General features: G+C 30.8%; 7 protein-coding genes across 14 annotated transcripts; 2 read left to right on the top strand and 5 right to left on the bottom strand.

Moving 5' to 3' along the window:
* Positions 1–3,800: 3,800 nt before the first annotated feature.
* Positions 3,801–7,419, bottom strand: LOC103499895 (protein trichome birefringence-like 14). Of its 3 annotated transcripts, none has more exons than XM_051088383.1 (5): positions 7,245–7,419; positions 6,556–6,809; positions 5,773–5,982; positions 5,397–5,592; positions 3,801–5,256 (listed from the first exon to the last, which is right to left on the bottom strand). In XM_051088383.1, the coding sequence occupies exons 2-5, from the start codon at positions 6,710–6,712 to the stop codon at positions 4,425–4,427; spliced, it is 1,395 nt and encodes a 464-aa protein (XP_050944340.1). In that variant the 5' UTR covers positions 6,713–6,809; positions 7,245–7,419; the 3' UTR covers positions 3,801–4,424. The 3 variants fall into 3 exon arrangements, with proteins under 3 accessions (XP_050944340.1, XP_008461256.2, XP_008461255.2); XM_008463034.3 differs by having other exon boundaries at positions 5,773–5,991; positions 6,556–6,803; positions 7,245–7,417; XM_008463033.3 differs by having other exon boundaries at positions 5,773–5,991; positions 7,245–7,417.
* Positions 7,420–9,849: 2,430 nt separating this feature from the next.
* On the top strand, positions 9,850–12,746 carry LOC103499894 (S-adenosyl-L-methionine-dependent uroporphyrinogen III methyltransferase, chloroplastic). The gene is made up of 5 exons (XM_008463032.3): positions 9,850–10,655; positions 10,768–10,845; positions 10,942–11,011; positions 11,512–11,789; positions 12,002–12,746. The coding sequence occupies exons 1-5, from the start codon at positions 10,110–10,112 to the stop codon at positions 12,146–12,148; spliced, it is 1,119 nt and encodes a 372-aa protein (XP_008461254.2). The 5' UTR covers positions 9,850–10,109; the 3' UTR covers positions 12,149–12,746.
* Positions 12,747–12,936: 190 nt separating this feature from the next.
* LOC103499893 (vicianin hydrolase-like) lies at positions 12,937–17,468 on the bottom strand. Of its 2 annotated transcripts, none has more exons than XM_008463031.3 (13): positions 17,171–17,468; positions 17,005–17,074; positions 15,690–15,748; positions 15,498–15,573; positions 15,325–15,402; positions 15,141–15,228; positions 14,807–15,059; positions 14,613–14,728; positions 14,327–14,544; positions 13,951–13,982; positions 13,752–13,854; positions 13,556–13,664; positions 12,937–13,420 (listed from the first exon to the last, which is right to left on the bottom strand). In XM_008463031.3, the coding sequence occupies exons 1-13, from the start codon at positions 17,354–17,356 to the stop codon at positions 13,252–13,254; spliced, it is 1,557 nt and encodes a 518-aa protein (XP_008461253.1). In that variant the 5' UTR covers positions 17,357–17,468; the 3' UTR covers positions 12,937–13,251. The 2 variants fall into 2 exon arrangements, with proteins under 2 accessions (XP_008461253.1, XP_050944348.1); XM_051088391.1 differs by having other exon boundaries at positions 15,498–15,570; positions 17,171–17,402.
* Positions 17,469–22,438: 4,970 nt separating this feature from the next.
* On the bottom strand, positions 22,439–26,890 carry LOC103499892 (uncharacterized). 2 transcript variants are annotated; one of them, XR_539937.3, is made up of 7 exons: positions 26,504–26,890; positions 25,669–25,974; positions 25,333–25,540; positions 24,830–24,898; positions 24,558–24,687; positions 23,416–24,094; positions 22,439–22,651 (listed from the first exon to the last, which is right to left on the bottom strand). XR_539937.3 is itself a non-coding variant. In XM_008463030.3 (6 exons), exons 2-6 carry the CDS (start codon positions 25,901–25,903, stop codon positions 23,513–23,515), a joined length of 1,224 nt encoding a protein of 407 aa, XP_008461252.2. In that variant the 5' UTR covers positions 25,904–25,974; positions 26,504–26,890; the 3' UTR covers positions 23,202–23,512. The 2 variants fall into 2 exon arrangements, 1 of the variants encoding a protein (XP_008461252.2); XM_008463030.3 differs by lacking the exon at positions 22,439–22,651 and having other exon boundaries at positions 23,202–24,094.
* A 292-nt stretch (positions 26,891–27,182) lies between these two features.
* LOC103499891 (protein EMSY-LIKE 3) lies at positions 27,183–33,260 on the top strand. Of its 4 annotated transcripts, none has more exons than XM_051088409.1 (11): positions 27,442–27,571; positions 28,237–28,325; positions 28,524–28,688; positions 28,789–28,935; positions 29,036–29,288; positions 29,368–29,574; positions 29,654–29,722; positions 31,957–32,196; positions 32,389–32,457; positions 32,539–32,602; positions 32,834–33,260. In XM_051088409.1, the coding sequence occupies exons 4-11, from the start codon at positions 28,811–28,813 to the stop codon at positions 32,881–32,883; spliced, it is 1,077 nt and encodes a 358-aa protein (XP_050944366.1). In that variant the 5' UTR covers positions 27,442–27,571; positions 28,237–28,325; positions 28,524–28,688; positions 28,789–28,810; the 3' UTR covers positions 32,884–33,260. The 4 variants fall into 4 exon arrangements, with proteins under 4 accessions (XP_008461251.1, XP_050944366.1, XP_050944364.1 ...); XM_051088407.1 differs by having other exon boundaries at positions 27,443–27,571; positions 28,524–28,735; positions 28,826–28,935; XM_051088408.1 differs by lacking the exon at positions 27,442–27,571 and adding an exon at positions 28,096–28,130 and having other exon boundaries at positions 28,524–28,735; positions 28,826–28,935.
* Positions 33,261–33,526: 266 nt separating this feature from the next.
* On the bottom strand, positions 33,527–37,638 carry LOC103499890 (uncharacterized). Its single transcript, XM_008463026.3, has 3 exons — positions 36,993–37,638; positions 36,175–36,895; positions 33,527–34,674 (listed from the first exon to the last, which is right to left on the bottom strand). Exons 1-3 carry the CDS (start codon positions 37,334–37,336, stop codon positions 33,631–33,633), a joined length of 2,109 nt encoding a protein of 702 aa, XP_008461248.2. The 5' UTR covers positions 37,337–37,638; the 3' UTR covers positions 33,527–33,630.
* Positions 37,639–51,110: 13,472 nt separating this feature from the next.
* Positions 51,111–52,901, bottom strand: LOC103499889 (homeobox-leucine zipper protein HOX11-like). The gene is made up of 4 exons (XM_008463025.3): positions 52,441–52,901; positions 52,080–52,348; positions 51,890–51,969; positions 51,111–51,810 (listed from the first exon to the last, which is right to left on the bottom strand). The coding sequence occupies exons 1-4, from the start codon at positions 52,742–52,744 to the stop codon at positions 51,483–51,485; spliced, it is 981 nt and encodes a 326-aa protein (XP_008461247.1). The 5' UTR covers positions 52,745–52,901; the 3' UTR covers positions 51,111–51,482.
* Between the last annotated feature and the right edge of the window lie 16,878 nt (positions 52,902–69,779).

The raw sequence follows: 69,779 nt of genomic DNA on the forward strand, positions 1-69,779 counted from the left end.
AGAGAAAGGAAGCAGTAAGTTTGGAAAATCTTTTGCTTGTTCCCCAAATTCCACTTTTGACTATTTTTCCACTTCTACAACCCCTCATGTGCACTATAAAATACACCTACTTAATCTTCATTTTCAAGATCAAAACAAAACCCATTCCTCAGAACAACTAAAAATGCTTTCTTCTGTCTTAGTTTCAACTTTGTTGGGTTGCTTCATTCCTTCTAAATCTCCAAAGGTCTCTCATGAAGAAGAAGAACAACAACAACGTTCAAACTCAAAACTCAAACAACAGAAACCAAAGTCCCCTAAAGCTCCAATAATCGTCTCTTATTTCCCTGTTTCTTCAAACCTCTCTCGCTTGTGATTTTCCGGCCATTACCAATTCTGTTCTGAAATGGACTGATTTCAACTGAATCAAATGCTGCTGAAGAAGATGAAGTTTTCTCTTCCTTTTGTTGATGATTTGATTTTGATTATTGTTGATTGTTGATTCTTTTTGTGAGGTCAATACTTTGTTTATTTATTGGAGATTTAATAATATTAAACCTTTTGTTTTATTGGGTTTGTCTTGATATTTTTCTATCTTATCTTCAATGGGTCTCAATTAAAATGTTAAAAAGAATTATTTTAGGCAGAGATAATTGCATTATCTTTTTACAATTCGCACCAATTACAAATGGACAACATTACAAAGTATTTAAGAAAAACATTTAGCGAATAAATTTATCACAACAAAAAAGTTATGATCGAATTATTAAATGTTGAAAAACAATGGTCATTTGTGTCAAATAAATGACCCAAATCGAAACGTGTCCTTTATCTTTTAAAACTAATGTTAAACTTTTGCCTGCAAAAATGCTTGCTTAATGCACTAGCTTTGAGTTATGACTTAAAAGCTCTTAACAATTCAAACCCAAAAGACAAAGTGCATCGTTCTCAGGTGTAATAAAGAATTATTCATCTTTAATAAACGGAGTGTTGTGTACTGATAGACTTGCTTATTGCAAATCCACAAATCTAAAGTCCCAAACAATCATTTTGAATGAGCATTACTCATTGAGACAACGTTGTCTAGTTCTAATATAAGTAAAGTGCAGCAAAAACCACTTTGAATGAGCATTACTCATTGAGAAGTACTTTAATTTTAAATAAAGTTAAATCACTTGTACAAATATGAGACCCAATATGTTACAACTTATAACATTTTTGAAAAAATAATTATAATGAAATAATTTAACTCAAAAACTTTTGTTCTAAAAAGCAAATCTTAAAACATGTCCTAAAAAAGTCATAGTTCTATAACTTTTGATGGTAAAATGTATTTTTAAAAGTATAGAACTAAACATTAAAATAATTGTATATGACATCACTTATTAATAAAATCAATTTAGTTAAAATTTTATTTATTTATTTATTTAGTGATGTTAAAAGAGGAAAGAGAGGTGAAAAAGAAGGCATTTTGGTAAAATAAAAAAGTATGGTTTTAATTATTTGAGAAAGCATTATGTTATGTTGTTTGCTTTGAACTTTCAACTCTTCCCCCCAAAGGTGTCTTTGTCAAAATAACTTGTTATCCTCATCTTCTAAATAAATTTTCAAATAATATATCTTTTTTTCCATTTTATATTGACTTAGTTGTTAGAAAAAAAAAAACACAAAGAATAAACAAGTGAGTGACTCATTTAGACCATGCTATTTGGTTTTGTATATTTTTAGTTTTTTAACTTTATAATTCTACTCCCATTTTTCTAATATTTTTTATGTCGGATTGTCTACTTTCTAACGATGTTTTAAAACATCAATTAAAATTTTGAAAAAAAAAAGTCATGTTTCGCTTGAAAACAATTTTGTTTTCGGTTTTTGGTTTTTGAAAAGTAAGCTTTTTTTTTTTTTTTTTTTTTTTTTTCTATTTCTTACCATCGTTAACATATTTCTTAAGTAGAAATGTTGAGTTTTTAACAAAATTCAAAAGAGTAGATAATAAAGGAAGAAATTTGGAGGTGGAAGTAGCATATATAGACTTAATTTTCAAAAGTTAAAACTAAAAAGCCAAATTATTACCAAACGGCCTTAATTTTTAGTTTTTTTTAGAAAATAAACTTATAAGTACCTCTTTCAGTTATATATTTATAGTTTTGTTATCTACTTTCTACAAATATTTTCAAAAACCACACGAAGTATGGAAGACTAAAGACCCATTTGTTAATAATTTTGTGTTTCTTTTAATAAAAATATTAGATATATGAACATTACTTACCCATCTAAATTTCTTTATTTGAGAACAAAATAAAAAGTATCTTTCAAAAGTTAGTTTTTGTTTTTAAAATTTAACTAAGAATTCAACCATTAAATTTAAATCGAAAAGTTGAAAAAGTTAAACAAAAAGAAAAAGACAACTTTGCAAAAATCAATAGACTTGTTCCCCAAGTTCAACATTTTGATTGACCATTCTCCCACTTTTTTCTAGTCCACATGTCCACTATAAATACACCATTTATCTTCATTCTCAAAATCAAAACAAAACCCATTTCTCAAAATTTGTCTCTGCTTTGGATTTTGTTAGATTAAAACCCGAAAACAGAGTGATTAAAAATGCTTTCTTCTGCCTCAGTTTCGACTTTGTTTGGTTGTTTCCTTCCTTCTAACTCTTCAAAGGTCTCTCATGAAGAACAACAACAACATTCAAACTCAAAACTCAAACAACAACAGAAACCGAAATCTGATTCATCAACATCAACACAGTCTCCTAAAGCTCCAATTATCTCTTCTTATTTCCCTGTTTCTTCAAATCTCTCTCGCTTGTGATTTTCTTTTCCCCTTATCAACTCTGTTCTCAAGTGGACGACTCAAACTGAATCAAAAGTTGAAGAAGATGGAGTTTTTTTTTTTTTTTTTTTTTCATTTTTCTGCTGTAACTTTGTTTACTGATTTGTTCTTCGTTGGAGAGCTTATATATATTATTCAAGACATCTTTTCTTTTGTCCTCTCTTGGTGTCCCTTATACAGTTCTTGATTTTTTTTTATATCATCTTTAATGGGTCTTAATTCAAATGTTAAAATAGTGCTAAGATTCTTTATTGGGGTTTGTTCGATATGTACAATCTAACAAAATATAATATCTTTGGATTTGAAAGATATGTTTGAAAATCGATAAGTGGGATAGTAAAATCGGACATAATTGATATAAGTTAAATTATACTCAATTTAGCAATTGAAAATTAAATATTTTTGTTCATGATTTATTGGTTTATCAAGAGAAAGAGAATAACAAAGGTTTTATATTAGTGTTTCTACCAATACCATGACTACGATGAAATTGAAATAAGCATAAATCAAGACTAAAATGGACTAAGTTTACATACAAAATAAACTCCAACATTAATTTGGTTTTGTTTTTGATAATTAAGTCCATAAATGTTTACTTCCACAACCAACTTTTTTATTTGAAAATATTTTTTTTGGATTTTGTTATTTAAAAGCGTTTCTCAAAAATCAATTCTTTATTAATTATTTTGATTTAAACCACTGGTAATGGAAATTTGAATTTAGAATTCATAAAATAATGGCAGTCAAGAGTCAACTTCGGTACAAGCCATGATTCTTCATGAGATTATCAAACTGCCTCATCCTCTCTTCGTTTGGAGCTTTCTTTAAATGAAGATGGCTCAACTGCCAGGACAGAAGTTAATATGACGGCAAGAAATATCTTCATCCTAAAAGTTGTAGATACGTACCGTATATGAGTAAACCAATCTATTGATATCATCGATATATCAATGAAAATAATGGTATTCAAATAAATTTAGAGCTTGTCTTAACGAACAGTTGAGTTTCATTATCATTATTATTCAAATTTCTGTTGATAAAACAAGGTTGTTCGTGTTGAACAATACGTACCAACTACGCAACAAATTTCCTCTAATCTTTCTCTTGAGAGATTATGATTCTCAATCTCAATAATGAATATTAACGGAAGGAACAAGTAGAAAGCCTTACTTGAAGTTGAAGTGGTCTGCCTTTCAACTCGACCAGATTGTTTTGCAGCTAAGAGTTATGACTTGCATGGATAGGAGCAGCCATTGATACAATTAGCCATATTAAATTGGGAACAAACGTTTCACCAAACGAATCGTGTGAGAAAACGTTTGTCGCCAGCAACAGTAAACATTTGTGAAGAAACAAAAATGGTATTATCGATACTATTCTCATACTACGAGTCGAAATAGCTCGGCTTCTTCACTTTCCAAAAGACATTGATACGTGTAACATCCTTTTCAAGAGTACCTTCAGGCAGCCTATTTGGTGTAAGTTGATAAATTCTCAGGTACAAGTACAACCATTACTAAGAATCTTGTATACTCTAGCCTTCTTGGACTACAAAAAATGAATGATGGAATCTACTTATGAATGTCTTGAAGCACTGTCATTGAAAACTATATCTGTGCAATTAGAAGTTCATTCCATGTGTCTGGTATGCCAGGTAAGCACCAATGCAAGCAATCACTTGTGTTTAGGATTGCTCTACGAGTGTAGCGCGAGACGTGGCCTTCGTCTCGCAACTGAGAGATGGCAGTTATATCCAAGATTTTTACCTTGGTACCCTTTAAAGCACTTTCAACAACAATGTCACTAGATCCATCTTGGACAACCTCGCTCCCGCCCGACATTGGAATCATATTATCACAGGATCCCCCAGTGTTCCAATCGCCATTGAAGAAATGTCTAGGCGAAATTGTCCTAAAGAAAACTTTTAGATTATGAGGATGTAGGGGAAGTTGTGAATCGATCCATCGGGCAATGCTGTAGACAGTCAAGTTCTTGGCATTCCCCATATCCAAAGGCTTCTTTTCTTCTGCTGGTTTTCCATCAACATACATCACCCACCTATTTGCTTTAAGTTTTCCCCTGTTCCAATGGTGACCTGTATTTAAAACCAATACATGAAATTGATGGAAGAACTTTCTCATGAAAGCTGGGGGTTGGTCCAAATGCATCGCAATATCTGTTGATGGATCTGTTCTATTAAGAGGTACTAGATCAGACAGGCTCGCTGACCAGTAATATAGAATCGTGGTGTTTGTGTTTGGAAACCGATAAACCCACCCGTCTGGTCGAAGAGCTCCAGGAGCTTTCGCGAGACCGTATTCTCTTCCCACGTCTTCGACTTCTGGGCTTTCTTCACCACCAGTGAGCATACACATCAAAGATTGAAACTGCTGCCTACCCAAGGAATCTCCTATAAATGCCAGTGTTTTGTTCTGCATTCTAGAAATCAAAATGGTATTCAAATCTCTAGAAATAACAAGTTTTAAGTATACGATACACAGATGATAGAACCATTTTCATACAGCTACAAAACCAAGCCTACATACAGGTCAAATGCAGAACCATCCTACTTCAGATACCTTCTCAAGAATGAAGAACGCTCAAACTCTGGCATATAGCAATTTTCCGGTTGCCACCTATATCCTTCATACGAAAAATCCTTTCTTTTTGTAAGTCTACAGGCCCACATTATCGATAGCCATTGTTTACATCCAAATCCAGAATACCATGGACGCTTGTTGTCTTCAACCCATCTACCTTTTGCGTAGTTGCAAACTGAAAGAGCAGCAATATCTTAGATATGAAATGGATAACATTTTTTGAAGAGTATATAATCTATGCATGAATCAAGCAAATCTGGTATGTGGCATATTCTAAACAAAAGCTGAATTCAGTTTCAAGGGTAACATTAAGAACGAACAACTATGTGTGACAATTTGAGAATCTAGGCACTACCTTTAGAGGAAGGAGACAAGATAACACCATCTTCATTTTCTTTTAATTCGGGAGTGGGCTTGGAGGAAGAATCAGCATCAGAGTAGTGTGAGCTTTCTCTTGGTTTTTCTTTTTCGTCAGTATTAGTACTTCTTTCCTTCATTTTATCCTCTGACTTAACCACTTCATTCTTTGGCTTAGTTGATGTTGGGGAACTATTTGACACGCCCACTACATATTCTAAGTCATGATAGAGAAAGTTAATCCACAAGTTATAAGCACAATGCAAGTTCAGGAATTGTACATGGAGAAGAGAGAGAGAGAACATGGAAGATATAAAAGAAAATCAAGTTTAGACAGTCGTTCTTCTTTAGAGGAGTTACAAATTCATGATTGTTTTAGTGGTATAGCATTCAATAGCTGATTAGCATTGTGATCTTCAATAGCGGAAGAAAAAACAACCATAATTACATCACTATTTTCACTTCTCAATCAAATTATCCAAATTTGACATTCTAAAAACAACACCAGAAATGGTAAAAAGAATTAAGAAAATCATTAAAGTTCATGTGGTAGGCCATACACAGTGATACACGTAGGTGACAACTTTCACATCTATGACCAATTGCAAACCAGGAAACAGATTGATGACAATTACGCATTCAAGTCAAGTACCAAATATAGAAAGTACGGAATTCTATAAACAATATCTCATCAAAGCCTTTGCACATTTATCCCATTCATATTAGAAAGTAGAAAGAACATGATAATTGATCATATAATTATGATCAGTTGGCTAAATACCTGAAACTGGTATCATATACTGCTCTCTTGTCAATGAAAGAAAACCGGCAATAGATTTTTTATCCCAAGCCCATAATAATATGGTTGTAAACATAAGAACAACCAGAGCAATGGAAAGATATCCCCCCCTCAGCCTAGTGATGTTTCCACCTTTCATCTCTTGCTTATATGAACATGAATTGAAAAAATTCCCTCATGTCACATTAGGGGCATTTCTTCAGCACATTAGCATATGCCTGTCTATGTAACTGTGTCTACATAAAAAAATTCAGACAAATCAGCAAAAACAAAAACGACAAATAAAAAAAAATCTTAATTCCATTTCCCTAGGCGACATTATGGAAAAAAATGAGTTGCTAATTGGTTAACTCCAAAAGATTTTCTAACACAATGCCATTAAAATAGCTAAAGAGAAAGCGACAGCCACATGGTGTTCTAAAAAATGTGAATTTGGGAAGAAGAAGCTAAAACCATCAGTTATGCTAGAGCTAAATCGATCAAGGAGAGAGTGTTAAAGAAACTAAGCTACCACAATCAATCAGAACCCAAATGTGATTTCGTACAATAAACCCACCGATCGATTCGACCCATTATGATTTCTAAGAAAATAAGAGGAGGGTAAGAAAGAAAAAGCTAAAACGATGGAGATTGCAGTGAAAAAGCTGAATCAAACAAGAAAATTCACGCACCCAAATGTGGGAAAGTAGGAGACGGAGATGCTGGCGCGGTTTCTTAGGAGAAAATCTTAGGCATTTAGCATTTGAAGAGAGAATCACAGAGCTCTTCTCTCAAAAAATGATGAGATCCAAAGGAAAGTTCAGAGTCGATGATGAGACAAAAGAGAGGTTTCTTCAGCCACCAAAGACTGAAATGAAGAGATCGCCTTTGGTGAATTATGAATGACTAAAATACCCCTTATATTTTCCACGTGGCGTGTTGTGATTGTTTGTGTCCCCAAGCTGCTGAGAGGTTAGTTCGATCTTCAATGTCCATTTTTTTATTATTTATTTATTTATTTAAATTGTTCCTTTTCTTTAAAATATGATAAAATATATTATTTTGCTTTTTTAATTTTGAAAAGATTGTTCGTAAAAGTTTGAACAACAAAAAATTATTATTGCAAAGTTAACATACTATTTTTTTTATTCATTTAATTTTATTCACTATAAGGATAAATATATGTTAACATTCTCTATCATTATTGTTGTTGTTATGTTGACCGACAAATCGTGAACCGGGGGGAGTGGACACTCATGACTCAATAAAATCGCGCGGCCGTACATTCGGCGAGATGATTGTGAGCTTATTCACTATACACTAATGATGGGCCAACCCATTATAACTTATGGGATTATTAGATCATGAGGCCCATTAATCTACGGCCCACAAAGTTAGGTCCAACAACATACATAGCTAAATGGATAGTTGCGAATATAGCAATTATATTCAAAATAATTAAGTATGTAACAATATTTTTAAAAAAATTACAAATATAATAAAACCTGTCAAAATCTATCAATGATAGGAGTCTATCACTGATAGACCATGTAGCAAATGTTGGTCTTGATAAACCATAAGGATCTATCAACGAAAGAAGTCTATTACGGATAGACTTTGCAAAATATTGCTACATGCTTAATAATTATTCTAAAAATTGTTATATTTTATAATTATCCTAGTTAAATATGAAATATGAAATTAAATTCTAAACGAGGGAAAAATCGATAATTGAGTTGAGCTTTATATAAATATATATATATATATTCATGCAAGAATCTTGGGAGGGAAATGTGAAATGATCATTAATTTGTTGGCATAGAATATTGTATATTAAATTTTGTCACTTTGACTTTTTTTTTTCTTTTTTTTTTAAAGTTAGAAGTTGCAATTTGCATTTGACCTGTCATGAAGGTTTCTTTTCAAATATATCCCCTTGTTTGTTTGTTTATTTTTTGTTCGCTTTTGCTACATTACCAATGAATATCCCTACTACACTTTGTGTTATTAAATTTAAAAACATGTCCATATTATTTCAATTTTTTTAAATATTATTCTTGAACCTTACATAAATGTTTCACACAAACTTTATTTTTAGTAAAAGTTTATCAAAATGGTGTAGAAAAATGCTTTAAACGACTAACACATGTTTCAAGTCAATTCTATGATTGTATTAACTAATTTTCATCCGAAATTCCTAGTAAAAATCTACTTCAAAGATATTTTGCAGCATTCATGAAAAGTCGAGAGTAATATTGTAACTTTTAAAAAAGTAGGTAGTTCTCTTGAGCGTTTTGCAAGAGCATTTTTTAGTTAAGTTAAGTTTTTAGTTTTTTTTTTTTTTTTTTGGTCTTGTTTTGAAATAGTATTTAAGGACATGAATGCTAAAAATTCTCTAGAAGCAATATCTAACTTTGGGTTTGACCTAGCCCCCCTCAAATGCTTACAAGTCTTAAAGGGTTCTATGTACTTAGACAAAGACAACAAACAACTCGTGCATGCTAGCCCTCAAGTGATAATCACTTTAATGGGAAAAATGACCTCTCAAAATTGCTCCATTTTTGTTTATCCCAATAGAGTTTTTTAAGGTACATAAGGTTTCGTGGGGGCTAGGGTCAAACCCAAAGTTAGATATTGTCGTTAGTAGCACATTTAACAATCTTTATCTCCTCCATCAACATACACTATGTTCCTTTCTTGGTGCTTTTGTGGAATATAATAGCAAGGTTATCTGGGAGTTTAAGTTTTTCCATCTATTTGAGATTTGTCTATGCATTCTTATGTTGGGCTATTTGTTGTTAGTAAGGATTGTGTGTCACGTTTAGATTATCATGACCTATAGAGACGTTTGAGTTATAGGGAGGAGATTGATAGAGTGTTGATTATTCTTTAATGCTTGTGAAGCTTTCAAAACGAGATCTAATCATAAATGAATCTAGATATCAAACTCCTTAAAAGGTTAATCGTAAAGCCTTAAAAGGTGATTTAGATGGGTTTGTGTTGACTTCTTACATTTCCTTCCCCTTCCAATATTTCTCTTTTATCATTGATGTCCCCAATAGTCTCTACTAGAAACTCAATGTTAACATGCATTGGTCATACTTGAAGGGCAGAGGTGGACACCATTGTTGATGAAGAGGTTCAACTATAAAAACATTTTTTTTAACCATTTGGGACAAGGTTTTAGTTGCCCTTAAAACAAATAAATTAAAAAAAAATTGAAAAAAAAAGGGAAAAAAAGCTTTCCTTTAACAAACAAAGCATAACACCCTGAAATTGTATAACTTTATTAAATCTAAAAAGAGAAGAAGAAAAGCCACCAAAAATTCTCATCATCTACTCTCCAATTCACTGAATCCAGTCCATAGAAACGACCAAAGGAATTTCAATTTGGTCTCTCCCACATCTCAAAAGGCCACTCCTTTCCTTCTGCCTTCTCATCGTCCTCAAATTCCACGTATTACAGCCGACCGGCCGCTTCTTATTTTATCCCCATATTTATTCCAAACCCAATTCCCCCTTTCATCAAATCCCGTTTTTCCCACTTCTCCTTTGCCATGGCTCGTTTTTGCGACCTTCAATCGCTTTCTTCCCCATTTTCCTCTCACCCAACAATACCCAGGTCCCCAAATTTCAAACCCATTTTCTCTTTTCACTGTAGCTCCTCATCATCTTCCTCTTCTTCCCCGTTTACGGAGAAACACTCCATCAAGAGATACCAAAGAGACGATTGGTTGTACAAGAACCAATCGGACCAACCTTCTGTTACTTCATCGTGTTCTATTCCTTATGATTCTGAGTCCATACGGCAGAATGACATTGCCATGCAGCTTCCGGAACTCAAGAAATTGCTGGAGGTGCTTAGGGAAAAAAGGGTAAGTAGTGGATGCGATGATGGAAAATGTGGACCTGGGAATGTGTTTCTGGTGGGGACTGGCCCTGGTGATCCAGAGCTTTTGACATTGAAGGCAGTGAAAGTGATTCAGAGTGCTGATTTGCTTTTGTATGATCGATTGGTTTCCAATGATGTGTTGGAATTGGTGGGTCCTGATGCTAGGCTTCTCTATGTGGGAAAGACTGCAGGTTACCATAGCAGAACCCAGGTGAGCGTTTTCTTCTAAAAATCTCTTGTCATGAGGATTGTTTATGTTTATCCATCGTTCTTGTGAAATGGGTAGAGTTTTCAATTTTGTTGCTGCATGGGAATTGTTTCAGGAGGAGATACATGAGTTACTTCTGAACTTTGCTGAAGCTGGAGCTACAGTTGTGAGACTTAAAGGAGGAGACCCTCTTGTAAGTGTGAATTTGAATGGTTGAAGTGCGATTGTGAATATGGTTTTTCATTCAAGTGCTGTATCCTGAAAAGTTGTGTTGTTTATGCATTTTTAGGTGTTTGGAAGGGGCGGAGAGGAGATGGATTTCTTGCAACAGCAAGGGATTCAAGTAAAAATTGTTCCTGGTTAGTGCATTTCTGAATATTTGCAGTTTTAAGCACATTGTCTAAGTGTTTTCAAGTGACTCCAACGATATGGAAATTCCTTGTCCGAAGTTTAGTGCACTCATTTCATTTTGGATCATAAAATGTAACACTTTTGTTTGGACTGGAAAATTTCGTAGGGAAGGCACAAATACTTCAAGGATTTTGCTCCAAGTGGAGCATTACATTCCTACACCCCACCACCCTACTCTATTTTCTGTCCTCGACTCCTCAAGAACAAAGAGCACGGAGTGACATTAAGTTATGTTGAATAGAGCCAGTAGGAGTGAGCTTGTTTGAAATAGGATTGGGGGGTCATTCTCATTGCCAAGAACAAGATCGCTTGAATTTACTTCAGGCTAGGATTTAAATCAATTAACCTGTTATAAATATGTTTCATTTTCATTCCTAGTGTCATGTCTATGCATCAGCATTTTAAGGAAACTACCTCATATAAGGAGATGTGTTTGTTTCCCTTGTAGGTATAACTGCTGCTTCAGGTATAGCAGCTGAATTGGGAATTCCTTTAACACACAGGGGAGTTGCAACGAGCGTCAGGTTTCTCACTGGCCACTCAAGGAAGGGTGGAACTGATCCTTTATTTGTAGCGGAAAATGCTGCTGATCCAGATTCAACTTTGGTTGTATACATGGGTCTATCAACTCTTCCATCTCTGGCCCTTAAGTTAATGCATCACGGTCTGCCTCCTGATACCCCAGCTGCTGCCGTTGAACGAGGAACAACACCCCAACAAAGAACTGTAAGCCCAATTCTCTGCTTCCTTAAACTTTTGTCATGTGTTGGGTAGATTTCAATGTCGATCTATTTTCTTATCTGTGTCATGCTACATTTTTAGTGAACAGGTTTTAGACGTTTATATCAATGGGGAAGGATATGTTTTCACTTAAGTTTTTTCATTTCATTTTGGTAGTGTCTATAACAAATCTTGCTCGAATCTGTACATTTGTGCAGGTTTTTGCACATCTGAAGGATCTTGCAGATGAAATCAAAGCAGCAGAGTTGGTTTCACCTACTTTAATTGTCATTGGAAGAGTAGTTTCTCTCTCACCACATTGGTCTCTTTCTTCCAATGAAGCATCCAGTTTGGTGGAAGCCTAATAGAATAGCAGAGCCTATAAAAAGGTTAAAAGCAAACAAGGAATAGTTCTTCATTCTGTAACTTAACAATTGTTACTTTGAGGAGCAACTGCGATAAAAAGCTTGGGACGTTGAGTTTCTCCACAAAATTTTGTTATGAATGAGTGTGGAAAAGAAGAATTGCGAACAATCCCATCTATTCTTCTGCATTTAATTGGTCTGCCCATTGCATTCAAACGAATCGACTAGGAGTTTTCTCAATGGAGGGGAGTGATGCAGTGATTTTCTTTATCAGATGCTATACCCGAGCACGGTGAAGCAGCATATTGTCATTGCCATTTCTTGCAATGATTCAAATAAAACTTCCAAACTTCAAGGTTTTTCTTATAGTTCATGAGGAATCTTGTACAGTGAGATTACTTTATCAGCGACCAATTTTGTTGAAGAAGTCTTCATGGTGACTGAAATTCAGAAGTTTTATTGGACTATCTGGTGTATTTGTTATCAGTTAACATCTTTTGTTTTGTTCCCTTTTCTTGAGTTACTTCCAGCACTAGAATTGTCTTTATATTGAATAGAACTTTTAGAAATGAAAAATATTGAAGGGCATACTCATTCATAGTGTTGATGTTCACCTTAGATATGAATTTACTGTTTGGAAAATGCATTGGTCTTGGTAGTATTGGCATGACTTCCGTCTAATACCATCTTTCATCGCGTCATTTTTTGAATAACCTTATGGTTCTAATTGAAGGAAATTGCACGGTTCAGGTCTAAATTGATAGATCTTTTCCAAAATCTTTGTAAAATTAACGTGAACCATCAATAGTTTTATTATTATTCAAGTGGAACCAATGCTACATAATAACTTAACCAGCTCGATCAATTTGAACTGGTTCGACTTGATTCATAAACAAATTGAACTGGTTCATCTTGGTCTATAAATACTTCTAGATTGAAAATTCATTGGAATTCTCACACCAAACAATACAGCTTTTGGGCGAGAAATTCCCAACACACGAACAAAACAAAACATTCCTTACTTCACCCACTTCACCTTCCTTATTCGTTACACTGCTTCCATAGAAAGCTCCGGCAGGTGGGCGAGATTTCTACTGCAGAGCTCAATGGAGAAGGAATCGCTTCAACCAGTAAGCAGAATACTTGAGGTACCTTGCTAATTTGTGCCTAAAATCAACATAGATGAGGCCGAACCGCACCGTGTAGCCTGCATCCCATTCGAAGTCATCCAAAAGAGTCCATGCATAGTATCCCTTAACATTCACTCCTTCCCTGTAATGTCAAAGAAACAACAACAACAACAAAAAAAAAAAAAAAAAAAAAAAAAAGGAAAAAACATCCAAATCGTTAGAAAAGTGTTCATCTGCACTTATCAATGAAGTTTGGTGTTTATGAGATCATTCATACTTAATAGCTTGAAGAAGAGAAGCAAGATGAGCATGGTGGTATCTGATCCTTGTTCCATCTTTCAAAGCTTCCTTAATTGGTTGTGTACTATTGTCTGAATATGCCATACCTATAATAGTATAACACGCAACAGAAGCCAATAGTTTATATACCCATCCATTAGAGAGAGATATTGTAGAAAGAGAGAAAGAATTACCATTCTCAGTGATGTAGATAGTTGGGTTTTTGTACTGTGCTTTTACATATTTCAACAATAGATGAATACCCTCTGGGTAGATGTAAAGCCAGTTCAAACCAGTCTGCAGAGAGAAATCCATTTATAGGTCAAGAACTCAGCTATTAATTAAAACACTGAAAATTACAGCTCTAGATAGAAAGAATGTGAGATTACGAACCGCTGGTCCAATTAGATCGCCATCTCTATCCGCTGTAGAAGCAGATTGAAAAAAAAAAAAAAAAAAAGAGTATATGTTAAGGAACAATGAAAAATATCACCTAAACGAACTTGATCCCGTGCATTAATTTTCATCCTTAACTTTCAACTTCAATTACATTACTTACGCATTTTCGAAAGAAGAAAAAGAAACAACCTACCCATGTTTGGATACTCACTGATTTCAATAAATGCAGCTCACCCAGTTAAGGATAATGTGCCAAAATCGACCATCTAGTAAAATTCTTAACTTTTTTTACAAACTTCCGATTTCATATTTTCCTAAATTTCCATCCATTTTGTAACATATTTATCTCAATAGGTTTATGAAGACATACCAGAAAGTGAGACGTGCATATCAGAAGTGTAGCTTTTGTTAGGCGAATTTGAGAAAGGCACATCGTCAGCAAAATTCCCAGTATAGTAATTTAGTCCAATAAAATCAAACGATCCTTCAATGTTTTTCGACTCTGCAACGGAGAATTTCGGCAACCTATCTCCGACGTACTGGCGCATTGATTTCGGGTAATCACCATAAGTAAGTGGATGCATAAACCTACAATCATTTCATTAATTTTCACCCACGTTTCTTAATTAGCTATTATGATGAAAAAAAAAACTCACCATCCCAAGAAGAAATCAAGAGCTCGATACGCCGCCCTTTGAGAAGCTGGTGTGTTTCGTCTGGGCCTAAACCAGTGAGTCACCACTGTGATTCCAATTTGCCCCTTCTGCTTTTTCTGTAGATCTCAAATAGTTTTTCGAATCAAAACAAGTTAAACACAGATTAATTTAGGAATTTGTTATTCAATACGTACCTGATACTTTTGCTTGTACAGTTTGACAGCGGCAGAATGGGAGAGAAGGAGATTGTGAGCGACGATGTAGGGTTCGGTGGCGGAGTTGCCGGCGGTGCAATTTCCGACGTAGTTGGAACATCTTCCGGGAGCGAACGTCCCACCATTGTAGCCATTAGAGCTGTACGAATATGGTTCGTTGAGGGTTACCCAATACTTGACCCGATCACCGAATAATTTGAAGCACAAATCCGCATATTCCCGGAAATCATTCCTGTTTAATCACAAAAAACATAACTAAATAAAATATGTTTATGACTCAATCAAATAAACCTGGAGGATGATATTTACTTACACAACTTTGGTACTTAGAAATCCTCCATACTCATCTTCAAGTGCTTGAGGGAGATCCCAATGAAACAAAGTGACATATGGCACTATTCCTGCATGTTTATTCCACCATTTTTGACATCATTTGAAAAACACCAAAGTGTGTAAATTAACAATAACACCAATTTTAATTCAATGGATAAAATTACCATTGGCAAGGAGTTCATTGATGACATTGTTGTAGAATTTGACGCCAAGTGGGTTAATTCCTCCACGAATCTTTCCCTCTACAATTCATTTTTTTCCAAAAAAAGAAAAATTAAAACTTTTTCATGAAGCTGTGAAGGAAAATATTGAGATGGAATTAATAATATGATCTTACTAGGCAGAATTCTAGACCAAGAGATGGAGAATCTAAAAGAGTCCAACCCCAATAGTTTCATCAATTTTATATCCTCCTGAAAATTAAATTACAAGTTTTAAATAATAATAATAATAATAATAATAATAATAAAACATAATATAATATATAGTTTTGGGATTATAATTATTAAATACAAAACCATAACCTTACCTTATAACGATGGTAGAAATCCGTAGCTCTTTCTCCAGTTTTACGGTCCCATATTTTTTCTGTATTCATTTATTTCTCTTCGTCAATATCCCAAAATAGAACCGTGACAATTTTCAAAAATATTAAATTATTTTTCTTCACCATGCAGATCACATCTAATAAATGTAAAGAAATTTGTTCCTATAACATAATATAATATGGTTGGTTGAGATGTCATCTTCAAAATATTGCAATATATCAAAAACAATTTTGCAAAGAAAATACAGAGTACTTCCAAAAGTAAATTCAGACGATCGACGGTAATTTTTATTACTTCTAACTTTTTATTTATTTTTAAATTAATAGAATTAAATATAAGTCGAGTTAGTTATTCAATCAAATCAATTTAAGTCTTCGAAACTTTTTATTAAAAATGTCAATTTATGTTTTTCATACATCGATACCGATTGGATCACTACTTTATCTTCAATCGAACACCTTTCATACGGTCTATTTTAATTCATGGACTCAGTATTTCTATCGTACTACCAATGTGACACATTGTATTTATATTGATTTAAAATGGTAATTAATGAAGGACATGGGACAGGAGCTTTAATTAAATAAAAGAAATGCTAATATATAAGAATGAAGAAACATGATCCATGAAGAGAGAGAATAGAGCATTAATGGAAGGAAATGATTATCATTATTATTGATTTGACCCCAAAGAAATTACTCCATTCCAATAATAATAATATTTTCTTTATAAGAAAATCTTTCACAGATCTAAATTATTGTTTCTTTAAAGTGAAAATAATAATTAATAATCAAACGGTGTCCATTAAAATATAATATGTCTCAAATCGCTTTAGTTATACTCGTTCAATTAGTGTAAATTTTAAATGTTGATCCAATAAATCATATCATATATAAGTAAAAAAATTATAAAATTTGCTCTTTACACAAATTAAAATAATTTCAATCTCAAATTTAATTTTAAATATGTCATAATTTTATGTAGGAATGGACTAATGTATTCTGTTTAGTTGATTATGTAAATCTCAACTACTACTATAAAGTTCAAAATCGAGTAATGTAGACCCATTCAATTTATATAGTTGCGACTTCATTAGTTTTGCTTTTATGTTTTTCTAAAATTTTACTTCTATCCCTATATTTTTTACTAGGGGTTTCACATCTTTGAATAAAATATTAAAAAATTTACAAAACATTATTAGTAAATTCTCAAACCAATTTGGAAATTGATAATGAATGTTTGTTTTTTTTTAAATTATTATAAGTTATGGTAAATGGGGAAATGAAAAGGTGAGACCTGGGTGGTTCTTAGTGAAAGTATCCCAAATACTTGGACCTCTCCCATCAAGACTTGCTGCTCCTTCTAACTGTAAAGAACCAACAACATTATGTCCACATCATAATTTTAACAAAAGAAGAGGAAGAAGAAGAAAGGCTGCCGACATGTCGAGGTTAAGAGGAACCTGATAAGCAGCGGACCCAGCTCCGAAGATAAACCCTGCCGGAAAACTACTACGGTTGAACGGAACTGAGGTATGACTTGGCTCAACAGAAGGGCTGGTCGTCCCAGCGGTGCCCAAAGCGCCATTAGCAATAGCCGCTGCGATTAGCGTTATCAGAAGCACCGGAGCATTATACGCCGCCGTCATGGCTTCAACTTGGTTCGTCGGATCTTGTGTGCAATTTCCTTACCCCCAACTCGGCTTTAAATAAATGAGAACTTGGGAGTTTGTGTAATATTATTAATTATTAAAATTAAATCTAGATCTTCGTTATTTTATTATTGTTTTTTTTTGTGTTTAATAGTCATGAAGTGAAGTTTTGTAATTAATTTAAGTAGTAAACAAAATCAGTAAAAATTAATTAATTAAAATTCTTTTAATTATTTTGAGTACGTCTTTTTTTTTTCTTTTTTTTTTTATAATATTATCATTGACTTTCTAAAATTATAATATATACTTCGATTATCTTAATCAATTAAATGATTAGGTGTTTTGACTTTTAATTACAAATGGATAACATTTAAAGGTAAAATATTTAGATAAATATGTAAAATGATTTTTGTGCCTAGAAAAAAAAAATTGTCTGTTTACTTGAGGTAGATCTTACATTTTGAATTTTATTAAATTAGAACCATAAGTATAAATAAATATTGCAATTCTTACCTTACAGTAAGATTTTGGTTAAAAAATCAATTCAATAAAAACATTATCATATATATTTAATAAATGGTAAATATATATCTAGAATAAATTGACAAACTTAAAGAAAAAAATAATATTAAAGTTGGACTTTTTAGGAAAAATTTAATATTATTATTTACGATTGTGACATGACAAAGGAGCTTCAGACAAGGTGGTACAAAATATCAATTTGAATATCTACCCGAATCTAATTAACAAAGAATCAAGTTACATATGTAACATATTATGTATTTGTTTTTACCTCATTTTTTCGTATGATTGTCTGGGTAATGAATAATTGTAAATCCAAGTAAAAATTCATACATATTTTTCACTTTATTTTAAGGAAATATTATTGAGTCTTTTAAGTTAAATAAACTAGGCATATTGATTCAATTTACAGCCGAATAGAAATGAGATATACAAACAATTCATACTCCAACAATGATATTTTTACAATCGATTTTGGATTAAAGGATGTAATCGACTTTAAATAAAATTAAGAAAATAGTATTGTAGATCAGATTAGGAGTAAAATTAAAACTATAGTAATAATTAAAAAGTAAATCAAGATAAGATGAGATATTATAAAATAAAAAATAAGATAACACAATATTTAATCTAATTTGCATTAGAAAAAGTCGAATCACACATATTTTAATCCAATCAAATCCCCTGTAAAAATACATTTTTTTAACTATTTATTCTTTTCTTGATTTAAACATCAAAACTTTCTTTCATTATTTGAAGGTCTTCTCTTATCTAAATTACAAATTTACCGTCGTGAAGATCATCTAAATTTTTTCTTGGCCAAAATTTAACACAACAAGGTTCATTTTAAACTCAAGAAAAGAGGGTTAGTGTATTTCAAGTCTACAAATGAACATGATCAACCTCAACCATGCAAGGTCAAAGTCGAGGCTATCAAAATAGTTGATAAATCTTATTACGCACACATATTGTAACCTTAAAAGTATCATATTTATCAAACAATTTCATTTTTCAAACTCTACCCTCTACCCGTAACTTTTTAACATATGAACTCTATATTGTGAGCCAAACTGAGTATAGGGGTCTATGAAGTGCTTGTCGAATCCACCTTTAAGAGAAAAAACGATGTCGAAAGAATTAAATAAAGAAAGTGATGTAGACCTCTCACCTCCATTATTTGATTGACCAAAGCTGTCCTTTTTCACTTTTTCTTTTTTCAACTTTTTATTTGAAAATACAAAGCTGTCTTACTTCCCAGAAAGGGAATCAAATGAATAGTATTATTTCGTATTTTTTTGTCATATATATATACATACATATATCCAACTTTTAAATCTTTTAAAAATAACCTTAATAAAAAAGATTAAAAAATGATTAGTTAAAATATAAAGTCAATGTTTTGCTAAGAGCTTTCATCAGTCCGGGCATCGATTTCTTTGAGCTGTTCAATTCGGTTGTAAAGCCTCCACCATTTAAGTTGTTATTGAGTGTTGCTCTGTAGAAAGGATGATGTCTTCGTCAACTGAACTTCAATAATGTCTTTCTCAATGAAAATTTAGAAGGGGCTATATGTATGACTCACAACCTCCCTAATATGTTGATCGATCCCTAACTATATTTGTAAGCTCAACAGAGTTATCTATGGTAAGAAGCAAGCACATTGCGTGCGTGGAATACTATTTTATCCTCTAACGATCTAGCTTTTCAGACTTAAAATAAAGGAGAATTGTAAAAAATAGAAAAATGGCAAACTATTTAACTTTATGGCATAATTTTGTCATTTAGTTGTTTTTTTTTATTATTAAGTATAAATAGTTTGTGTGTTTTTATTATTCGGAAAAAAACCCTCCTTAAATAATTAATGGATGTTAAGTCATAAAGATTGCTATTCTTCAAAGGAAAAGATGTCGAGTTTAAAAATCAAAGGACCATTTACTCCAATGAAAACTAAAATAATATATTTTATTATTATTATTTTTACATTTTTTATATACTTAATTAACGTAGTGAAAATATATTTTGAATGATAAACCTTTTTGATAAATTTATTGTTTCATTATACTTTTACTAAAGTTAAAAAATGAATAGAATAATACATTACAAATAATATAATGTAAAAAAAAAAACCTCATTTTAAAAAAACACGTTCATAAAATAATTAATAATAAACGAGATATCCTAATCACTTAACCATCATTGTTTATAAATACATCGTGCACCACATCTTGAACAAATTTTAAAACTAAACTTTGGTTTCCTTTCTCAAATTTATTTTTTTAAAATCCACCATCAAATTAATCTTATATTTGACTAAGAAAATTATAGTTCATATTACAATGAAAGGCAATTATAAAAATAAACATGATTAATATATCATAATCTCATATATGTATGATGTGTGTGTGTGGAGGCCACTTTCTTGAGATTTCACATATATTTTATAGAATTAGGCAGGATATGTTTGTTGAATTTATGAAGTTAAGATATTTATTTTTTGTTCGACATACATTAATTTTTTTATATATTTTTTTTTTGTACGTAATTTTATTAATCAATTACTAATAATCCATCTAAAAAATAAAAAAGAGAGAAAAATCCACAAGTTAATGGGACCAACGTGTATCACGAGCCGAAGAAGAGTAGTATATGATTAAGGGCATTTATGTCATTTCCTTTGGTTGCTACCCTACCACAAGTTTTCTTATCTCTTTCTTTATGGGAATTCTAAAAATATGAACAAAATAATAATCAAAGCTTCTAACTAAATTAGTAATAAAGAAAACAAATTCAAAACCTAACAAAAACGAATTAAATTATTTATAAACAATATAACAAAATTTGGATGTATTTAATTATAATTATTCTAATAAATATAGCAAAAGAGTTTCAATTGAATACTTCTTTTCTTATTGGTTATTTTGCTATTAGATAGAGTTTTAATAAAGTATAGGTAGAGCATAATAAAACAAAGCAGAAATCTTCAATCATTTGTTGGATATATTATATATATATATATATATATATATATATATATATATATATATATATATATATATATATATATATATATATATGTGCGTGTATGTGTGTGTGAAGAGCATGGAGAATCAGATCCTATTCAGAAAATCATATCCTATAATTAATTATTATTTTTTGAAAAAATTGTGGACCGATATATCTATTTAATTAATAGGGTCAATATTATTGTCGGTTGTGTCGCGACGTGATCGCGACGACATCCTCAATCATTTAATCTTTAATATTTAAAAGTTTTTGAGTCGCCACCAATCATATTAAGGTGTGATTGGTCACAAAAAAAAATTGGTGTATCTAAATTCAGATTTAAGGTTCGGGAGTCATAGGAAAGGTATTAGCACCCTACAACACCCATAAAAATGATTATCAAAATTTATCTTTTAAACTAAATTAACTAGGTTCTTTGACAGAGATATGAAATTTAATTACTGTTTTCTTTTTTTAAAAAAAAAAAATTCAAATTCAAATCAACTTAATTTAATAAAATTAATAAAATAAAGAAAAGTAAATATAAAAAATAAATGGCTAAAATATGATATCTACAAGTTGGAATCGATTTTTTAACCAAATTGATATCAAATCAACTATAATCGGTCTAATAAATTATCAAACCGACATCGACCACTTAATTGATTTTTCAACCTTTTCCATTCGTGGATTAACTTTCAATTTAACATATTAATATTTAGAATAAAATTTTCAAACTTTAAAAAACATCTATTTCAAATTGAATATATTTGATAAACGTTTATACAATGTTTACATTTGGATCATATGTATCAATAATACTACAACAAGACAATTTAAATAATAATAATAATAATAATAATAATAATAATAATTTAAATAATAATAATAATAATAATAATAATAATAATAATAATCATAATAATAATAATCATAATAATAATAATAATAATAATAATAATAATAATAATGAGATAAATTTATTGATTGAAAAGTTGATAAAATGAGACAAAACATGTTGGGGGCCTCCAATTCTTGTAATTTTGTGAGTGCAAAGAAACAATAAAAGAATTGTTTTCAATGTCCATATTGCTAATATTTTTAAGAAAGTCAACATACTGAGATTTGGATTTCCTTTTTTTTGGTTCTTTCTTAAAGAAATATTTGGACAAAAAGTAGGTTAAAAATATATTTGCTAGGAGATAGTATGATGTTAAATAGAGTATAAAAGATTTTTCAGTGAAAAAAACTCATCTTCCTCTATCGACAAGAGCAAAGCTCGAATGATAGCGGTTCAAATCTGCTATACATAATATGTATTAAAACACCAAACCACCTTTCTTTGTAGCCTAAGTGGGTTTAAAATTGACATTATTTTACGATAGTAATCATACAAATTGTCAAGTCAATTCAGTCAATTCACATAAATTCACTTTAGGTAATGTTGTAAAGATATTAAGCATCCCTTGAAATGTCTTGTCCATTTTCAATCACTATTTTATTGACGATGATATTAACAACCACAATTTCAATATGTATTTTCAAGAAAAGACAGAAAAAACAATCTTAAAAATTTGATATTTGTGTCAAATTAGTCTCTAGAAATCTCAAAATCGAACAGTTGTGTATCCAACATTTAGAAAAGATTTTAATCTCTCAACTATTAACTAATGTTAACTCTATAACGATCATCAACGTGATGATCTCCTTCATCCTCCCCAACTCCAGCATCAACGTCTGTTCTCTTCCCCGGTGCAGTCAGTGCCCCTAACGACCATGATTCAAAAAGTAAAATAAAAAAGAGTTATACGACTCACTGACTTCATATGGTCCTCAGTAGGAACAATCCATTATCAATTTCCTCTTTTTTTTTCTAGGAGATTACTGATGTTGATCAGTTAAACTACAAGATGACTTCAATTAATATTCTGACTGTTGGAGTGAAGTTTAATTCCTTGATGATTAGCTACACAAAAATGTTGAGTTCGAATTGATTTTGGATATGAAAACCAAATTCAACATGAACCAAACCATTTATATATTATAAATGGCACTAAATCGAACCAAATGGAATATTTGTGGTTCGATCCAATTTGCTAAATGGGTCAGTTTAGTATATATCCAAAACAAAAATTTTCAGTTCTACTAAACTGAAGTATGAATGCACCTGACGAACAAGAGAAATGAAATTTTATAGAAGATGAAAGGCCAAGAAGATGAAATAACTCTCAAATATTTGAGACATTTGAAATCTCCCACTTAAGTATTCTCAAAAAAAAATGTCTCATATAATTCATATTCCTATTTCGATTAACTCTGAGAAAAAACTTAACAGATCGTATAAAATTCTGTAAGATATATGTTTCCATACAGCTCACTGATATAATCAAATGAAGATTAGCAACAAGTATAAACAACAAGAAGATTCAGCTAACGTCTTCCAGAATGTTCCAATCTAGCAAGGGCCAAAATGCACGATGCTGCTTGGAGAGATGGGCAAATCAATGAAGTAAAATGGTAGCAAGATTTACCTGTAGTGTAGTAGGAACTGGAAAGCTCTGCTTCAAGCAAAAATTGGTTCCTGCTCGTAGACCACTGACAGCTGAAGTGCAAAAAATATATCCAAAACTATTCCATAATCTCTCCTTCCTCAAGTTCTTCAGCCGTGAACGCATCCCCGAGAAGTTCACCACTTCCTTCCATTTCCACTTCCTTGGAAAAGTCTCCTTCCCAATCAAGAAAATCATCTGGATTGATTTGTGCCATGATGTTTGAGTATGCATCTATCAGATCTTGCTCAAAATCAAACTCCAACTCTTTCACTACACCTAGCTCCCTGGCCTGGGAGCTTGACTTGGGGCTATTCCCAACTTCCTGCTTCCCCACCAGGTTTCGGGGGCTGACTTTGCAATGTGGGCTTGAAGTTGATACTTTCATCAGATCAAGAACCTGAGGATTGCAGGAATTTTCGTCATCTTCTATTTCTTCCACTCTGAAGCAAACGCCTTCATGGCTAGCAAGATCATTTTCCAGAGCATTTGAACCTTCTAGATTACGACTCGCTGGATTGGCAGTTTTAACTACTTCAAAATTAGGAGTATGAAAGGGTAAAACAACATATATAACAGGGTATTCCACAAAAGCCAAATTGGAAAATAGTTGTCTTATTGGCAATGTCGAGTCCAGCTCATGAAAAGGCGATTTAGCTCCCTGTATACATATTAAAACATAACAAATAAATAAAGCAAGTTAAAAGGAGCCCTTGGAAATTAAATTATTTTAAGAAAATAAGCTACGATGCAACCTCTCTTGAAGGAATACTTTATTAAGTGAATTAACAAAATCGTTCTAATTCAAAGCTTAAACATGCACAATAAGAATAGAACGGTTCACATTACCTTTTCTTAAAAGTTCCAAGTAATTAGCTCCTACGTATAATAAAACAAACTACCTTGCTCTCTACTCAACCTAGTAATTACAAAATAATGATAGACAAATGCCAAGCTGACCGCCGCGTCAAACACCATATATCCTCAAGTGCATAACCAATAAAACAAAAATTAATTAAATGCAACGGAACAATGCACTAGCCATGACACTAATTACCTACATCTTACATGGATGTTAAATACGATACACTTTAGAAACAACCCAAAGTAATTGGAGCTATAACCTTGGGGTATGTGCGGACAAAAACTTTGAGGCAATCCAGCTGTTCACGGAACTTCTGAAGTTGAGTTTTCCATGGACTTGGTCGTAGATGATTTGCAAGAATGGTAGAAAGCTTAGAGTTTTCATTAACTCTGCAGAAAAGGAAAATATTTTTAAAGCATGTCACCATTCAGTCCCAAAGAAAATGACACTAGTGCCATGAACATAGAAGAAAGGACAAATATAATATACATAATCCGTCATCCTTCCAATGACGTGGGGAAGAAAACTCACTCATGGTCAACTAAAACAATATTTGTAGAGTTAAACCGCCATTCCATTGTCCAGAAGATTGTTTTCTCCCTGTAAACAAAGAAACTTCATGTTTCAAATAACATTTTAAGTAGTACTGCTTCCCATAAAATAAACTAGGTGCCTGATGAGTGATGATTAGCCTAACCCTTGAGAATATTTATTATCAAGCCTGAAAATTTCAGGTCCTGTTCGTAACTGTTTTTGTTTTCGTTTCTGAAACAGTTTTTTCAGTAGTCCAAAACTTGAAGATTACTAAACGGGGCTTAAAAAACAGTTTTTTCAGAAGTCCAAAACTTGAAGATTGAATACGATAAAATGAATCTCGATATAAAAAATGTTCACATAGAGATCATCAACGGTCTGCAAAGTTTCAAATAAACACAACAAACCAACATCTCTTTTTTGGACAAAAACATCTAAGTCAATGTATGATGATACAGCTTTCAAGATAATCCGTGGTAGAAAAGAAAGGAGAAGAAAACCTCTTATCATATCGAGTTTGATTGTTCTCCCTTTTCGTCATTCCGGTGGGGAGAAACATAATTTTTGTTCTCCTATTTGAAGCAGCAGCACGCAAACTTTTAAGATGAAACGGTAGTCGAAAGTAAGCATGAGTGTAAGGGCACAATTTCTTTCTAAGTCTTTGAGCTGATTCAGCCATTCTCTTAACTTCCTCTAACAAATTATAATCTAAAAATCATCACAAAAACAACCACCATATCCATTATCAGAAACAACACAGAAACTCTTAACCAAAATCAGTACTAATTGAATCATTCAAAACCAGTGAGATGAATTTAGGGAAGAATCTCGAGTACCAGAAAGAAGGATACTATCATTGAATTGAGAAAGAGGAACGAATTGGGTCTGCTTCCTCTTTCCAGTACAGCCACTGCGGCGCTTGTGGGCATTGACGCAATTGAGGCTACAAGAACGGATAGAGCAAGCGGGGCACTTGTACTTTGATGGGTTTGATTTACACTCTTCGCAAAGTGATGATCCTTGGTGGTTGGAGCTTGTGGAAACTGCCACAGTTGCATCCTCTTCCGCCATCTTGGACAACAAAATTTCGTTGGCAACGACGACTAGGTTTCGTAATTTGAATATGGTTTATACTGTTTCGCCTGTGGAATTGCAACAGAAAATGAAGAAATTTGGAGAAAAGATCAATAGTAACTATTGCATTTATAATTAAATTGTGTATATAATGGAAACCTAAATTTTTTATTTTATGTTTAGCATGTGCATCAATTTGAGGAATAAAAAACACACACATTGAGTTGATTAACGTTATGTTAAATTCAATATCAAATATTTTCATCCAACAGTTATTTTCTTTATTTCTTTCAACACAACTGAGATAGAAAGATTTAAACAAAGACCTCATATTACTAACACATTTGTATACTAATTGAGATATGTTTGGGAACATGTACTCTTTTGTCCTTCAAGTTTGGAATTGATGTCTACTTAAAGGTTTCAAAACATACACTTCTCCCCAAAATTTTCAAAATGATTCTAAATGGTCTCTAATTTAGCTTTTAACTAAACTAGATATTCTCCAAAATTAACTAAAATTAATGCTGAAACCTTAATTCAATGGTTATTCGTCTAACCACTAGATAATCAGGAGGGTAACAGACTAGTTCTTACCCCAATTTCGCCGTTAAATCTTGTTGGATCAGTCCAAAGTCATCAACAGAAGAATTCAAAATGTGGAGCTCGTGGTTTCGGTGCTGGAGGATGTTGCGCCGTCGTGCGCCGTGGGTATCCGTCTGCAAGGGTGTAGAAGAGCAGCTAGTCGCTATTGTAGAAAAGCAGCAAACAGTCGTCAATAGTGTAGGGGCGGCACGGGTGGCTGGTCGGAGTCTCACTGATGATTGCTGGTGGCGGAGGGTATACTGGGTCTATAGAGAATCGCCGGAGTTGAAGAAGAAACACTGGCCGCCGGCGGCTATAAACATGACGCGGGGGAATGTGAAGGATGAAAAGAAAGAGGGAAACCGACAGAGTTTCTTTCTATTTTTTATTTATGAACATTTAGAATTTCAATTCGACCAAAAGTGCATTTTCTAATTTTGTTCATGGATACATCCTATTTTCCCCAATTAAGTGGGGTACAGCCCAGGCCCAAAGCCCAAAGCCCAAGCCGAAAGCCCAAGACCAAGACCAAGCCGAAAAGATTAAATTGATATGGCAAGGCCCGCGAGCGGAATTGAATGCAACTATAAGCTCGAAAATAATTGGGGTGTAAATGGAGTTCAGATCCGCCTGTTCCTTTTTTTTTTTTTTTTTTTAAAAAAAAAAAAAAATTTAATTTTGTTTTTTCTATTAAGAAAAGAAACAAAGAAAGAAAAGAAATAATAATTTTGGCGACCAAAAAAATTGTTCTTGCACACACAAACTCAGTCCCAAACTCAGGTCAGGAGTTGAGTGTTCTCGTTTGTACATCGCCGTCGATTCCCATTTGTTCCTGATTCACTTCAATTCCCTCTACTTCAATCTCAAATCTCAATCCCAACTTCTCCAACACTTGGCCGGAGATTCCTCTTCTTTCCGGCAGATTTCAGCTCCAAAACTCGACATTCCTCGGCGTTTCTACTTTCCTCTCTCTCCGATTTCATTTTCTACATTATTCTTCTTGCTGTTTTTCTGACTGTATTCAAGGGTTTCCGCCCGGTTGCGAACTGGCTATGGACTACGAGCCCTATGATAGTAGCGGTAAGTTTACTCTCACGATGCTTTCCTTTTCTGTTATTAGGGTTTTCAAGTGTTTTTCTTCGAATTTTAGGTTGCCGGTTTAGTTTTGAGAATTGGGTTCCCAATCTTGCTTTATGGGGCTTAGGGAAGTTGTAGGTTTCTTGGAGGAACACCCGAGTTTTTCAGCCTTTTACACTAGTTTTCTTTAAAGGGAATTCTTTACATTTTGCATCTTTCTTGGGAAATTTGTTTAACTACATAGGGGTTGCTGGTTGTTACCTTGAGGATGTGTTGCATATGAAAATTTGGATCCTTTCTTCTGTGTATGAGCTTTAACCTGAAAATTGTTGCAATAACTATCCAGAACGTGACAAGCTGTTGAAATTGAAATATTGTTCCAAATTATCTTTAGTTGTATTTTCTCACGGCATTGGTGTTCCTTTTCTTTTTCTCCAAATTTCTTCACTTTATATCAACTCAAAGTTTGTTTGTGAAAAAAACAGGCAAGAAACACTTGATTTTCTCATTATATGTGATTTCTCAACCCCGAGTCATGACGAGGAGGTTAAGAACAGAGCAAGTATGAAAATAGTTATAGTTGTTTGGATAATTGGCTGTTTGGTTTTTGAGCATTTAAAAGTATCTATGAAGGAACTAGTTTATCAGTTTTTATTCAATTTACGCAGTTCATGTCTAAGCTATTGCCGCACTTGCACACATGTTAACGATTCTCCTTTGAATGCAAGACTTAGACTGACCTTCTGCCTTTTTGAAGGTATCCAGTACTTCCTTAGCCTCAAACAAATCGTTTCTTAACCTGTTTGTATAGTAGCTAGTATTGTTTCTTGATTATTGATCCGTGGGTTTAGTTCTTCAACATTTTTGTTTCGGGAAAAGAATTACTACACTTGTTCCTGGCACCTATTATTTGAATTCAGCTGTTTAACTTTTTTTGTTGTGCTATCCATTTCAGGAACTGACGATGATCTCCCGCCATCTCACCAGAATAGAATTGCAAGAGGAGGGGGCCGTGTTTCAGGGAATGGAAGATCAGTCATGGGTTCTGTTCCATATCCCAGGATGTATGCTGAAACTGACATGGAAGCTCAAATTCATCAACTTGAGAAGGAAGCTTACAGTTCTGTTCTTAGAGCCTTTAAAGCTCAAGCTGATGCCATTACTTGGGTACTTTTTGTTTCTATTTCATGTATCTAATATTGGTAAATTTGTTTTATCAGGTTTAAATGATTGCTACATGAAATGTATTTTCTTCAGGAGAAAGAAAGTTTGATCACAGAACTCAGAAAAGAGTTAAGATTGTCCAATGAGGAGCACAGGGAGCTTCTAGGACGTGTTAACGCAGATGACATGATTAGAAGTATAAGGTTTGATAACTTGATAAAAAAACATTAACCAGTATTTTAGGAGGTTGTAGTGTTGAGGGCTCTCTAGATTTTGATGGATACTTTTTGGTTCATGTCATAGGGAATGGAGACAGGCAGGTGGGCATCAGCCTGGCAAGCTCAGTACCAGCCAAGCCATTCATGATCCAATACCCAGCCCTACTGTCTCTGCATCACGCAAGAAACAGAAACTAACTCATTTGGTACCTCCACAATCATTTACCGGCCCATCTCCGTCCTTTCACCAACAAACTGTTCCTCCCCCTCATCAGCCATCCTCATCTGTTGCAAAAAGAGGAGCTATCCCTCCCACCAAGGGCAAAAAACAAAAATCTGTAAGTTTCAGAGGCATTAGTTCTGATTGGATTTATTTGTTCTTCATTTTGTTTTGTTTATATTGTTCCCTTTCCTCAGATATTACCTGGGGCATCTTCAGCTAAACAGTACCAAACTTCAGTTCCTAGTGGTAGGAATCAAGTAGGTAATAGAGTTTCTTCTGGAGCCATTGAGCCAGCTGAAGGAGCAACTTTGAATCCACTTATTGGGAGGAAAGTAAGAACTAGATGGCCAGATGATAATAACTTTTATGAAGCTGTTATAACTGATTACAACGCTGCTGAGGTAAACTATCTTTTTCCAGCGGTGTACTAATTCACATTTCTGTGAGAAAAGTTGTTGAAAATGCATCGGTGTCTTCCAGGGACGGCATGCCTTGGTTTATGATATTGGTTCTGCTAATGAGACGTGGGAGTGGGTTAATCTCTCAGAGGTATATCCATTTAATACATGTTATTTGAACTTAAGATACTTGCATCCTCACTTTTATAACCCTCATCGTGTAGCCATTTGCATCACCTTGTTATATATTTCCACATCTGGATTTGTGTGAAAATTGTTGAGACCTTCAATTCTGAATTAAAAAATTCCTCCTTATTAAGAGAATATTTGTGAGTGTTTGAGCTAGCTTATGCACATATCAACTAATCTTACGAGACACCCTAACCTTACGTGATCTCTTTTACGGCTTGAATGGTTAACCTTAGATCGTTCTTGTGATATTTATTGAAGCAGCACTCTAGTCCTTAATTTTTTGCTGTCATATTAATGTGGTATAAAAGATGAAATTACAAACAACAAAAAATGGAATGTAAACTCCCTTAATTTTCTTTCGCTGTTGGGTAATTAAATTAAAATCTTTGAAATTGATTCTTCTCATAGCCCTTAAATTGTTTTGACAATATACTCTACATAATTTTGGTTTCCGTGTATAGAACTAATGAAAACAATAGGTTGCTGAAGGCATATTTTTTGGGGAACCACAGATAGTCATCTCACTGTCTTCATGTTTTAAAAAGTTTGTTAAGTACTTTGTTGGAGATGGGTGTTTGGTTTCATATCCTTTTTTAGAGGATCACTTGGCAGTGACACCTTCCATATTCTCTTTATGTGCCTACTGCCTATATTATTTCTCTATGAAAAGGTACTAGAGTTAATCTTGTCCAGTTGTGGAATGGCGGTCTTCTGTCTCTGTCATTACTTCCATTTTAGTAGGTCTCTTTCTTATCTCATGTTTTAGATCAACTTCACTTCTCTCTTTGTTGCATGAGTCTCTATTCGAATTCTGGTGACTTTCATATTCGAACCCAAGACTTTTTAAGGATATCTTGAAAATCTATTTCTATTCCCTGATTGCTCAATCCTCCTTTTTTATCTTCCTCTTCCCCCATCTTCCCCAGATTCAAGAAGTTGAAAATTTGGAGATGCGATCCTCTCTTAGCTGGTAGCATTTGGGAAGATCAACATCATGGTTTCCATCCAATCTCAAAAAAATTTTTTTAGTGATTTCCTTATTTTGGGTTGGTGGTTGGGGTTGGAAAATCTAGATCATATTTTAGGGAAATGTCAATTTTCTTTGAGTGCTAGACTGAATTGTCGGGATATGGTGGATAAGGTCATCCAGTCTTTGACGAAGATCTTCTTTTGGGCATTCAATGTTCTTTGCTATTGATTAGTATATTTCACTTGTCCACCTTTTCAAAGATGTTGACATATGGCAATTCAGCTATACCGAAAGTTTTCTGAATAATTTAGAGGAAGATCATGATTATCATTGCCCATAATTCTTAAGTGGACTCCTTCCTTAGTTAAGTTTCTTAATCAGGCTAAGCTGCTACATAGTGGCTTGCTAACAATTTGGATTAAATCAAGTGTTAGATTAGAGTTACTGTAGAAGATTAAAGATTTCTTTAAATGTTATAAAGTACATTTGAACTTGATGGGCATCAAGTTATCTGGGGTTTTTGTTGCTAAAAGTATGCATGTTGGAGCCAAACTTTATGAAGGTCCTAACTTCCAAACTTCTAAAGACTGGAAAAAGTAAACAATATTGAACTTAATGAAATATAAAGGTCAGTGGGTTTGGTGGAAGTGCTTGGTCGCTGGGGTTTCCTTTTCCTAGTATCAAATTTAAAGTTGCATCAAGCTTGCCTTTTCCCCTTCTTTACATATATTAGATGATATGGACAGGCCTTATGTGAATATCCAAATTTAAGATCATGCCTACGTATATTCTGTGGTTTGATGGATTAATGATTTAGGGCGTGTCTGGAAGACATTCACAAGTGTTTAATTTAAAAACAAGTCATTTGGAAAAACCTCGAGCGTCTGGCAACTACTCAAAGTAACTTTTAAAAGTATGTTTAAACCGTTTTTATCAAAAGTGTTTAAATAAAAATAGGTTTTTTGAAAACATTATTTTCTTAAGTCAATCCAAGCAAGCCCAAAACATGTTTAAGGTTTCTTCTTCAGCTCGTTTTTCAGCCTGTTGATATATGGTTGTGTCAATAGTGTCTAATAGTGTCTAATAGTGATGGGATATTCCCTTATTATATATTCTTTTGAATTCCGTACTACCTATTTGAAATGTTACTGGATTTAAAGATCCAGAGTTTTAAGAAATGGAGTACAATGGTTGGTGGTGCTGATCTTAAATATGCTGCCCAGATATCTCCTGAGGACATCCAATGGGTTGATGAGGATCCTGGAATCCCCCATAGAGGTGGTTATGGTGGATCAGGTCATGGAATGAACCGATCTGTAGGCCGTGATGGTTCTGGTGCAGGTAGAGGTAGAGGAGTCCCCAAGTCCCAGTCCAGAAAAGATTTCTTGCCATCTCAAAATGGTATTGGCAAGAAGACATCCGACGATATACGGATACTCCACACAGAAACTCTAATTAGAGAGGTACAAACACTGGGGATTTACTATTTTGACCTATATAAATTTGCTGTCTTTCTAGTGTCCATAAATTCTTTTTCCTTCATTTGGTTAGCTGGAGAGAGTCTTTGGTAAAAGCACTGTGGATTTATTCTTTTGATCTTTATGAATTTGCCGTCTTTCTAGTGTCCATAAACTTTTTTCCCTTCTACTGGTTAGGTGGAGAGAGTCTTTGGTTCAAATCATCCAGATCCCCTTGAAATTGAAAGGGCAAAGAAAGTTCTTAATGTAAGAAGCATTAGATGCAGCTGCAGTCTTTCATTCTATTCCGTTACCTTTTTAATCAGTATACTAACTTACTCTGTCCAGGACCATGAACAATCACTTATCGATGCTATTAATAAGCTTGGAGACATTTCTGAAGTCGGAAGTGGTAAATTTCATATCAATCTCAGCCAATGCTTTTCGTTTATTCATTCACCATGCTTGTCCTTTAGAACAGTCCATTAATAATACCAGCGTTAAAATCTTAGGAATTCTGACTATTGGGCAACTGAATTTGTTCATGCTCTGTTGGTGGTTTAGATTCTTGAGTTCAACACATTCATGAATTGTAACTCTACATTCCTTGATACGCTATCTGGTTTGGTTGCTTTTATAACAGACGAAGGTGGCCACCGGTTTTCGCATGGGCAGTCTATGGACCGGGAATAACAACACAGTTTCAAACCGAAGGTGGTTCACTCAGTAAGAGCATCCTTTTGATATAAAAAAGGCGACGGGATGTGGTAAGCAACTTTTGAGTTGACTAGGGAGTGACACCCTAAACTCTCAAGGGCCTTTTCCTGTAAAATATACAAGAATTGAGTTGAATGTTCCCTCGCTTAGGTTAACTATGGGGTTTTTGTTCTATTAGCATAGAGATGGTTCTTAGGAGAATGGGGTGGGGTTGGTTGTTTTCATCTTTTCTTCTTATTATTCTCCCTTTTTTGTTGGCAATGGTAAGAATTAACATAGGAAGGCTGATGATACTTGTGTAACATTATTTGAATAGTGATTTAAGATGTGACCCTTGTATAAACTTTTAAGAATTTGCTTGGTTTAGAAAAAGCTAAACTTTACCTACTAACGACTAATAAGAGTTAAATTAAAAGTAGTTGAAATGAAACATTTAGTTAATATCAGATTTTATCATCAAAGATCTTGTACTTTGGAACAAAATGGGTCCAGATCTTTCCAATTAATTAGCAGGGAAAATTAGATTGACTTTACCCCTTAAAAGATATTCTAATTGGATCTAACAATATGGTGGATGATTAACTAGATTTTGGTTGTTAAAGAGAAAATAGTGCCCGGCTTTCTCGTGTAACAAATTAGAAGTTAAAAAAATAATTAAATGCAATACAGATATCTGAACACTGCAGATTGCGACCTATTAGTATACACAAACAATACAGATCTTCATCGTTTAGACTTTTTTCTTGGCCTCTTGAGAGGTTCTTTTCCACCCCCTTCTCTGGCTCTTTTTATTGGTGTGGGGGGTTCGGCTTCTGCTGCCTTCTTAGGTGGTCGTCCCACACTGCGCTTGGAAGGGCTGGCATCCTCTTTCGGGCGCTTCTTGTCATTGCTTTGCTTCATCGTTGACGACACTCTCTCTTTTGCTTTATCGTTCTTGCTATTGCCCTTCTTTTGTTCTGGAGTTGCATTACCAACGCCACCACTACTTCCACCTCTGCCATTTCTCTTCGTAGTCTCTGCAGGCGAGTTCTGCTTGATCCTCTTCAAGAAATCTGCAGCACTACGCTTCTTTTCCAGTGCTACTGTTTCAGATTTCTTCTTATCTGGGGTTGGTATCTCGGTTTCATTGGCTGAACTCGGTTTCCATCTGGAAGTTATATTCTGTTTCTTGCTGCTACTAGGGCCGCTGGAATTTGTGGCACTATCATTGCTCCTTCTCATACTTCTGGCTCCAGTTGTGGGCTTCTCTTTAACCTTGCTATCTTTTGTAGTATCCTCTTCAACAAGATTTGAAACGATGTTGATACTTGATTTTAGATCAGCAGCTGGTTTCTCATCATCATTGCTCCGATCACCTTTTTCACCAGTACCAGTCGTTGAAGGGTTAGAAATCTTGCTTCGTTTCCTACAAACAACTATAGGTACAGAGGACTTCTGCTTGGCAAGCAAGGCCTGTGACCCTTCAAGATCGGGACCCTTGGATTGAGAAGGGAACGTTGGGGGCGAATCCACTACTTCAGGCAAAGGGTCAGTCTGAGCAACCCGCAAACTCTTCTTCATTTCATTGGACACGAGAAGACGGAGTTCACAAGCAGCTACTGCTTCCTTTGAGGATTTGGGGAAGAAGGTAACCACATTATTGAAAAGAAGCAAGAGATCTCGGTAAAACGCAAGGTTGGATGACGAATAAGAGCCAGAATTTATCTTGGTTTGAACTATTTCCAAGTCCAAATGCTGCCGGACCATGCCCTTGTACTCTTCCGTTTCCTGCAAGCAAAAATCATGGTGGGCTACTTAACAGATCCTTTTATCAAGACCCAATTGGTCAAAGCGTCAAAAGCACTTGATTGAAACACAACACTTTTCCTACTTGCCAACTTTTATTTTTTATTTTTTCTTGGTATAGAATAATTACCACAGAAGATCACAAGGAAAGGCTGGAATTGTGTTAGTTTATACATAAAATAACTACAATTATAATAATATTTTAAGGACAACACCCAAATATTCAGGTCTGTCTTGACCCTTAAAGGAAATAATAGAATATATGAAAAGGCCGCAGACAGAAAATGGTTGATGACTCAGCTGGGTGGGGTTAACGAGGGCCTATCAACCATGGGAATGGCCTAAGTTATTTTGATATTAATCGGTACCCAAAAAGCACATCCAATACGCCGGGACAAAATACTATCTCCTCATGGCCCCTCGAATTTGGGTCTTTTTTTTTTCTCCTCCAAATTTTAAATAATAATAATCCACAGGTTAAACTTTCGCATTCAAAATAATAGAGTTTCTGTTGAAAACAAATTTTATTTTTTTAAAAACGAAGTTTGAAACCAACCTATTGTATATATTTTAAATTTTGAACCAACTAATATTACTCTATATTGTTCTTTACATATATTTACAAAAAAGGGGGAGGAATTGGGTGTCTGACTTAGATTTCAAAACCACTTACCGAACCATAGAGTTTTCCAGAAGGTTATAACAAATCTGATGGACAAGTAATGTATTGGACTCTCGTGATAGACTTTAAATTTATCAAACCAAATACTACAAATCAATTTTATTTATAGATCTTGGGGGAAAAATAAAAATCTCAAAATAGAACGAACGAAGGAGACATGCACACTAATAATTTTCATATTCACAATGACAAAAAAGGAGATTAAAAAATGAGCACATTCCATTTTGGGGGTGAAAATTAGGGCCCACAACACAATAATCTCAAAAAATTTGTTGATAAGAAAACGGTTTATCCAAAAATTATCTTAGTATTGAACAAAAAAAAATACTCTTATTATCTATGAATTATTCAGCAAAGTGTATTTTAGTAAAGATGAATAATATGTTGTTTCAAAAAAAATCCAAAACAAAAGTTAGCAATGAAAAGCAACGTGGATCCGAAGCTTTTAAACGAATGGTCCCCCTTTTTCTTTTTATTTTTCTTCTTTCTTTTTCTTTTGAGAAAAAAAATCTTATTTATTAGCAATTGGAAATGGTCCAAATTTATTGGTCGTAAAGCTTTTAATAGATTTGGATCAATATCTTCAAATCAAATTTTGTGTTAAGAATCTTTAGAATAACAAAAATTACACAGATATTTAATTTTTGATTACTACGTCTAAAACTTAAATTTTAACCTTCAAAATCCCATCAGTTTGAATAATGTATTGTAATGGAAATAGATTGTTAGAATTATTTTAAGCATTAGGAACATGATTATTTATTTTATTAAAAAGAAAGAGAAAAATGAAGAAATGTTACCTGACTTTGAAGACGAGATTCGAATAAGGAGCCATGTTTGTGCGCTCGTATCAACTGTAGAACCTCGTCGAACCGACGGGACTTAATCCCCGCCGACCGGCGAGGTTCATTGCCGCTACTACCGCCGGAGATCTCCTTCCTAAGGAGTCTCTTCCTCTTCATCCTCCCCGTCAAACTCGCCGAGCTCTGTACTTCGCTGCTCTCTCTCGTCGTCGTGCCTCCGCCATGTGACTGAGCCTCCGAGTCGGCTAACTCGGACGAATCGTCGACTCGTTGCGTTTCCTTCTTTTTTGTCTCTGATATGTCACACGTCGGGTTTTTAACCACAGTATCCGTACTGCCGTCATCCGACTGTGGACCGGCTGGTTCGACGGTTCTGCGGTTCTGTTCTGGTCTATATGAGCCGGTGAAATCCGGTTTGGTTTCGGATTTGGCGATTTCGGCTGTGCTTTTAGGATTGCCGCTCTTTGAACCGGTGGAATTGGATTGGTTCACAGAGAAATCTTCCCGGTCGGAATCTTCTCCAGGAACCGGCGGCGGCTTCGTGACTGTTCCGTTTGGTCCGGACCGATGGTCTGGTTCTCCGAAGTGCTTTTTGTCGTTTTCTGATCGTCGCTCTCTGGACTCCGTTTTTAGATCTGGTTTTCCAGTGCTGGCCTCTCTATCATTCACGCCCTGTTCTCGCTCCTCCTCCAATTTCTTGACCTTCAACTGCAACGAGCTGCCGAAAATCTCAATACGATGAACTCAGATCTGAAAATTTCATGACCAAAAAAAAGAAAAGAAAAGAAAAATCAACAAAACCGATAGAGATTTACTTGATTGAGACGTCATAACGCTGGACCTCTCGTCGAAGTTCGGCAACGCGGAGTTTCCTCAACTCATCAACCCAAGGTAAGGCGGTATCAAGCTTATCGGCAATTCCAGAGGCGTTGTGATTCAAAACGGCGTCGTTTTGAAAAGAAGTAAATCGTCGTTTAAGGTCTTGAAATTTAAGTTCGCAGTTACGAGCGGTGGTTAAGAGATGAGGAAGAGAAGAACGAGCCTGAACTTCCATGGATACGGAATTCCAGTCCTTAAATCCATGGCGCTTGACTGCACAAGCGAGTAAAAGCTCCTCCCACGTCCCCCATGTGGCGGTGATCTGTTCACTCTCCGCCATTAGATTACCACAGCATAGAGATTCCCGATTGATTAAGCAGTGTTGTTTGTCATCCTTTGAATTCTGTTTTCCCTCTTAGAATTTTTCAAAAACAAAACAAACCAAAAAAAAAAAAAAAAAAATCATAGTGAAAGAGAAACCAAAAGGGAAAATTCTTCCATTAGATACAGAAGTTTGTTATTAGGGTTTCTTTGTTTCTGCTTCGTATTCTTTCTTCTCCTCTGCGGCTTGGAAAGCCAAAAACCAAAAAAAAAAAAAAAACAATAGTAATAAATTCTTCTAATAAAAATCCCAAACTAGTTTTTTTTTTTTTAAAAAAAAAAAGGATTTTAATGTGGTTTTCGTTTGCGTTTTATATGTAACTTTTTTCTGGGGGGGGGGGGGGGGGGGTTCGTTCAATTCAATTTGGGCCTCTGATCTCTCTCAAGCACGCAATTTGGTTCGTGAATATATTTGTTCTTACCTAAATGCCCTCCTAATTTCATTAATATTACACCCTTTTGTCCTCCTCCATTCAAATTATCAAATATAACCCAAAGTAGCGGCGTTCCCTAATTCACCATTTTCCTCCCTCCCCCTTTATGTCGTTTTATCTCTTCTAGGTCACCCATTTTTCTTTATTTATATTATTTTACTTCTTCTATACTCCACCTTACTCCATTTTACCATCTATAATTTCTACCCATTCCACTTAAATCATTTTAAACATGTTAGCCCGACTATCCCACACGATAAAGTAATATTTGTCAAATAATAAGACAAAACTAGTCGTTTTATAAAAATACGAGGACTTAAAAGAGATATACAAATTTTTAAGTAAAGTGACACCACGGTTCAAAGTAAAAGTTAAATTTTATAGTTATACACCCTAGCTATCATGTTAACTTAGAAGAGTGATGTCTAGCTTTTACTGATTAGTTGTTGTATCACATGTTTCTTCTTGTTTTGATAGAAAAAAATCCAACGTGTTTTTGGAACAATATTTAAAGTTTTGATATAAATATAGAAATTTATTTTTGAAAACTTAGAGGTATAATTCAGTAACTTATACAATTTAATAATTTCTTTTTCTGTTTTCTAATATTTTACCAAATATACAATTTCACAAGTGTCTTCTATTTCTTTCTCCCTTTTTTTTTTCGTCTCATATATATTCTTTTAGTTTTTTTTCAATAATTGTGAAAATAAAGATCAAATCATCGATGTTTGGTATAATAATAAAAAAAACGTTTTACCTATATAACTAAATTTGAATATTCATTTGATTCATGTATTCAATTAAAAGATACGAGGTATTTTCTAGCGACCATTAAAGTCATATACCATTTTTAATATAGAGTTGTTAAAAACGTATTATTTCTACGATTAAAAGTGTGGCTCATCTTATAATTCAGACACTATAAATTTTAATTATTAATTTGCTTGATTGCAAGAGTTTTGATAGTGATATAGTGACATATAGATATGCATAATCAATATTTATGCCTCTCCTATGTAAATTGTGAATAGCCCTCCAATAAAATATTTTTATTTTCTTTGGCATCGAGGATTCTTCTACTCTGATAGATTTAAAAGATAGTTAAGAAAATTTTTAAAATATAAAGTTAGCCATTTTTTAAATATTCTAGATTTGTCATTTCATCTTTTTGTATTCTCTGCAATTTTTTTATATAATCTTCCTCTTTTACTCGATTTATTCTATCTTCCTTCTTTTAAGTACCCCAAATCTGATTTGTTTTTATCGTCATTTTTTTTAGCTACGTGTCTTTCTTCTTTTTTCTTTTTTTTCGTTCACTGTGTGCATCGTCTTTCTTCTTTTCTTTTCTTTTTTACGATGTTTAGATAACCAAATCTAAAGAATGGTGTAAAAAGAATCTTTAAAAAAGAAGACCGTTTAGTCAAATCTAAATAACAGATTTTGCTCCCAAATCTAAATCTAAATGATCGTGTAACCAAATCTAAATAACTCAATTAATTAAATAACCAAATTAAACGATAGAATTAAAAAAAAAAAATCTAAACGATCCTGTACAAATATGTGTTACCAAATATATTATGCGCATTATTGACATGACATATTTGGTATTTTACACGATGGGCCTCTGTATTTTTTCCGTTTTTGAAATTGTTGTATGTAAATATTTTGCCACTTTTTTATATTTTAAAAAAGATTTCTTTTAAACAATTATTAAACATTTTAAAGTAGAGAAATAATTGTACCCTTATATATTTTCTCTAAACTTGGTTTTTCCTAGCCCCAAGGTTTTCTAAAATTTGGTTTAGTTTTAGTTCCAAAATTTATTCTTCATTTAAACAGAGAAAGAAAGAAGGCTATTGCCATTATTTTTATTATGGACTCTGTAAAAAAACAAGTAAGATTATTCAAATCATATAATTTATTTTCTTTTTTTTGCATGATTAGTGTTCAAAATTGAAAAGTGTGGTAGAGATTTAAACTAACTTTTCTTATTCTCATTTTTATAACATAATGTATCACACACTTTCCTAGAACCCTCACTCGTTGATCCCAAAAGAGAGTGTGAGGATTGGCAAGCAATGTCATATATGTTGATACTGTTTACCGACCAACCAAGACTAGCTATCAAGTTATCATAATGTCTCATGTCAGACTAATTGACCCCTGCAGCAACAAGCTTAGTTCGAGTAAACACACAATCGATACCTTGAAAGTGAGAAAACATTTTGAAAGATTGAGTTGAAAAACTTAGTGAGTGATAGTTTTCTAAAACATGCTTTTGTAAACAATTTAGTCCTTCAAACATTCAATTCATAAAATATTAGAAGACATTATGTAAATGTGGTTTAAAGTTGAATATCATCTCATAAATACTGTTTTAAGTCTTTTAAATAATTTCATAAGCTCTGAGGTATTGTACTATCACTAAATTCCAACTATAACCTTCCCCTAGGCACTCACTGATGTATACATAGCTTAGGCCATCTATAACTTTCATTTCAGTATGGAAATCATATGTGCACATGCGGAGGTAACATAATATAGTTTTGGTATAGCTTAATGTGATCCTTTTTAAATCATAGCTTTCAAATCAAGCTTTCAAACCTCATGTTTTATAACACATGTCAGGAAATAACTTATAAAACATGTATGACATAAGCACATTAATTAAACTCATGCTTTAGAAATATCTTTCTAGAACGGTAAATAATTTTACTTTAGAAACCTCGATACAAGCTCGTAAATAATTTCTAAGCAACTTAAACATGTTCAAGATAATTTTAATTGAAAACACATATTTGTAAATAGCTTTAATTAAAAATTAAAAATCATTCTAAATGCATTTGTCACTCAGAACTTGTGGCTCAACCCCCTTGGCTGGGAAATTATTCCTAACTCTTCTTGCCCTAAAATAATTATATTTAATCTCCAATAAGCCTCTAATTAAATTCAGAAAACATTCAAACTCCAAGCAAAAGTTACCAAAATACTAAAAAAAAGGACTAAAATTGGCATATGGGATGAGCTAGCGTGCAGGCATGGGCAGCAGAGAGGTTTGCGCACACGCAAGGCCTTGGCTGCGTGCTAACCTCGTGTGCTTTGCATGTCGTGTCACACATACCTGTGGGCATAGGAATAACACTTAAGCTATTACTAATTCTTACTAACCCTCTTTCTTATTTAGTCTACTTTAGGTAAAATAGGTTTGGGGTTTTACATAATATCTTTACATGATTTGACTAAAATATTGTACAGTCAAGGGAGATATCTTATTAGATTGATAGAGGTGTGAATCAGTCGACCAGACAATTAAGAATATACATGCATATATATATATATAGAAACAGGTTTCAAACTTGACGTAGATAGTTTACATGAGAGCCACGTGTTGCATGATGCGTATTAAAATAAAAGATGCTTAAAGTTTTTACCATTTAAACACATCCATTTTCATTAAAACGACAAAATATATATACAATTTTAAATATTATGAGAAGTAGTTCATTTCATGCAAATTTAGTTTTAGATTGATGTAACTTTTCAAGTAGTTAATGTAAATAATAATTTTGATAAATTAAATGTGGGCTTGTGATCCATCTAAAAATTAGTTTTTGATAAATTTCATATTTAAACTTGAAAAACTAAGACCCATTTAGGTTTCATCATCATTTCGATTTTTATTTTTTAAAAACTAAGCTTATTTTCTTCCCATGTCATTCAATGATGTACATCTTTCTCTCTCAAGTATAACGGTTCAATTCTTAACCAATTTTAAAAAATAAAAGCAACATTTTAAAAGTTTTTATTTTTAGTTTTCAAATTTTGGCTAATTAGTTTTTTGAAACCAATAATAAAAAATAGATAACAAAAGAAAAGGTTAGAGATAGGAAATAGTGTCAATTCACCTAATTTTTAAAAATAGAAACAAAAACAAAACGATTGCGTTTGGCAATAAGATTGTTATGAGTTGACTATAATAAATCGAATACAATATATTATTCCAACTTTCTTTTATATTAATTTTCAACATCTAATTTATTGTTTTGATGAGTTAGATGAATTTTAGACGGTGTTTGAGGCGTTGAGTTTGTCATTTGTAGTTTATGAATTACAATTGTTTTTGTTTAAGATGAAAACTATTTTATTATGAGTAAGAAAAAAAAAAAAAAAAGAGTTGCAAGTAATACCAAACGTCATGGCAAAGTGAGATTTTAAATAGTATCAGTGCAATTTATTATAGGTTAGTATTATATATATATATATATATATATATATATATATATATAACTTTGTTGATATAAATTATTTATAAATAAAAAAATGAATCAATCTAAATTTCATCGATATAAGAGAATAGTTATGAAAATATGTGAAGTGATAGGGTTTAGATTCCTAAAATTTATTCTTAAAAATTGACAAATTTTTAAGAAACTTGGCATAGAGTGATTTTGAAAGGAGAATCTTTGTACTATTAATGAAGTTTGCAAAGAATTTGTTCTTAGAATGAAGATACTATTCATAGCATTTAAACATCTTTTTGATTGTTAGTAGCCATATTTCCTAATTTTATATATATAAAAAATCTATGTTACTTCTAATTTCAAAAAATAAGCTTTTATAACACGAGTATCTATAAATAATATCGTCTATTTTACAAAATAAAATAATATTTTACGTAATAATGTTTTAAATGATAAGGGAAAGAAAGGTATTCGGTCAGATGGGTGGGTTTGGGTAACCGTTGACTTCTTTTTCGAGAGTTTTTTTTTTTTCCGTTTTTTTGTATGGAAAGATGTCTTTCTAGCATGGATCTTTGTTAGCATTCTTTAGAGAGTTTAAGGTTTTTTTTGTCTATTAATTTTTATGTATTTCTTGTTTTAAAAATAATAATATACTTCGTTATATATGAAGAACGAATAACTTTCAACATTACTTATAAAGGCAAATTTATAATTATGTAAATAAGTGGAATATAGTACTCCATGACAATAACTACTTTTTGCTTTATTTAAATGTGTATTACGTAACATGCGGCATTTTAAGGTCCATTAGTACGTTATCTTGTTTGGTTAGTGGGGTGTGTATAAATTGACTAAACATTTACGAATAAAGAATATATGTATATATATAGAAACATGTTTCAAATTTGAATTTGAAGTTTTACATGGAAGCCGCGTGTTACATAATACGCATTTAAATAAAAAGGAGTTAAGTTTTTACCATTTAAACACGTTCATTTAGATTAAGACAACAAAATATATCATTACAATGTGACGAGGAGTACCTCAATTTTTATGTAAATTTAATTTGATATTAATGCGGCTCTTACAATAGTTAGTGTGAATGATGATTTGTGATAAATTTGATGTCTTTTTCAAAAACAAATATACATACATAAAACTGAACGTAAATAACACGTAATAAGAAAAACTAACATGGGTTTATTTTTCTCAATTGTCAAGTTCCAAACATTTTACGTTGGAGTAAAAATCTAAGTGTTGAGTTCGAACTTGAATGCAACAAGAAATATGAATCATAATTTTATGAAGTGATTTTAGATGAAAGTTCTCGATTTTTACAAGTATGTGCTAGATAAAGATTTTGTTTGAGGTTTGGGGACAACTAGGATACAGGGATTTGGAGATTTTTCACTAACATTATCTTTTAACTATGTTGTCCACAATTATTCTAGTTGAATGTTGGATCCTCCATTTCACAAGTCTTGTACTCAAAAAAGTAGATTTGAGTTCAAGAGAATTAAACTAATTTTTTGTTCAAATGCAATTTACGTTTCATATCTATTTTTAGTTTTAGACTATATCCTCTGATTTTCCAAACAAATAAATAATTAATAAACTCGGCCCATGAAATGGCCCAGGTTAAGAAAGCTAACGGACTTCTAAGCCCATTTTGAGGCCCAAAACCAATGTTTCTACTCTTGGGCTTAAATCACCAACTACAACCATTTATCCAAGCGCCGCACGACGTCGTTTATTCATTAAAATATACTTTTGGACCGAACAAGGAAGTTCACAAGTCTTTATTTTCTAACTCTTCGGCCCCAACACTCAAATTAGATCTTAATTTAATTTAGGATCTATATATATATATATGTTATGTTTCTTTACATATCTTGTGCTATGGCCAACACAAGTAAAGTGTATTATTGTACGAAATGTTAGTATAAAACACAATGATTGAGTTTATAAGTTTAAGGTATTATTGAAATTTTCTTCAAGCTCTGGTACTTTTTAAACAAAAACAAAACCATGGGTACGTCTTATAATTTAACAAAAAATAATTCCACATTAGTAAAATCTAGTTAACACAATTTAACCACTAAAAAATCATTTGAGTATAGGGGTGTAAATGAGTTGGATTGGATTAGATTAAGGGGTATTTTGGGATCAATGCAAATTTTCGGTTTGGTTGGGTTGACAACCCGAATGACTAGAGCAACATTCCAACCCAACCCAACTCAATGTTGGTTGTGTTGGGGTTATCGGGTTGTATAGTTTTTTTTTTTCTCGTTTCTAATATTTGTTAAACTTCAAAAACATTATGACATCATATCTATAAGTCCAGACATCAAAAAGTATCCATAGAGTACCCACATTAATAAATCATCATAGGTTGTCTTAGTGGTAAGAAGGGAGACATGGTCTCAATATCTAACTAAAAGGTCTAATTAACTAGAAATTAATTTCATACGAGTTTCCTTCATACTCAAATGTTGTAGGGTTAGACCTAAATATTGTAGGGTCAGGCGAGTTGTCTCGTAAGATTAGTCGAGATACGTGTAAGCAAGCACCAACATTAATACAATAATACTCAACAAAAAATTTAAAATATCGAGTATTACTTAAAAGAGTCAAATATGAACCAAACTTTTAAATTTTAAAAATATTAAAAAAAAAAAAAAAACGTTGTAAGAATCATATTATAAAACTTAATAAAAATATACATAATATCATTAGTATAGGTTGGGTGGGTTGAGGTTTAAAAAATTCGGTTCAACTCAATGAATTAGTTTATTCAATTTGTCAAGTTATTCTTACACCCCTATTGAAGTATATAAAAACTCTAACATGTTACAAAACACAATATTATAAATGATATGTTACACACATCATGTTCATTCAACACAATATTATAAATGATATATTGGTTGATTGAATGGATTCTAAACTATAGTTAAGCCTTTCTACAATATACAATAATTGATTATCATTCTTATATCTTAGAAGACTATGATAGTTAGAATTTAGGGTTGAAAGGCAAAAGGTAAATTTAAACATTTAATTGTTAGGAGAGTTCCCTTTATAAATTAGGTTTGACTAATAAGCAAAGATTATCCAATATCAACTTTGATTAAAACACATCCACTATTGGAGCAAATAGTTTTATTTTTAGAAAACTAAAAATGAAAAGGCCAAGGTTGACTCCACCATTACCCACTAGAAACACCTAATGGCCTAACATTTAAATCTAACATCAATTCAATACTATTTTTATTAATATTATTAAAATATAACTACAACATAACTCAATTAATTAAACATTTAGTCAAATTATGTAAAATGTATTTTCATGTTTTTTTTTCTTTACCTATACTTTCCAACTTTAATTTCTCTCTAAATAATTTATTTTTTAAAATATATATTTTTAATTATTATCTAACACAACAAAATTAATTAAAAATGGATTAAATTATCACGAAAATAAATTATATTTTTATTATTATAATTGATGGGAGTCAATATTTTATTTATTTTTTTTTTTCAAAAAGAAAAAAGGGAAAGATCCCATTACTCATAAATTTTTTTTTTTTAAAAAAAAAAGAAAAGTTATTATTTAATATTTATTATTTATTGAGGGAAAGGGAATATTTCTCAATTATTTTTTTTGAAATTTATAATTGAGAAATTAATACGACTCAATCTTTGCTTAGAATGTTTAGTCAATTCTTGCCGTATTTGACTATCTAAGCATATAAAATCACACTTACCCTAACCCCCCATTCTTATCCAACTTAGGCTAAATTTTGTGTCCCCATAATTAAATTGAATTTCAACAAAAGTTACGGGATAAATCATCTTTACGTATGAAATGTTTCGTTTACGTCATATTTAATATGTGTACAAAAGTTGAGTTACGTAGAAAATTTAAATCCGTCGCGTTTTTTATTGAATTTTTTCAGCTTTTGATAGATTAATATAGATAAAATACATAAAATCTACTTAATTGAAGTCTAATAAAAATTAATTGGTCCCACTAATACAAAAAATAAAGAATAAGATAACGAAACTTTTCACTCAAATCGTAATCTCAATCGAAATGAAATTTAACTGTGATAAATGATTAGCGAATTCATCGATCGTAAATCAAATATCCACAAATTCAAATGATACAAATATTTCTATTAGGGCTAAAAGTTTTGCCTTTTTTTTCTTTTTTATGAAATATATACTTTTGGGATAAGTAGATAAACCCTCAAATCTTTATTAGTCATTTTGTTCCACAATCCAAATAAGAATGCAAATAATACAAAACTTATTTGTTTGAAAAAAAAAAAAGTTATTACTTTTAATTTTATTTTTCTTTAGAAAATTATTGACTAAAGGAAAAAAATTCACTTTCTTTTCCTACAATATTTTGATATTTTACCATAATTTTAAATACAAAAATTGGCTATTTCTTTTAGAAATTTATTGCAATTTTCACTCATAATAATAATAATAATAATAATAACAAAGTAATATTAATATATCATTATGATTATTTTAGTTTTAATGTTTAATGTTAACCCACCAAAACCCCTACCACCATTGGTTTATTTCTTGACTTTTTTAATTATAACAAAAAAATTTGAAAAAGAAAAGTTGAATTCTTTTTCTTAGGTCATTAGCATTGTGGAATTTTCCTTTTTCTTGCAAAGATTCAACGGATAAAAGAAAGGGCAGCATAATTTTAAAAAAGTTTCTTGTAAAAGAAAAAAAAAAAGAAAAAAAGAGTCAAAATATGAACTTTTTTAATAAAAAAAAGAAAAAATCCAATTCTAATTTTCTATTCTCAATGATTATGCAAAATTACTCTTGAAATTGCCTTCCAAAATCCACGAACCACATCGCTATCAAAAATGTCGTATACAATCAATTCAAATCTCAATTGTATTAGATTATCAATTTTGTTTCTTTCTTTAATTGTTTATAGCCCCTTTTCAAATTTTCAAAAATTTCAATAATACAAACTTAATTAGAATCTTCTTTTGGTTTAGACTCTAATAAAAAGTCAAAAGAATTTTTTAAAATATTAGAGATACAATCTTTTTCTTTTTAAATTAAAAATTATATCTAACAAATCTCCGTCATCTAATGAAATAATTTAATCGACGTTAAAACGTAGACATTCGTAAAGATTAAAAGGCTTATATTTACTTAAATGATGGGCAGAATTTTAGTTAACTAATGGTATAGTATTAGGATATGAGGACTAGTTTATATAGTTTAATGATAATAATAATGTGTGTGTGTGTGTGTGTGTGTGTGTGTGTGTGTGTGTGTGTGTATTGGTTGGGTTTTTCAAGGGTGGGCATAGTGCATGCGCAAAGCTCTTCTTTTTCGTGCAAATCTTTGGCCTTATCCAAACTCCTAAAAGCAAAATGAAAATGCTTTTGCTTTCTTCAAAAAAGCAATTTAATTTTGTTATATGCCCCTAAACCTTAAATACAACATTATGCTGCTAATCAAATGTCATAATCTTCCTCTCAAATTTTTTACTTTCTTTCTTTTTCTTTTTTCTTTTTTTCTTTGGTTTAAATTTGTTTTTCTCTCCCTCCCTTTCTATGAAATTTCTTGGAAAAGAACCAAAATTTCCTATCAACTTTTTCTATCCCTAAAAAGTTTAATAGTTTTACTAATTGGTGTTCCAATGAAAAAAAAAATTATAACGACATGTTTAATGTGTGTTGTTTGAAGTTGATCTTCAAAATGATTTTTAAAATTAGTTTAAACTTATTGATGTTGTAGGTATCGGACACTATGATTGATATTGTTGTCACGATAAGATCATTATGCTTGTGAAAGAATGGTTTTTTTGTATATGAATCGTCTATTCGGTTAGTACTTGAGTAGACTTTCTTTCATTGATGACTCAAAAGAATATAATAAACAACATTTCCTTATGTTACGTATTTGATTGTCTAAGAGTTTCGTCATGTGCAAATGAAAGGAAGTGAAAAAAGTTGGTTTTAGAATACACTAAAAACCCTACAACATAGAGTTTGTTGCCTCAGTTCTTTTTACTGAGTTCTTATTACTGACATCGTAAGTGTTGAACTTGACCTAAAGACGTTTAATTTAAAAATAAAATTTACGAAGATAACATTACAAATTCAAGTGGAAAACGAACTAATACATTTGGATTGAATACTTGTAATTAAGTTAAAGAACCCATTAGATTTTACGAATTACATGTAGTATATATACCAAGGATTTAGGAAAGTGGACCTAAAGAATGACAATGAATTTGAATAGGGATAGTGACACAATAAAGAAAAAGAAGAAGAGATGTTCATTATGACAAATTTTGTACATATTCATGCTTGGTGACATTTAGCTTTGGAAGAGGTGAAGGTGGAAGTGAGTTCTTTCTTCAAAGGGGACCATATAATAACACTTCTTCAATAATTACTCTTCTTTTATATCCACTACTAACTCTTACACACAAAAATAAAAATATTACTTCATCCTTTGATAATAATCCTTTTCTGTTTTTTCTATCTTTTAAAGTTTAAAATTTTGACTTGGTTTTTAAAAATATTAATGAAATGGGGAGTTCTGTTTTTCAAATTTAAACTTATTTATTAATATATATATATATATATATATATATATATATATATATATATATATATATATATATATATATATATATATATATATATATATGAAGGACTTTTTTTTAAAAGAAAAAAGATTGACTGGTTAAAGATTCAAATGTTTCTTTTCAAATGGGCCAAAAACTATAGTGGAAAGATGATGAGAAAACAAATACAATTTTTTAGTGTTTAAATTGAAGGTAACACTTTTCTTTCTCTTTCTCCATAAGTAATTTTAGCTAACTATCTCATCTAAACCCCTTTTTTTCAATTTAAAAAATATTAAATTACAAATTTAGTTTAAATTGAAAGAATAAAAACCAACAAAGTCAAGTTGTAGTTTTATTACAAAATGTAAAATTAGGCACAACAACAAACAATGTTATTTTGTAAATAAAATGGATAAAGAGAGTTTGAAAAAGTCATATAATTCTAAAAATTGATTAAGCATTAGATTTTTCTCACCCACCAAAATTTGATGGATCACAATCTTTGAAATGGTTGAAAAGTTGAGGGAGCCCACTTGAGTTTACTAGGAAATCTCCTCCCCAACATGTATTAATTAATTAATCATGCCTCTCTTACCATGCATCATCATCTAAAAATAAAAATAAAAACTTTATATTATATTCCAAGACACCAACTTTGAACCATTAAAACCCCCAATTTTTTTGTTACACAAACTATTCTATTCTAAAGCTTTTTTTGTTAGATTTTAACACACATTATAAAATTAATTAATCGTATTAATTCTAATTAGCCTTTCTTTCACTATTGTTTTACCTCTATAATTAAGCAAACTTAACTTTCTAATTACACATCAGCTTCATTGTTTGTTACCTTTTTCTTTTCACACACACACACATACACACACCTATTTAATATATTTTTCTTATTTCATAAATAATGATTTGGAAATGGGACCCTGGTCGGTTTCATACTTTATTCTTTCTCTTTTGTATCTATTTGTTAATTTAATTTGAGTATTTAATCAAATCATGTTGGGTGACGTGGAATACTCCTAACACACCACATCATCGTGACAAGAATTTTGTGACACCTTTTGGGTTGTTAAAAATTAGAATTCTTTAAATTTAGATTTGTTTTAATTTTTGATTCATGATCTTCCTTTAAAATATCGTTTTTTATTTTTTATTTTTTATTTTTTATTAAGAGGAAATAATTTGTTGAATCAAAAGGTTTAACAAACTTCTTTTTCCTATATTTATGAACCAATTATAATTAAAATTACGTTATGGGGGAAAAAAATACAAAAAGATTTAAATATATATATATATATATATATTGAAATGGGTAAACAAAAAAGGACATCTCAAGTAAAAGAATTGTATTAAAAATTGTTGAGGATTTTTCTTTTCACGAGTCAAAGCACGCGCAATGAGAAAGATTGGGAGGGAGGCGGCAGATCAATCACGTGAGTAATCACGTGCAATTAAATACAACAAAATTATTATTATTATTATTATTATTATTATTATTATTATTATTATTATTATTATTTTGAATATCATTTAAATTCTCAACCCAATTTGCACTTTAAAAAACCCATTTAAATTCCTATGGTTTTAAAGGTGTTTAATTTTTATTATATTTTATTAATAATAAACATTTATAGAATTTAAAATCTTTTTATAAATTGTAAATATTTTAATTTATTTTACTATATTTAAAATTATACATCATGTGATATAATCTAAAATTATGATATATTTTTATAAATATTTTTATTCACTTTGATAAAAATTATTAACTAATATTCAATATTAATTTTTTGAAACACATTCACCTATTTTCTTACATAGAAATTATTACTATTATTGTTTCACTACAATTGAAAATTAATAAAAGTACATAAATTAAAACAAAAAAGAAAAGTAAAAAAGAAAATCAAACTACATGAAGAAAAGAACTGTTGAACTTTTAAAGATTTAAATTTTGTATATTGAGATTAATATATCCAACCCCAATTGTGTAATTAAGATGAGAGATTAATTAATAATAATTGAAGTGGTAATTAGCAAACAAAATTGAAATATACTTTTTAGGGAGGTTAAAAAGATTAAAATTTAAAAACGCAAACATAAAAGTACGAAATGCCGGTTGGGGACACCACAGTCGTAATAATTGGAACATCCACGAGGAACAAGAAGACTTCAATTTACATTATTACCCCCCTCCCCCTCCCCTACCCCTACCCCATCCACTGGTTTTTTGGCTGTATCATCTTCTTCCTCAAGAAACTCTGTTTTCTCAGGTCATTCAACTCCATGCCCATCATGACCATCATTAACCAAAAAAAAAAAAAAAAAAAAAAACTCTTTCCTAACTTCGCCTTCTTTTAGTAATCATATTTACACAAGCAAACAGCAGAAAGATAAATCTGGAACACCAACAAGAAACACAAATCGCTAATGATTGTATATAAGAATTCTTTTTCTAATAGATTTCTTTCTTCACAATATATCAGAAAGAAAATCCATGGGGGAATGAAAAAAGAAACAATATCTTAAACAAACAACCCCCAAAATGGTGAAGAAACAGTTCAAAGAAGAGGGAGAGGAGAGGAGAGGAGAAAGAGAAATGTGATGACGATAATGATGATGATAAATAATAACCTGTTTATCTTTTTTTTTCTTCTTCTTCTTCATTCTTCTTTTTCTCGGATTCTACTGATTTTCCTTTTTTTTGTTTTTCATCTTTTGCTTTTGGGAAAAGGGTTTATGTACAAAAGGGACCACCATCATGATTCGCCTAAACCCATCTCGTTATCATGAAGCTGTTGACTGGTGGGACTGTGTTTTAGCAGAAAATGGGAAAGATGAAGAACCTGGTCGCCCACCACCAATGGCTAACCCAGATCGTTTTGTAACTCCCTCCGTCGCTGCGACGGTGGAAGCGGCGGAAGATGAGGTCACTCTTTCACAAGACGGACACATGGTTAGTGTTGTAGCTGGTAATTGCATGTAGAGGGAATTTGTGGTTTTCAAAGCTCTTAATTCTTGAAGCTCCTTTTGAAGCCGTCGATTCTCTTCTGTTAATGTCTCACAACATCTTTTCAAATACTCACAATCTACTTCCGTTTGCTTCAATTTCGTCCTGTTAGTTTCACTAAAATTAGAAAACGATTTCCATAGATGAAACCAATTCAATTCGAAAATCCATACCCAAAACCAACCTTGCTCTTCTATTTTGAAACCAAACTTCCACTTGGCGAGGACGAAGATTCAGTTGCTTAGCCAGTGCCAGTTTCTGTTTCTGCAATCGGATATTAAAAGAAAAAAAGAAAATCAGATTCGGAAATAACGTTTGACGAATCGATCGAAGGACCTTTTATTTATTTTCTTTGGTTGAAATTTTGGACTTACAGGGTTCAATGTGTTGTGTTCTTTGAAGCTTTCTTCAAGAAAAGCGGATTGTTCTTTAGAGAGTCTGAGTTTCTTCCGTGTACAGCCATTCTCGTCTTCATCGCTAGCTCTTGAAGAAGCTCTTTCAGATTCACCTACTTCGTTCATTACACCATTTTCCATTTGATCTCTCCGGCAAGAAATGTTACCTCCGCTGCCGTACAGTCCAAATTCCATTTGAAACGACGACGCAGCGCTATTCGGCGATGCGGTTCGATCTTCGCCTTCATCTGGAAATAATCGATTTCCGTTAGAAAAATTAGGGGGAGAAATGATTCGATGATTTTTGTAGTGATTTAGTCAGGGCTTTCGAGATTCTTACCGTTTTCGGACGACGGCCATGGAAATCCTTGGTACGGATTAGTCAAGTTTCGAGGAACGGGATTATGAGGGAGAAGATCGAGTTGAACCGGTGGATCTTCATTACCATCAGATTCATCTTCTCCTTGATTAGGTTTGTCTTCGTCGTCTTCTTTATCTCCGGCGACCGAACGGCCAATCGATAAGTCGACACAGAACCCTAAATCTTTCCGGGAAAGCCGGCGCTGCGGGGAGGGGACTTGAGATTGCTTGTCGACAAAGCGGAAGGGCTTGGGGGCGTCGCCCAAGCTGAGGCCAAGCTCCATGTGTGGGGCGGCGCAGAGGCAGAAAGGTAGGGAATGGAGTGAACGGAGAGTTTGGGAGTGGAGAGGACTGCGGGAAAAAAGGAAAAAGAGAGTATAGAAATATTGATACGATGAGTCAAATAAATATAAGGCAGATGCAGACTCCAAAAATAATAAATAAATAATCCTAATATTAATTAGGCTTAAAACCCTGTGTGCATTTAAATCTCAAGATTTTCTCTTTTTTTATTTTTTTTTTCAGTTTTCATTTTTCTTTTTAAACTTTCATTTTCATTCATTTTATTTATTTATTTATTTATTTATTCAAATTTAACTTGTTTTAATGAAATTTTATATTTCTCTCCTAACATACAAATGAATTTATTATTAATAGTTTGGATAAAATGAAAATCTATTATTATCTATAATTTTATTGGTAGTTCTTATGGTAAAGAATTTAAAAATAAAAAAGAAAAAATTGGTACTACCTACATTTAATCAAGTCATGAAGATGGAAATCGAAGCTCTCACTTCTAAAATCAGATGTGATATCAATTAATGTCAAACTAAGCTTACTTATAAAAATACTTGAATTGTCTATGTATTTTCAAATTGGTTCAAGTAATAACTTTAAACGAAAAATCTCGTCTTACGTTGTTAAATAAGTACTCTGTTACGAGCTACATCCAAAAACGTTAGGTAAAAGAAATCACTTTGCCCAATAAAGACGAAGGAAAAGAAAAAGAAATTAAAACTTAGAATGGATTTGATATAAGTACTTAATTAAGGAAATAAAAAAAGGAGAAGCAATATTATTGTTTAGTCGTTCATATGGTGTGTGGGAAACCAGTTTGACCGACATACATCTCTCAGGTTGACAAACACACGTGATACCCCATTCTCTTTTTTTTTTTTTTTTTTTTACCAATTAAAATTATATATAAAATTTGAAATTTGAAAAGAAAAAAAAGAAATTAATATAATTAATAAATTGAAGAGGATGATTTTGGTGGCAGTGGCTTGGTGGTTAAGGTTGTCGTGTGGGGGAAAAAGATAAATTTTAAAAAGGAAGCGCGTGAGAATACTCAATAGTAAAAAAAAACGGGGTCCACGTATTATTACGTGCTCATCATGCCCGTTAACGGGGTCACATCCTATATATTATTCACGTGCATATCACGCCCCCGTATACTCTCCTGGCTTCTATTCCTCTCTCTTCTTTCAAAACTTTTTGGTAGGTTTCTCCATTGGTCTCCATTATAGGGAGCCTTCTTTTGAAATTTCTACCAATATATATATATATATATATATATATATATATATATGTGTATTTATGTATTTTTCTTGGAAATTATACTATTAATTACCAATAAAAAAAATAAAAAGGTTTTAAGATGGTAAAAGCTTTGATTTGGGGTTGCATGCATGCTCATAGGGTTATATATTGGTCTCTTTAGGATAAGGTCAGCGTTACCTTTTCTTTTTTCCTTCTCCTTCCCCTTTTTTTCTTTATTTTCATGTAAAAATAACTCTCCCTACCCCTAAACTGTATACTTTCCTTTTTCGTTCATTGAAATATAGTTTAGAAAACACGGTAGGTTTGAAAGTTCATAAGAATATTCTACAATATTGAAAAGGTGGAGGATTTGAATCTCTAACCTATTGGTTATAAGTGTTTGTTTGTAAAGTAGCATAAGTAGAGTCTATGGTATTGTTATTTAGTATAAGTAGATCTCCTATAGCTAAATTAGATTTGTCATTATAGTACAGATATTTATCATTTTAATGCAGGTACAACGATTGAGGAATAAGGTCTATACTAAACTCTACGGTATTATGTTGTTAGTTAAATTGGTTGATCGAAGGTTTTTAATTGTGTTTTATTTGTATTCTAACCCTCAAATTATGAGATAAAGATTATCTATTTAAAATGGTAAAAGAAGACAACCATGACAATAAAAAAAAAAAAAAGATATATATATATTGACATACAAATAGTCGAATAGTTACATTGATGCTTATCTGTTACGATATTTTTGGGTATAATTATTTGGTATTTTTAGGGAAAATATAAAAATGGATTTAACTTTAACTTTTTTAAAAAAAAAAAAAAAATTTATGGTGGAGAAAGACAAATAATGAAAGCGTCATCCACATCTTATCTATTTATTTATTTGAGCTTTTGCAATTACACCATGGACCTACCTTCTCTTTTCATGCAACCCCATTTGACTCCTTCCATTATTTTTAATTATTTCTAGTAAATATGTAATAATTATTACACATAATTATACTTTTCTTTATTATTCAATATATATATATATATATATATATATATAGATAGATAGATAGATTTAGATATTTGGAATTTGGTGTGAACAAATCCTTAACCAAATCGGAGTAGTCCCTTGAAGCATGTTTGACTTTTTCCTTATCCAATTAACAAGTTAAGAATTTGAAAATTCATTTTTATCATTATTGGTTTATATTATTATACCTAATTTTAAATCACCATACCAAATTTTATACTAAAGACATATATTTAATAAATTATTCTTATTTTTCAAAGTAATTTAACTTAATAATAATTAACATTTTTTTTTCTCTTTAAAAGAAATTTGTCATCGTTTTGATTAAAAAGGTTATTAAAGAGGATTAGGACAATGTTAATGAACGTAAGAGTCTATGTATATGGATCGATCAATATTTTCTTATAAAGATTTTTTTAAACACATATAGAATCAAACTTCCACCCACACTTGTCTAAACTATCCTCTAAATCATCGATATAACACATTTATTATACGTAAAATCGAAAAGTTCAAACGTTTAATCTTTTTCAAGTAAAAAATTTAATTTTGTTGGAAAGAAAAAAACCGAAAGAATGTAATATAGATTAAAATAATTCCCCGTTCACATTATGATACGTGAACAAAATTTAGCAAAGATTGCCCTAATCACGTCTCAATCTTTTTGAAAAAGTGGAGAAAAGAAAAAGAAAAAAATGGTACTATATATATATATATATATATATATATATATATATATAATGGTAATAAAAGGTGGAGGTTTATTTGTCTGTAATGAAGGTTACAAGAGGGGTTCATCCTCATGATAATGCCTCTTTAAAATTTTCATAAATGCATATCATCCATTCACATGCTATTACTAACTCAAATATGTCACCCACACTTTTTATTTTTCTTTTCTTTCAATAACTTCCATGTTTTATTATTGTTTTCAATAGTACTTTATTTATTAGATATGACATTTATTATTATACATATCCATTATTTGATTTCTTACTCCAATTATATCTTTAAAAACTATGTAATAATTATAGTTTTATTTGTCTATATTTTTATTTTTCTGACTTTATTAGCCTTTCTTTTTAATTATGGTTTACCCATCCCCTTTTAGAACTACAAGCAAAACTAAAATGATGTTCCGTAAATTTCAATTTTGAATTCGAAAACAAAAATTTGATTTAAAACTCTATTAATGATTTTTTTTTTTTTGTTTAAATGCGATTTATTCAATTGACTTTTTTTTTTTTTTTTGTTGATAGTTAGGTTTTTAATGTAGAAATTTAAATAAAATAAAATTACAATAGAAATATTTAAATTCAAAATAACTTAGAAGAGGGGCCACAAATTTTGATGGTAGATTTGTTCCACATAAAGATTTGGGAGATTTTGTTGGTATTTTCCTTGATTATTTGATGGACTGACTTTAAAAAGTTGGGTCAAAATATTGTTTTGGTTTTATTTATTTATTTCTTTTTTCCTTTTCAAAATGGGATTTTATAATATTTTTATTTTAAAAAAACATTTCACTTTATTCTCAAATTCCAATCTATTACAACAACATTTGTTCCGTTTTTGTGTATTCCATTTTCAACTATTGATAAAAGAAGTCGTACAACACACGACGACGAAGAACGATAAACATGAGATTTCAATTTACAAATAAATTATCAAGTAGGAAGAAAAAAGATCCATGAAAAAGTGAGGCAACCAAATAATGATAATAGTGATAGAATGTGAGGATGAAAAAAGGCCAATCAAATTTAAGTTTTTTTTTTTCAAGAAAACAACAACAACAACAATTAGGTCATTCCTACTACCAAAATCCCTATTTTCCTACTAGCAATTGATCCCCAAAAAATTCATTCAACAAAAAATGAAAAAAAAGTCATTACTATTATTGGTATTATTATTATTAGCAAAAAGTTTGAATTGTCAATTTTGTCACAATCATGACATAACAAACAGTCATGTTAGATTAATTAGCATTGGAGCATCGTTTCAAATGATTTTTCTCTCCCAATATATTATATTTTCTAAACCTTTTTTTTTTAATTGGAAGAGGGGAAAAAATAGTTGAAAAAAGAAAAAAAAGCCAAATTTTGTGTTTATCATTTGGGAGAGTGATTGGTGGTTAATTGAGACTGATATTGGTCAAATCACCAAACTAACAACTAATACTCACTCACCTTTAGAATTAAATTGTCAATTTACAACATTATATTACCATCATTCATGTTTTCCTTAATTGACTAAATGCTACACATATAAACACCCACTTAAATACAATATTTCACTTTTAATTAAATACAACTTAATCATATTGGTGATATATATTTAATTTCTTATTGTAATAGAACTTTCAATCTACCATTCTAGCCAAGAGACATCATTCAAATTTGACTATTTCACATGAAGGAAAAAACAAAAAGTCATTATAGAGTTCAACTTTAAAATAATGCATTATGAATAATTGAACATGTCATTTTGTATATAATTGAAAAGAAAATATTAGGTTTCAAGCTAAGTAATAATCAATATGTCTAGAACGATTCTTGCGGTAGAAAGTTATTCTTAGTATAATATTCAAATTTTTCGATTAATCATAATTGATATAATATAAAATTTTGTAAATATTTTCATTATATAATGTAATTTTTTTCTTAGGAAAAAGTTTTAATTAAATTGTTTTGAAAAAATATGTTTTAATAGTTAAAAAGTGACAATCATAATATAACTATTAATTACTTTCAATAAATTTCTTAATAGGAATGATGGGGTAATGCAAAAGCAATCTCTTTTTTAAGTAGTAATTATCATTCAAACGATGCTTTAATGCAAGGAAAACAACTTTTATCATTACACATGAAATATTTAATCATTGTTTAAACTTGGAATTTAGAATCATTAGTCTAAAATTATCTCCAAATTTGTGCCTAACTTTAAAAAGGAAAATTGAAAAGAAAAAAAAAACCCTTTAGCCATTAATTTTTACAAAAAGCTCTAACCACAGGGAAATTGACACTCATTGGAAAAAAGAATTTTAATTATGAGAAAATTAGTACTTTCTTTTTGTTCCATCTTCATGAAGATAATCTATTAAAATTTTACTCAACTTTAGTTTTTAAGATAACCTTTTTAAAACACAAGCTTTATAAAGGCAATAAAGATATTTAATTGATCTTTTTTAGAAAAAAAAAAAAAGAGAAAAAAATCTTAATCAAAATGTGAACATATACGATAACGTTTAAAATGAAATTTCAATTTTTGAATAAAAAAATTAAAATTTAAAAAAAAAAAACTAACTTAACTTTCTTTTTAATTAATAATTTGGTTTACGAAAACATTACATATAGTTGTAGGAATAATGTTCATAAGCTTGAGCCTTAAAGTTTAAAAACAAAATGATTACTATAAAGGATAACTCAAAATTATTAGTTCAAGGAATAGATACGTTATCTATTCGTTATTATTATCATTAATGGAGTCAACACAATGTCATTGTAAATATAATTTATCAACAAAGCTATATTGATTACCTTACACGTTTTAAATTAATAAGTTTTATGGAACTCACGCTTTAAATATTAAATAAAGCTTGAGTTTAATAATAATATTTTAATCGCGGATAAACTCTAAACTATTGGCTCAATTAATAAAAAAAATGTCCATTCATCATCCCGTTACTATTATTATTATTAATGGAACCATCACAACCTCGTTTTAAATCTAATTCATCAACGAAACAATATCAAATCAAAACATCCATTCATCATTGTCATTGTTATTATTATTAATTTAGCCACCTACAACATTGTTCAAAATCTAATTAAGCAGCAAAACACTGCCCATTGCACATGTTAAATAAGTTCTATAAACTAAATAAATAAACTACATTCTTTTCAAGGAATAAATAGATAAAATACTAAAACTACTTAACTGTATTTTCTCGTCAAATCTTTAATATATCACATTATTATATTTTTAAAATTAAGAAAAAAATAAACCTAAGACTTCAACTTCGTTTTGTAATGATTTCGTCTTTATATTTTTAATTTTATAAAAAATCAACCTATAAACTTTAGTATATAATAATTTGACCCCGAACGTTCAAATTCCTAACAATTTAGTCCATAACATAAAATAATTTATCAAAATTAGATATGAATTTATTTTGTATTGAGTATTTAGTTTTTTTTATTGATTTATTTATGAAAAAAAAAAAAAGATGTCATTGAATCTCAACATAAATTTGAGACTAAATTGTTGTGAAGTTATAAATACTTACGAGTGAAAGTTGAAAGTAAATACTCCATTAATGACGAATGAAGCAAAGAAGGAGTGAGAAGAATAAATAATTTAGAAAAGAAGAGGGTGAAAATGAAGGGAACAAAAAAAGAAAAAAGAAAAAAGAAAAAAGAAAATGGTGAGTGAGTTTGTTTATATTGAAGTGATAAGTCAAACATTAACTCCAAAAGATTTGTGAGCAGCCTTTCTGGTTTACCCAAGAAATCTCCCTTCTGAACAAAATCAAGTGCTCTTCCTATAAACTATAAAGTAAACCCAACAAAATCAATTTTACTTTTTTTTTCTGCAGCTTTTTTTGGAACTTGTTTTGCTAAATTATTATTACTAAATAAACATCAATTCTCAGGTCTTTTTCTTTCTTTCTTTCTTTCTTTCTTTATACCCACCGCACCACCGCATGCGGCGGCGCCCTCTGCCGTGACCACTGGCAAGAACCACAAAGTTCAAATTCTTGCTTTTTAGTAAAATTGCTTTTCTTACTTTTAGGTTTCCGTCTAGTCTTCTGACATGTTTCATGACTGATTCTAACCAAAATGTTTTTGCTTATTAAAAATCAATTTCAACATTTTCAATCTGTAAAATTAGAATGAGAAACGATTTTCGAGTCAATCAACTTTATAATCTTTATATAATAACATATTAAAATCTTCGATTTTAAGTCAAACGGTTGGTTAATAGTTGTTTTACTTTTTTTTTTCAATATATATACAAAGTCTATAAACTAATTTTTTTTTGGATCAGTCACTAATGGACATCAAATAAATTTTATTTGTGTTTCGTATGATATTTGTGTATTAAAATGTTACACTTTTACTTCTAATTTTAGGTTTAGATTCCATTTGAACTCGAGGATTTTTTATGTTATATTTTTTGGTAATTATAATTGATAATAATTTTAAAATGAAAATCAAAAGTATAGTAACATTTAAAATAATGCAAATATAGCAAAGTTCTTCTATTGTTAATAGAATCTTATCCTCGATAAACTCTAACAAATTTTGTTATATATGTCACTTTTTTTAATCTAACTATATTTATAAACGTCTCTATGTTTTTCTCCCAAATTTTGAGTTTCGTTTCAACAATTTAATCTATTTTTCGAGGTAGAATTTTTTAACTTTGATTTTCATTAAATACTTGTTTTCTTTCTAGAAAACTAAATACTAGCCTTGAATCTAAGAACTACTAAAAATCGATCGCAAAAAAATACTACGTTTTGAATCTAAGAACTCAAGTTATAGACTAAAATCAAAATTTAATTAAGAGCAGAAGCATAACATTTGAAACCTATATATATATATATATATATATATATATATATATATATATATATATATATATATATATATATATTAAACATGCATTTATATACTTTTCATATTATCATTAATATTTTGTTTAAAGAAAACAATGCATCTGAATTCCATAAGGTTCTCACGTATTTTATTTGACTTAGTTGACAAAATTGATACCAAACCAACTCCACAAATCTATCTATTTTCCCTAAAAAGAAAGAAAATTAATTCTCAAAATATCGAGCGGATTAAGATTGTACATATGATATAATTGTGTTCAATGAACTTGTGTAACTTTCAAATATTTATTCTAATCAACATACCTTGAATTAATAAAACGTATCGAAAATCATTTACTTAAAATGATCTACCAATCACATGTCTTCCATCTATTTACTTAATTATTTACACAATATGTAGTTAGTATCTTGAAAGCAAAGTTCAAATTGGTCAAATGTTCTTAAATTTAGTTGAGACATTAGACTAATTATTACTGTCATTGCTACAATATAGTTAATAGTAAAGATTTTATAAGTTAATTACATCATGATAATTGTTTATAAGATTTTTTTTTATAAATATAATCAATGATATTTACAGTTCGTATAACAAATTAAAATAGTCTAATAAAATGATTGTTTTTTTTATATGTCTCAGACTTGTTATTCCTTTTCATCGTATTTTTTCTATTCTACTATGTTTTTGTCTTTCCATTGTTTTTCTTCCCTTATTGTATTTTTTTTCAAACGGTTAGTTGTTGAAGATTTTGAAAAAAAAACGTCGTTTAGATTTTGGGTAGTCAAATCTAAACGATCATGTATTAAACAATAGTTAAACGTAAACGATGATTTACCAAATATACGCATTGTTAACGTCGTTGTTGTCGATGAAAGTTTTTTCCATTTTCGAAATCGTTCTATAAGGTGTAAGTATCTTGTCAATTTGTAATAATTTTTTTAAAAGTAAGTAAGGAGTTTTGTTTTTAATCTACAAACTAAAAAATTGAGATAGGGATAATGAAAAATGGAGAAAAGAAATAAAAGAAAAAGGAAGAGTGTTAGAAATAGGAAAAAAGAGAAAGTTAAAATGGGAAAAGAAAAAGGTAAAAAGAAAATAAGTTGAAATAAAATAGAAAAATAATGAGAGATTAATGAGGAGACAATAATTAACCTAAGGAAACAATAATAATAAATACAAGAGAGAGAGAGAGAGGAAGGGGAAGGGTTAGAGGTCAACTATGGGATGACAGTGTTGGCCAATTGTCACGCTTTTAGGAGCCTTTGTAATTATTGAACTCATGCATTTTTTTTAATTTTATTATTTCTTTTTATATATATATATATATATATATCATTTATTATTCCTTATTCTTTTTCTTAAATAAAATCACCTAAAATGTCTCTGCCTTGGAACCCCAAAATCCCTTCATATCACATTTCCACTATCCTCTTTATATTGCATTCATCCTCCCATTTCAAATATACTTCCTAATTACCATTTTCTCCCTACAAAATTAGGGGTGATCATCGATTGATCAGAATCAATTTATTTGATAAAATCAATCTCAAATCAACTATAGTCGGTTTAGTAAATAATCAAATCGACCTCGATATCTATGGGTAAGGGTTGGTGGGTTTTTGTTGGTTTTTATTGGGTCAGTTTAACACTTGGAAAATCTTTTTTGGAAATTCTTAATTTGAAACTTTGTAAAACTGACTCTGATTGTTTCCCTCTCATTTTTTGACCGATTGACTTTGGTTTGAGCGATTGGCTTGAGTTTTTAGTCTCGTTGACATATTATCAAATTTCACGAATTTAACATAATTTTTAGGAGCTGTTTGGCCCAAGGGTTATCGCTGTTGAGTTGGGTTATAACCCAACCCTTGTTTGGAGGAAAAGTTATCATAACCCTTGTTTTAAGGTTATCATAACCCATCTTCCTTCTTTTTCCTTCTTCTTAAACATTTTTCAAACTCTCCATAAGCCTATCTCTTCAACTCTCCCATAAAACATTTTTAAACCATTCCCCCAAACATGTCTTATTATAAAACTATGTTTTTAAACTATTCTTCTAAACACGTGTTATGGTGAAACTAAGTTTATCATAACACCAACCCCTTCCCCCAAACGGTTCCTTAAGTGTTATTTTTGTAAAAATTAATGAATGCAGTTAATATAGTATATATATATATATATATATATATATATATATATATATATATATATATATATATTTTATTCCACTCGACATAATTATACAAATTTAAAAGTTGTATAATAGTAAATCAAAACTCAAAAGCAATCTATTACACATTTTTTTTTAAGTTTTTGAAATATAAAAATTGATACATAAAAGACTTAATTTAACCTTAATAATATATTTTTTTTCTTTTTCACTACAAAAAAGGCATTGATGAATGCATAATTATTGTTAACCTTATTCAATGATATCGTAATGAAAATTCACTGTGTTTGGGAAGCATAATGATAATCCTACCTTCGTTTTTTCAACATTCACAATAATTTCAATTTTGCTTCTTATGAAAAATATAAAAATAATTATTATTATTATATGTGGATGATATGTGACTTTTAGAATAAAAATAAAGTCATTTGAATGGACTAATTTTATATTTCATCTTAGCAACCAAATTTCAAAGTTAGGCCTATGTAAATCATTTCGTGTAAAGTGGTCACATTCTCATTTTGGTAAAGAAACACACACATCAAAATACCTCTAAATTTAATTATCTCCACCTAACATAAAGTTTTACTTCTACACAAATCTTTTTAATAAACTTTTAATCCAACTTAACAATTACATTATTTGACGAAATATCAAGTTTTAAAGGGGTTCGTTCACTTCTATCTTAATTTAGTTTTTCTATCTTTTTGCTCTATTTTAATTCAATAATTAGATTTCAAAACATATATTATTAAATTGAGAATCATCTAAATCATATTTAGACTTTACTTGAGAAAATTTGTGTCGCGATAATTCATATATTGACCTTTATGATGATTGATTTTTTTAATACATCATTAAATAAGTTAGTAGATATTTATTGAGATAGAGGTTAGTATAGAGAATTTATCCTTTGACCAAGTCAAACAAGGAAAATGAATGTATTACCAATGTTTTAAAGGGATGTTTGTATGCTGACACGTGGCATCCATGCAAGGTAAAATTTGACTTTTAGAGAGATAATGTTGACCTTTTTTTAGTGGCAAATAACAAAAATCAAAATGACCCCCGGGATATTGGGCAGAAGACCGAGCAGATGATGAAAAGTCGAAGATAATTATTAATTATTATCATTATTATTACTATTTTTTTCATCCTTAAAAATTAAATTTTAGAATTTGAATCATCCTTTTTCTGATTCTTCCTTCCACCTAAAAATGTCTAGTGGTTGAAAAATAAATTAAAGGGCTTCAAATTTCATTTATTGTGGTTCAACTCAAATCAAAATTACAAACTTTGACAGAACATTTAATCATAGAGTGTACTCAATTTATTGTTGAGATACTTTTAAGTTAATTCTTACATGTAATTAATTAAGATTCTTAGTCAAAAATATCTATAAAGAAAATTTGATGAATACTAATAAATTTTATTAATGTTTATTAGTGATGTATATGATAGTAAACTATGATGGTCATGTATTACTTCAATTTTCTACACGCTTTTTTTACATCTTAATATTGTAGGATAATACCATTGTCTTCGATGATGTTTAGTCAAATATTTGTATAAAATGTGAAGTATATATTAACAATTAAGAAAGTAAGAAAAAGAGAATGTGGGTGAAAGATAATTTTGGGAAAACATTTATTTATGCTATGACATGTTTATTTTAAGTTTGAGATTTTAAAATATGAGTATTATTATATAATTGTGACAATCATTACACATATGACAAACAAATTGATAGTGACAATGGTATTAAATAATATTTAAGAAGAGTTTTTAACACATGAAACAAATAGGATTTTCTACATTTCAAATATCATATCTCCAAATCACACCTAAATTTCAACAGTACTGTTTTCTTTTAGATTCCAATTATTTTATTTTATCTCACCCCTGAGATCATATAAATTTTCAAAATTTTAAATTTTTATATAGAAAATAAGTACAGTTCATCTTATATGTATTTATATGGTTAGTTTCGAGATTAAAGATTCAATTTTTCCACTCTATAATTTTTAAAAATAGTATTTATGCTTTTTAACTCTAAAATAACTTAAAATTTTTAATTTTTACTAATTTAATCATAATTTATTTTCATACAAATTAAAGATCGAGTAATTCTTTTTTAAGTAACAAACTTTAACAGAAAAAGTTAGCACTCTAATAATGTAAGTTTTCTTTGAACTTCGTCGATTTTATACCCTAGTTCGGTAAACTAGTACAGTGGACTGCAACTTTAAACAAAAACTCATTAGAGTGTAAACATTGTAGTACTTCATACATCTTCAATTTTTTAGTTTCATACTACAACCTTTATCTAAGTTTAGGCCAAACTGTTGTAAGTGAAAAGAAAAATCATTATCGTGACAAACTACATAAAGGGCATGCAAATGCTAAAATCAATTGTTAGAAAAGTTCAATTCAAATACCAAATGTTGTAAGTAAAAAAGAAAAAATCAAACTCCAAATATATATGACTTTAACCTTTTTAAATTTAAACTATACTCAAACCAACAGAAGAGAAATAAGTTCTAATACTTCGATTCTAATAATAACGTTGTCATGCCCTATTTGTTTAGAAAGAAAGTGAATATGATTTTGATGAGTTAGGCAAATGAGGACAAAATTAGGGTTTGTTTTGGTTGGAAAAAAGAAGAAGAGAGAGATAGAAATATGAATTTATATTTACATTTAGATATATATTATTGACATTTGGTAGTGCATGGGGAGTATCTGATGTCAGAGCATGCGTTATATCTTTTGACTTTAGAATAATAATAATAATGTTAATATGTCCCTATCTCTACTTTTTATTCATATCATAATATTCTTTAAAACCATGCCCTTTCCCTACTTCTATAACTCTACCCTCTTTTCTTCTCTTCCATATACATCCCTTCCTAATAATTCTTTTTCTCCACTATATTCTCATTTTATTTTTTCCAAATTACTTTTGATTATATACACACACACTCATTGTCTCATCATAAATGTTTGATATGAACATCATCATCATATTCTTGTTGAATCACTATTTTTTTCCTTTCTTTCTCTTTATCAATAATTATCTTTTGATTTAAATTTGCGAGTTTAGTTATTTTGAATCAATTGTTTAAGCTAATTTTTATGTTGTATCATGAAAAATAAATTTTTATGTATGTAAGATTAAATAATATTATTCTCTTTAAATTTAAATTATTGTGATTTTTTTTATATACTAATTTAATGTTTTAAATTAATTAAAACTAATAGTAGAACCATTGTAATTTATGAAACCCATTATTTTGAATCAATCAAAATTCAAGCATTAGAAAAATTCAAACCTATATTAAATTATGAGGCATGATAACCTAGTATGGATTGTTTGATAATTATAATAATTTAAGTTTAGTTATTCAATTGCCATTACTTAGGGTTAAATTAGCATTTTAAAAAATATTTTTTCCTATCATGTATTTGGTAAAATACCTTCAACTTGACTAAATTTACTATAGAAATCATTTTGACGTAATTTACTTTGAGATTTGATGCATTCTAACATGGTACTTTCAAATTTATAATCTATGTCTTTACACAAATCCTATCAAAATATCACAACTATAATTTACACAAGCTCAATGACGAATATATTTGATAAAAAAAAAAAAAAAAAAAAAACGACGTAGCTTCCAAACAAGAAAATATACCACATCGGGTCTTAGGATTAAGTCAATGGAATAATTATAAATTCTGTTTTTAGGGTAAAAAACTTAGTAGATACAAAATGTGAGGAAGTAGGTGAATGATAAAATGGTGAAATGAAGAATTGGTTTAAGAAACAAAGGGGGGGGGGGGGGTGTTGGGAAAAGGAAAGGCAAAGGGGGCGGGTGATGAGGTGGGCCAATGAGAAGGGGGAGAAAAGGGGGTGGGACCCAAAAGAGAAAGAGAAAAGTAGATTTTGAGTTTGGGTCCTCTTCTCCTCTTCTCTTCTTCTCCTCCTCCTCCTCTCATTCCCATAGATCGAGGCAATCAGGGAAGCGTTGGAAGAAAGCTAAAAAGTTTAAATACCCCACAAAATAAAAATAATAATAATAAATAAATAAATAAAAATAATTATATACTGTTTTTTTTAATATTTAAAAAAATTTAAAAAAAAAGAATTAGATAAATAAATAGTAATAATAATAATAAAAAAAAAAAAAATAATGAAGGGTGAAGGTGACTAGTCGCAGACAATAGCAATCATTAGTACGGTCCCCTTCCCCTTCCCCTTCTAATTTCTAGGTTCCCCATATTCTTTATTATTCCCACATTTTCTTTTTAACAAACTCAATTTTGTTTTCAAACATTCATCCCTCATATTTCAGGCACACTTTGGTAATCTTCCTTCAGTTTTTTAACTGTTTAGTAACAAAAAAAAATAAAAAATAAAAAAAATTGAAATAATTATCGAATGGGTCTTAGTTTTTAAGTTCGAGAGATTTTTATTATATATTTTATATGTTGGTGCAAGATCTTGACTATGTTGGACTTTATCAACGATTGTTTGGTGACTTTTACCTTTCGACTTACTTTTGTTTAGGAACGTAATAAAAAAACTGAAAAACTAGATTAATTTAAATTGATACCCACTTGTTTATTTTGGATTTTAGTAAAAGATTAGAAATTTTGGTTTGCATTTGAAGAAAACAAAATAATATTGGTTCGATGGATTTTAATTAATTTGATTGAAAAACTAATAAAATCCAAATCAAACCTTGCATGTGTATTGTTTAGAAAATTTATACAAATGACTCATGTCGTTTTTTTTTCTATTTATAAAGGTGCTGAGAAAATTAAAAGAAGTCCAAATAATTTCAATATACAAAAGTGAAAAAAAAATTAGATGAGAAAAAGAACCAAACTAAATAAAATGGAATTTGTTAGATTTTGTTATTTACTGGACATTGGTTTGATTCCCTCTTTCATAACACCAATTGGTTTGCCTCCAAAACTGACAAACTAAAATAGTTTTTCCTAGCCCAGTTTCAATATTTTTTTACTTGACCAACCAAAGAGATCATTCCATGTGTTTAGTATCGATGTCATGAACGTTTCTTTAAAAATTATTTACGTTAAATGAGGCTATTTATAAGAAAATTCTTTAATGCACGAGCACAGTTACATGTGTTTAGTATCGATGTCATTGACGTTTTCAAATGTTGAACGTGCATAACTTTTGAATTTCTCTCTACCAAACTATTGAATTGTTGTCAACACATATAAGAATTCAAATCATATATTTAACCTCTAGACATTTATAAGATTAAAACCCTACTACCTATTTATTACACTCGCATAAAAGCTCAACGACTAAAATTGTAACGATACCGATATTACCAATTACATCGTCTTTTTAACTACAAAAAGAAGGAAATGAGCATGCGAACGTTCAACCTATAACAAAATCTGATGTAATTAATTGAGTATATTGGATTGAATAGTAATTCAATATAATGTACATACCTCTTTAAGTTAGTCAGGTTTACTTAAAGAAAAATGATGGAATAGGGTTAATATTGTAGCTATAGGTAGCTAGCTAATAAGAACATGAATTATCTCAAATAATTGAATTGTTATTTTGGGGTGTCATGAAATAATTTTAGCATGTATTAGTTATAATTCGTTAAGATTGTTTTATTTATTACCATGCATTATTAATTTATTGCATATGCTCAAATAATATATGTTAAATTATTGGATGAGTTTTCTTCTTCTTCTTCTTACTCACTTATATAATTGGCCACATTTAATCTTATTGTTCTTTAGATATAAATACATATATTGCCATTTTTATCTTATTTAAATTCAAATTAGTAAATATTAAATTATGTGTTTTCTTGAAGCTTTTATGAATACCTATTTTGTATGTTACTCTAGATCTTATCGAGCTTTCAATTTTGTATTTATAGTATCGTTAAAGCTAAGAAATTTTAGAATGAGTCGTTAAAATTGAAGGAATGCATGTGATGCTATATAGTATTGTTTAAATATTGTGCTAATTTCAAAGTATGTTTAAGCGTAACATGACTGGAACATGGTTCGCTGTAATATAATTTCATTACGTTGGGACATTGCCAAAGTCTTAGTATGATTAGGAAAAAGAGTTTGCGTCGAGAACCAAAAGACTAATAAAGGCTTTAAGCTTGAAATATACATTACCATGCTGTTTGTGAGACATATCGAGGAAATCGTTCTATATAGATACTAAACAAACACAAATTAAATATTCACATTTTATCTTTTGAAATCGTATAGGATGAAAGAAATATAGCATAATTAAATTGAGGAACAACTTGTCAAGAAATTCAATTATCTCACCTCACGTATTGTTGAACTTTAATTTTATATTTATATAAGAAAGTTCAGTAGCTTTACAAACTTTCAACTTTATCAATGGATCTTGTAAAGATAAACTAAAAGTAGATACTTTTATGGATTGTTTGGAGAACTAGAATATAATCAGATTACCGAAAATCTAAGTGGTATTGGAATACATGAAAACTCAAGAGCAAAAAACAAATATATATCAAATCACGAAATTTGAAAACGGTAGAAAAGATGTTAAGATTGAAAACTGGGAGAACAAAATAGGTTTAGAATAAAAAGTCGAATTCAAAACGCTCAATCCAAATACGAACTTTGAATTACTTTACGTTACAAACACATTCTACTAACGGTCTACCAAATAACTCCTTAACTTTTTAGGAGGGCTTTTGTTCGGAGAAAATCTTTTTGGTCCAAAAAGTTGGCGACCCTAAAACCTAAAAATGTAAAAATTATGGTCTGTCAACTCCTTGACCGTAGTATGAGAGGTTTTGGTGATTTTGTAACTCTCAACAAACTTTATAAGTTCAATTATTGTTCCAACACTCTCACATATTAAAGGAAGAAAAAAGAAAGAAAGAAAGAAAGAAAGAAAAGTATATATGTAA

The sequence above is a fragment of the Cucumis melo genome, chromosome 1, assembly GCF_025177605.1.
Source record: "Cucumis melo cultivar AY chromosome 1, USDA_Cmelo_AY_1.0, whole genome shotgun sequence".
NCBI lineage: Eukaryota > Viridiplantae > Streptophyta > Magnoliopsida > Cucurbitales > Cucurbitaceae > Cucumis > Cucumis melo.

What these genes read in the sequence shown, in the direction of transcription:
- LOC103499895 (XM_008463034.3), bottom strand. Translation starts at nt 6,712, where the DNA reads ATGAAAGGTGGAAACATCACTAGGCTGAGGGGGGGATATCTTTCCATT. An exon ending in CTTGTCTCCTTCCTCTAAAG is followed by an intron (nt 5,593 to 5,772) that starts GTAGTGCCTAGA and finishes CTGCTCTTTCAG; the next exon opens with TTTGCAACTACGCAAAAGGT. An exon ending in CGTTCTTCATTCTTGAGAAG is followed by an intron (nt 5,257 to 5,396) that starts GTATCTGAAGTA and finishes TTTGATTTCTAG; the next exon opens with AATGCAGAACAAAACACTGG.
- LOC103499894 (XM_008463032.3), top strand. Translation starts at nt 10,110, where the DNA reads ATGGCTCGTTTTTGCGACCTTCAATCGCTTTCTTCCCCATTTTCCTCT. An exon ending in TCAAGTAAAAATTGTTCCTG is followed by an intron (nt 11,012 to 11,511) that starts GTTAGTGCATTT and finishes TTTCCCTTGTAG; the next exon opens with GTATAACTGCTGCTTCAGGT. An exon ending in CAACACCCCAACAAAGAACT is followed by an intron (nt 11,790 to 12,001) that starts GTAAGCCCAATT and finishes ACATTTGTGCAG; the next exon opens with GTTTTTGCACATCTGAAGGA.
- LOC103499893 (XM_008463031.3), bottom strand. Translation starts at nt 17,356, where the DNA reads ATGACGGCGGCGTATAATGCTCCGGTGCTTCTGATAACGCTAATCGCA. An exon ending in ATTTCTACCATCGTTATAAG is followed by an intron (nt 15,574 to 15,689) that starts GTAAGGTTATGG and finishes TTTAATTTTCAG; the next exon opens with GAGGATATAAAATTGATGAA. An exon ending in CTTGATTTCTTCTTGGGATG is followed by an intron (nt 14,545 to 14,612) that starts GTGAGTTTTTTT and finishes AAATGATTGTAG; the next exon opens with GTTTATGCATCCACTTACTT.
- LOC103499892 (XM_008463030.3), bottom strand. Translation starts at nt 25,903, where the DNA reads ATGGCGGAAGAGGATGCAACTGTGGCAGTTTCCACAAGCTCCAACCAC. An exon ending in CAAACTCGATATGATAAGAG is followed by an intron (nt 24,899 to 25,332) that starts GTTTTCTTCTCC and finishes CTTTGTTTACAG; the next exon opens with GGAGAAAACAATCTTCTGGA. An exon ending in ATTGTTTTAGTTGACCATGA is followed by an intron (nt 24,688 to 24,829) that starts GTGAGTTTTCTT and finishes CCTTTTCTGCAG; the next exon opens with AGTTAATGAAAACTCTAAGC.
- LOC103499891 (XM_008463029.3), top strand. Translation starts at nt 27,544, where the DNA reads ATGGACTACGAGCCCTATGATAGTAGCG. An exon ending in CTGATTACAACGCTGCTGAG is followed by an intron (nt 29,575 to 29,653) that starts GTAAACTATCTT and finishes GGTGTCTTCCAG; the next exon opens with GGACGGCATGCCTTGGTTTA. An exon ending in CAGAAACTCTAATTAGAGAG is followed by an intron (nt 32,197 to 32,388) that starts GTACAAACACTG and finishes TCTACTGGTTAG; the next exon opens with GTGGAGAGAGTCTTTGGTTC.
- LOC103499890 (XM_008463026.3), bottom strand. Translation starts at nt 37,336, where the DNA reads ATGGCGGAGAGTGAACAGATCACCGCCACATGGGGGACGTGGGAGGAG. An exon ending in CGTTATGACGTCTCAATCAA is followed by an intron (nt 36,896 to 36,992) that starts GTAAATCTCTAT and finishes GATTTTCGGCAG; the next exon opens with CTCGTTGCAGTTGAAGGTCA. An exon ending in AATCTCGTCTTCAAAGTCAG is followed by an intron (nt 34,675 to 36,174) that starts GTAACATTTCTT and finishes TTTTGCTTGCAG; the next exon opens with GAAACGGAAGAGTACAAGGG.
- LOC103499889 (XM_008463025.3), bottom strand. Translation starts at nt 52,744, where the DNA reads ATGGAGCTTGGCCTCAGCTTGGGCGACGCCCCCAAGCCCTTCCGCTTT. An exon ending in ATGGCCGTCGTCCGAAAACG is followed by an intron (nt 52,349 to 52,440) that starts GTAAGAATCTCG and finishes GATTATTTCCAG; the next exon opens with ATGAAGGCGAAGATCGAACC. An exon ending in TTTCAAAATAGAAGAGCAAG is followed by an intron (nt 51,811 to 51,889) that starts GTTGGTTTTGGG and finishes TGAAACTAACAG; the next exon opens with GACGAAATTGAAGCAAACGG.